The sequence below is a fragment of the Malus domestica genome, chromosome 09 (assembly GCF_042453785.1).
Source record: "Malus domestica chromosome 09, GDT2T_hap1".
Taxonomy (NCBI): Eukaryota; Viridiplantae; Streptophyta; class Magnoliopsida; order Rosales; family Rosaceae; genus Malus; species Malus domestica.
In genome coordinates, this window is record NC_091669.1 from 28298072 (window position 1) to 28359045 (window position 60974).

Below are 60974 nucleotides of genomic sequence, written 5' to 3' on the forward strand. Positions count from 1 at the left end.
GAATAAGGGCTCGCTCCTCAGTACATAAATAATGGGCTAAGTCCCCCAAGTATTTCTCATGAGGCCCAGTTGAGGCCCAATATATGGTGTATAGTGTAGTCCCCTAAGTCTTCGGTCAATAGAGTTTGTTGGCTGGAGACTTCAAATTGAATCCATGTATGGGCCAAAGTGGCGGTTGTTCAGATGCGGTATTTGTATACCCTACACTGAAGCTTTGTAGGTGAAGCTTTGCAAGTGAAGCTTTTGAAGCTGGAGCTCTGTAAATGAAGCTTTTGAAGCTAAAGCTTTTGTAAATGAAGCTTTTGAAACTAGAGCTCTGTAAATGAAGCTTTTGAAGCTAGAGCTTTTGAAAATGAAGGTTTGGAAGCTGATGGACATGAGTGATGCTCATGAATGTTTATGTTGATTGACATGAGTGATGCTCATGGATGTTGACATGAGTGATGCTCATGAATGTTAACATGGGTGATGCTCATGAATGTTGCCATGAATGAATGTTTATGTACGATTGACATGAGTGATGCTCATAAATGTTAACATGGGTGATGTTCATGAATGTTGCCATGAATGAATGTTTATGTACGATTGACATGAGTGATGCTCATGAATGTTTATGTATGATTAACATGAGTAATGCTCATGTATAATTTTGAAGTACTGGACGTACTTTTGATCACCTAGTTGGTGATAATAGTGGCAGGTTGCCGAATAATTTTGGAGTACTGGGCGTACTTCTGTGATGCGTGAATTTCTTGACACACAAATTAAACCCTCTTTTTGACAATTGTAGTATAGATGTAAGTAGGGTATCGTTCTAGGCCGGGGATTAGGAGGGATTGCTAATCTATTCTAAATTAATTTAAAAATATTAAATAAGACTCAAGGACACAAAACTAGGCTAAAAACTCTAATAACTCGAAACACACTTAGGATAACTCAAAATAATGAAAACAATCAAATTAGACACTAGGAACTGCAATGGATGGAAATTAAATTAAAAGACTAACAATAAAGAAAACTAAATAAATAATATAATTTAATAATGGATGGGTGTTTGGTTTTGATGAAAAGTAAATTAAACTTAATTAAATTACAGAATTGACAAAAACATGAAATTAAGGTAAAATGATAAATGACGGACTAGCTAGAGGGTTCTTCTCCACACATGTTATACTTGCATACAAAATGATTTCCAGTTGTTCTTTTAATAAATTGTGAATTTCAATACTCCAGATTAACCGTGAACAGCACTTTTTTAATCTTCAAGTTTTCCTTAAGTTATTGAATTGGACGGGAAAACGCATACAACAATTCAAAACATTCTTCAAAAGTCCCCTACGTGAAAAGCACAATAGAGATACAATCAAAGATCATAAAACTTTGTGAAAACTATAAGCATTGACGAGGCATTCGTAACTATGAAAAGCATGATACTCTTGCCAAGAATTTACTTAACGTGATTGTGACTAGCAACCTTTACTACTTGTGAAAATAAGTTCATAACGATTAGGTGAAATTCACTTATATTCTAGCATCAAATTCATGCATGTAAATTAAGCGTGCACTCTCAACCAACATACACAAATCAGTTTTTATACGAACGGATAAGTAAATTGAAATCACAACTTATGAAATCACAACCGAAGGTAATCAATTCATATTACAGATATAATCATGGCTTTGAATTAACCTCTAGCCAAAATCAATTTATTTACACATTATTAAAAATAGAAATAAAAGAGAAGTTTGGAAAAATTAAACCGAAAGATAAAGGAGTTTTGCTCTGTCCTTTCCGAGGTGTGCTGCGCAGGCAGCTTTCTCTCCGTGCCGAGGCTCTCCTCTGCCTCTCTCTGCAAAGCCCTGCTATATTTCTATTCTTTTTCGCCCAAAACAGCCTTTGACTTCTCTCCTTCTGACTTCATGTCTTCTCTTTTTTTATTTTCTTTTTCTCCCCGATGCTGCTCTCTCTGCACGTCCTCACCTCTGACTTCTTCTCGCTGACCCCGTGCTGCCAAAGGCAGCTCCCTCTCTCGTCAGTCACCTCTCCACTCTCACGCTGCCCAAAAGGGCAGCTCCCTGTGCTCACCCTGTCCCTTGCGTCTCTGCGAGCTGCCCAAAGGGCAGCTCCCCCCTCTCCCGCTCTCCAGACCCCCAGCTGCCAAAGCAGCTCCCTCTCTCGTCATATGTTGTAATATATTATATATGAATGGTAGTGCTTTGCCTATAAACCAAATGATGAAAAGCAGGAGCACCGAAAACTCCTAGTGGAAAGGCATCTTTTAGCTGGACATCTTCATTTCCATTCCTGCTGTCCAATTCTTTCCCTGCGTCAGTCCCGCACTCCTCACCTCTTATTCTTTTCTTTTCTTTTGTTTTTGCCATCATGCACTCCTTCCTTTTCTTCTTTATTTTCTCCTTCTTTGCCGTTCCTTTCTTCTTCTACAAAACATGAATCATGATGATGTTTCAAACATCATCATGACTTATCATTATTATTATTTTTATTTTTTAATTTAATTTAAAAGCTGATCTACACAGACAGTTTTGACAAATTTATTACATAAAATTTCACTTGTTCTATTTTTATTTTCTTTGCATAACAAATCCTATAAACACAAAAATAACGTAAATAGCTCAAAAATATAAGGAACTAACTAAGAAAAGACGAGTGAATTCGAAGTAAAAATATATATAAATATGATTCGATCAAATACCCCCATACTTAGCTTTTGCTAGTCCTCGAGCAAAACAAAGAAAACATGAAAAAGTACTAACATGAAAAACATTAGTTTCCCCCTATGTGACCTTCATAGAATTTCATTTGAGAACACAAATCATCAAGAACCATAGCTAGCACCAAACAAGTTAAATCAAGTTCATCTTCCTTATTCAAATATTAGCAGTAATCTTTGAATCATCCTTGAAGGGTAGTGTGTGAGATAGCCATGCTAATGCAATTTCAAATTTTTATTTTTAAAATCATCATATGCAAACTAGTAACCTTCTCACGGGATAAACACTCAATCACATATGTGTTTAGTTTTAATGTGTTTCGCTCAAAGAATCAAATGTGAAATTTCTACCATAAGCTTGCATAAAGATCACTTCTCCACAGTCATAATTGCAAAACTTAAATCAAGAGGACTTTTATTGGATGTAATGAGGCTTAGGGAGAGGGTTATTGAAACGAAAGAATAGGAAAACACAAGTTCCAAGCTACATTGCAAGCAATTCTTTTCTTTAGATTTATAAAAACTCAAGCTCTCCAACGATTCTTCTGAAACCTCCAACCACACCCTTAAACTGAAACTTTAAAAACTTTTTATTTTCTTTGTATACAATCCTTCTTTTTCTTTTCTTTTTTTTTTTTTTTTTTTTTTTTTTTTTTTTTTAAATACAAACATGAAATACCCCCACACTTATTCTTTTGCCAAACACCTTCAAAGTACTTCACAAACGTTTCTCATAAGACAATCTCGCATTGCTCGCTTGGAAAGGGTAATGAAAAATGTTTCAGGTATAAGGGTAGACATATCTGGTGATAAGAAATAAAAGGTTCAACATACACAGCTCAAATTGGCAAACTAATGATATCATTTTTCTTTGGGAAACATGGTTATTTGGGCCATAGTGGTAAACCTAATGCCTCTATCATTTCCAAGTTCATGCAATCAATGACAAACAATTCGAAAGATCGTTACGCAAGTTCTAGAGATGTATATCACATAAGTTCATCACACATAAAAAAATAGGAGTGTATGAAAAATGCACACACTTTCAATAGGCTCAAAAACTCACATAGGATGTATATGGTCACTAAATTCACATATGAAGCTTTAAGTCATACTTTAGTTTCACATTAACAAGGCTATGTGCATTTGGTTTTTCAAAGATGATCAAACATGTACAAAACTAACAAGAGAATAAGGAATTTCACAAAACACATGTTAACTAAGTTCTTGATGATCATGGTTCGAATTTGATCCAATTATATCATTGAGTCGGGAAACTAACAAAAATCTAATTCAAAACAATAAGGGGAACAAGACAATTTTTTTGGATTTTTTTAAATTTTCCGATTTTTTTTTTTTTTTTAGAGAAAACAAAACTAAAAAAATAAAAAGCAACAACACAGAAACAAATGAAACCAGTTCGAAGTTGAAGGTACAAAAAATTTCAATTTGGTCATTTTTACCCTTTACCCCCACACTTAAACTGGACATTGTCCCCAATGTCATAAAACACTATAATGCAAATAAAAATATAAAATAAAATAAATAAATAATAAGAAACAAAATAACGCAATTGGACTGAAAACTTCCCTAATTTGCAGTAAAATCAAGCGATGACCCCCAAGCTAAAATTCTACAATCAGCTTCAAGGGTGGAAAGAACCAAAAGTTCCTGCAAAGAAAAGAAATAATTCAGTTAAGTAACGCAAGAAAATTAATTAAAAAAAAAAAAATTGCAAACGAAAAATTGAAAATTACGATAAAAGATAATGAATAAAACTAATAAGTAATCATTGGTCGTGCTTGTTGACTTTCCACAGCGTTCCTCTTGAACAGGGTGACACTTAGCTTTTTACTTGCAAGTGATGATTTGATGATATTGTACGGCGAAGCTTTGCTCTTTGGTTATGTTGCAGTTCCTTATTTGTTCTCCAAGCAGATGTGGCAGCTTCTCTAGTTCCTCAGTTCGGACTCCTTCCGCTGGGATGATTGTGCAAGCTGCATTCTTCTCTGCTTGTTTCTTCTGCACAACGGGCAGGCACGAGGGAAAGGTGTTGGTCCTTATTTCTTTCTTCAATCTTTCCAAGTGCCCACCTCTTGCTTTCTTTCTCCTTGTCCCTAGCTGAATTGTCTCCACATGCTTCGAGGTATCATTTTCACTTCCCTTACTGTCCCCCAGGTAGATGTGGTAGACGAAGAGAAAGCATAAAATGATGAAGATGAGTACTCGAGAGCAAGGCTAGGTAAGCAATCAGGAAGGGGTTCCAGGCAGTTGGCTCCAGATCGGAAGATTGATACCAAATGCTGGCTGATTGCTCTCTTTCTCCTTGTCGGAAAACAAAGACAAGGAGAAGGACATGGAGAAAGCATGATATGAGATACTCTTGCTTTCAACCTTTATGATATGAAATACTTTTGCTTTGAATGGGTTGTTCGCAGGAGTATCCCAAGGAATGAGGAACACAGAGTGACTCGAGAGGATTCTTTGGGAATGCATTTTCGGAGATGAAGAGGTGTTGAGAGGGTGTGCTGAGAGAGTGTGCTTTTGCTGTGGAAGGCGAAGGTAGAAACTTATAGGACTTGTCTTCACAACCGGAACTGTTCTCTCACTTAGTGTCGGCAGCCGGTGGATGGGTGAAGAATACAAATTACGCGCTTTCTGACAAAGCTGCCCGTAATTTCCGCAAAGCTGATTCCTCATTGATATCTGTAATCGGTGCTTCGAGCTCTGAGCATCGTCGATTGTAGAGGTAGCATGTGACACGTGCGGATAAATCTGGAAAAGAAGATTTTCCCGTGGGTTGAAGCCCAGCTTTTGAGAAAGCTAGCGTGTCTTTGACTGTTGAATTTCCCTCTTCGATTTCTGAATTGGTGCTTCGACAAATTGCCCGAGATTTCCGCAAAGCAATTTGCGTGTGACAAGTGACGACACGTCTGGACAAATTGATCTTTTGAAATCCGGGGTTCGGCTCGTGGTTTCTGAGCAAGCCCAGCCTTTAAGAAATGAAACGCCTCTTTTGAGAAAAGAATCCGGCTTTTGAGAAAGGAAACTCCTCTTTTGAGAAAAGAATCAGACGTTTGAGAACGGAGCCCCGACTCTTCGATTTGCGAGAGGACGCTTCTCTGAGGAGCGCCTCTTTGATTTCTTCCTTTTTATAGAGACGTTAAGCTTGTTCCACAACACACTTGAGTACCCTCCTGTAAACACTCCCTTCTTGCACTTGTTTAATCTTGATCATTCCGACTCTCTTCTTTCTTTACCACCTCTGAAAAATGTCTGGCCCTTCTGATCGTCGTTTTGACTTGAACATTGGTGAAGAGGCAGCTCCGCCTTCACCAGACAACATATGGCGGCCATCCTTCATATCCCCTACCGGTCCCCTTACCGTGGGGGATTCGATGATGAAAAATGACATGACCGCTGCGGTGGTGGCCCGAAACCTTGTCACTCCCAGAGATAACAGACTGCTCGCAAGGCGGTCTGATGAATTGGCGGTCAAGGAGTCTCTGGCTCTCAGTGTGCAGTGTGCGGGTTCCGTATCCAACATGGCCCAACGCCTATATGCCCGAACCCGTCACGTTGAATCCTTGGTGGCTGAAATACAGAGTCTCAAGCAAGAGATTAAAGGGCTCAAGCATGAGAATAAGGAATTGCACAAGCTCGCACACAGCTATGCCACCAGCATGAAGAGGAAGATTGACCAGATGCAGGACACCGATGGTCAAATTTTACTTGATCATCGGAGGTTTGTGGGTTTGTTCCAACCGCATCTGCCTTCGTCTTCTGGGGCGGCACCGCGTAGTGAAGCTCCAACTGATCAACCTCTGCTGCCTCCTCCTTCTGTGGCCCCCCCGACTGCTGAAGCCCCGCCTACTACCGAAGCACCACCCGACCAATGAATACTATTAGTTTACATTATTGTAAAATATTTGTACTTTTTTTTTTTTTTTTTTTATCATTAATTTTAAATTTTATCTTTTTTTTTTTTTTTTTTATATATATGTAAATTAAAGTAGAAAGACTTTGGTTAACCTTCCCCCACACTTAAACTAAATAATACAAACTCACAGAAATCAACCAAATAACACAACTAACTAAACAAAACAAAATGAAAGCAGTAAAGATAAGGGTGTAAAAATGCAAATCTGATTGGGTTAGCGATTCCAAAGTCTCCATTCGTTGAATGCTTGGGTTGCCTCCCAAGAAGCGCTTGATTTAACGTCTTTAGCCGGACGCATCTTTCCTTTAAATTTCCCTCGGCTCCATTTGAACCTAAAATCAAAGAAAGAAAAATAAATCAAATATCAAAAGTAAAATACACAAACACCAATATAAACATAAACAAAAACAAAAATAAAAGGATTAGCAAAGTTACTAATCCCCGGCAACGGCGCCAAAATTTGATGCGTGAATTTCTTGACACACAAATTAAACCCTCTTTTTGACAATTGTAGTATAGATGTAAGTAGGGTATCGTTCTAGGCCGGGGATTAGGAGGGATTGCTAATCTATTCTAAATTAATTTAAAAATATTAAATAAGACTCAAGGACACAAAACTAGGCTAAAAACTCTAATAACTCGAAACACACTTAGGATAACTCAAAATAATGAAAACAATCAAATTAGACACTAGGAACTGCAATGGATGGAAATTAAATTAAAAGACTAACAATAAAGAAAACTAAATAAATAATATAATTTAATAATGGATGGGTGTTTGGTTTTGATGAAAAGTAAATTAAACTTAATTAAATTACAGAATTGACAAAAACATGAAATTAAGGTAAAATGATAAATGACGGACTAGCTAGAGGGTTCTTCTCCACACATGTTATACTTGCATACAAAATGATTTCCAGTTGTTCTTTTAATAAATTGTGAATTTCAATACTCCAGATTAACCGTGAACAGCACTTTTTTAATCTTCAAGTTTTCCTTAAGTTATTGAATTGGACGGGAAAACGCATACAACAATTCAAAACATTCTTCAAAAGTCCCCTACGTGAAAAGCACAATAGAGATACAATCAAAGATCATAAAACTTTGTGAAAACTATAAGCATTGACGAGGCATTCGTAACTATGAAAAGCATGATACTCTTGCCAAGAATTTACTTAACGTGATTGTGACTAGCAACCTTTACTACTTGTGAAAATAAGTTCATAACGATTAGGTGAAATTCACTTATATTCTAGCATCAAATTCATGCATGTAAATTAAGCGTGCACTCTCAACCAACATACACAAATCAGTTTTTATACGAACGGATAAGTAAATTGAAATCACAACTTATGAAATCACAACCGAAGGTAATCAATTCATATTACAGATATAATCATGGCTTTGAATTAACCTCTAGCCAAAATCAATTTATTTACACATTATTAAAAATAGAAATAAAAGAGAAGTTTGGAAAAATTAAACCGAAAGATAAAGGAGTTTTGCTCTGTCCTTTCCGAGGTGTGCTGCGCAGGCAGCTTTCTCTCCGTGCCGAGGCTCTCCTCTGCCTCTCTCTGCAAAGCCCTGCTATATTTCTATTCTTTTTCGCCCAAAACAGCCTTTGACTTCTCTCCTTCTGACTTCATGTCTTCTCTTTTTTTATTTTCTTTTTCTCCCCGATGCTGCTCTCTCTGCACGTCCTCACCTCTGACTTCTTCTCGCTGACCCCGTGCTGCCAAAGGCAGCTCCCTCTCTCGTCAGTCACCTCTCCACTCTCACGCTGCCCAAAAGGGCAGCTCCCTGTGCTCACCCTGTCCCTTGCGTCTCTGCGAGCTGCCCAAAGGGCAGCTCCCCCCTCTCCCGCTCTCCAGACCCCCAGCTGCCAAAGCAGCTCCCTCTCTCGTCATATGTTGTAATATATTATATATGAATGGTAGTGCTTTGCCTATAAACCAAATGATGAAAAGCAGGAGCACCGAAAACTCCTAGTGGAAAGGCATCTTTTAGCTGGACATCTTCATTTCCATTCCTGCTGTCCAATTCTTTCCCTGCGTCAGTCCCGCACTCCTCACCTCTTATTCTTTTCTTTTCTTTTGTTTTTGCCATCATGCACTCCTTCCTTTTCTTCTTTATTTTCTCCTTCTTTGCCGTTCCTTTCTTCTTCTACAAAACATGAATCATGATGATGTTTCAAACATCATCATGACTTATCATTATTATTATTTTTATTTTTTAATTTAATTTAAAAGCTGATCTACACAGACAGTTTTGACAAATTTATTACATAAAATTTCACTTGTTCTATTTTTATTTTCTTTGCATAACAAATCCTATAAACACAAAAATAACGTAAATAGCTCAAAAATATAAGGAACTAACTAAGAAAAGACGAGTGAATTCGAAGTAAAAATATATATAAATATGATTCGATCATTCTGATCACCTGGTTGGTGATAATAGCGGCAGGTTACCGAATAATTTTGGAGTACTGGGCGTACTTTTGATCACTTGGATGGTGATAATAGCGGCAGGTTGCCGAATAATTTTGGAGTATTGGGTGTACTTTTGATCACCTGGATGGTGATAATAGCGGCAGGTTGCCAAATAATTTTGGAGTACTAGGCGTACTTTTGATCACCTGGTTGGTGGTAATAGCGGCAGGTTGCCGAATAATTTTGGGACCATAGGGCTTGGCTCTTTTGGGCATATAGGCATTGGTCCTCCATTAACATTCCAACCCATTATTTTGGGCTTGCCCTTTTTTTTATTATTTTTTTTATTTTTTTATTACCCTATGATGGGGTTTATACAGATGTCTCCGACAAATAAATTACATCATTCAAAAATAAAGGTTTCGACACAAAAGCTTCGACAGTTGCAGATCGTTGGTGCGTACTGCACTTACTGCGTACTGGGTTGTTGTAGATCTTTTTCCATGTGCGTATTACACCTACTGAATGTTTTACCTTTCCCTTTCTCTTTATTTTTCTTTCTTTTGGCAGATGACAAACAAGGGAATAATGCCATTTCCTTTTTTTTTTTTTTTGCTTTTGCTTTTGCTTTTTCTTTTGCTTTCGTTTTCTCTTTTCTTTTCTGCTTTTGTTTCTCCCACTCCATTTCTTTTCCCACCCATATTCCCCATCCCTATCTGATGCAATCCTTTAGGCGCAATTTTTTATAATCTCCAAATCCTTAAAGTAAGATCATCACTACAGGTAATCATTTTGTCTCTATTTTGTTGTTATGCATGTGCAGACATGCCGAAAGATCAAAGGGAAAGAGCAAATAATAACATCCATCATTGCAGCCACGAATCGTAGTGGGTGAGTTGAGATGAGCGAGTAGGGGCTGAGTTGAGCAGTGGGTCGAGGACGAGTTGGCTGAGTCGAGCAGTGGGTCAGGGACGAGTTGGCATCCAGAACTGGGGTTGTGAGCTTCAAGTCTTTGCCTCTGTTGCGGCGGGTGAGCTTCTCCTCATCCGGTGCCATACGCACCACCTGACTCCTCCAATGCAGGCGAGAATCGAACCATAGGGCGGAGGAAAGAGACGTCAACCTTGCTGGGGACAAAGAAGATTGCTTTCATCTCCAATTCGACCAGCTGTAACTAGGAGGCTCCAACGTGGGTTGCTTCTCCAATTCCATTCATGTGTGTAACTTTATAGTAATACCAGATGTTTCAAACCCTATTAGCATCAATTTCACGACTTCTCTTCACTTTCTGGTGAATTGAAGGACACATTAAATTCATGCAAACAGGACACTCGAGTAGGTCGTGCACATTACTCTTTGGTGGCATTCTAGAATTTCCAAACAAACCAGGGGCTGCTTTTCTAAATGGATAAGCCTTTAGATCAGCAGTGGAAGTTGCAACATCAGAATCTGTAAATGCCACACGAGACTCGGCCACGTCCTCAAAGAAGCGACCTCCAGGAGACATGTTTCTTCCTCAAACGTCAATGCCGGTACTCTTAGATTGGGATCAATATCAGTCTTTTTCCCCAATTGTGTCACATTCCACAAGTATCAATTAAAATACCTCCATTCTTCAAATTTCGAACATATAGCCTCCTCTAACCTTCTTCTTTTGGATAAACACCAGGGAGAAGAAAATCACGTCTGACCACTGCTTGCAACGTGATGTCAACCACCGTCATCGGTGTGTTTACGATCCTAAGGGTGGTCGAACTTCATGAGGACCTCGAGGTCAACGAGGCCGAGGGACATGAGGCCGATAGTGAGTCCGGCCATCATGCCGGTGAAGCATACCAAGCCTACGATTATAAGCACGTACAGAAAGAACTTCATCCCGCAGCAGGCCACCACCGCAGCCATCTCCGTCGCTCACTAGCTTGGTTGCTGGAGAGTGGAGACCAAAATTTGAAGCCCACGAGCTTGAACAGCCCCAGTTCACCAGATCCCCATCGCTATGCGTATTGGATCCACTCCCGGGTCCTTAACCCTGACCCGGCCCGTCTGACTTGCCCTTTTTCCCATTAGAAAATGGAGATCTGAGAGTGAGATGTAGAGAGAGAAAATAGATGGTGGTTGCGGGGGTCGATGACGACGGCGAGGTGGGTGGTTCGCTCTAGCTGCTGACTGTTGCTCTGAGCAGGAGAAATTGAGGGACGAGATCACTTTGAGAGAGCTTGCAGACACCATGGATGGTAAAGGAGATGGAGTCTAAGTAAAGGAGTAGAACCTTTGAAGCCAAATCGTCAATTTTCTGTTGAAGACTTAAGAATATCTCTGATTGTTCTAAAAGCTTTTTCTCCAGTTCAGAAACATCAGGCAATGGATATATGGACTGAATCTGAATATCTGCAGGGAACAATTTGCACTCATCGGAGAATATTTGAGCTTGTTTTTCAGCTATGGAATCAATTAGTTGTATGTCCTTTGCTACCTGCTCGTCGGTACTCCATTCTTGATTATAAGCATAAATACTCGCCTCCATAAGATCTACAATTAGATGAAGCATTTCAATGCAAACTTCATAGCTTCCTTGTCCACTGGATTCGAGCGATCTCTTCGTTGGCATTCCCTTGAAGATTTTGTTGAGAGAATGGCGACCTGTCCCCCAACAAGCGGAAGAAGAGCCACTCGAGAAGGGCGTAGGGCTCCATGCCGGCGAAGAGGAAGGACCGAGTAGCCACAGTGGCTCTAGGATAATTCAGCAGCGCCAGCTTCCTCTATATCTTTTCCATTTGTCTTACTTCCATTTTTGAACTCCAATACTAAATCAAACACTTGGACTGGGATTCGAAATCGTCACAAAAACTGAAAAATGTTTTGGTGAATTTTCAGGTTTTAGTTAGGGCATTTGAATCAATCAACAATTTGAGATGTCGGCTTTTGATGTTGGCAGAGAGAGTTTTGGTTCTCTTGGGTTTTGCAGATCCATGATGGAGGTGAAAAATTGAGAGAGAACCGACATAACTTTTCGTGTCGATTCCCACATACGACGCCAAATGTTGATGCACAAAACCGAAGGTCTTGGAACAACGTAAATCCGACCATGAATCTGCAAGAAATGTAAATAACACAAGATGTATCGTGGTTCACCCCAATATTTGGGCTACGTCCACACTGATATTGTATTTCTCTGTTTGTGAGAGGATTGAGAGGGAGAGAGAGCTTCCTTATGTGAGGATGAGCTTCTCTGAATACGAGAAGGGATGTAAGGCTTTGAGAGGGTGAGGGTCAGGCCTAAGGATTGGCCTCTCTCATTGAGGAGAGTGAGGAGTCCTTTTATAGAATAAGGGCTCCTCACTTCTTACATATTTGCCCCTTCCTTTATTACATAATTACATTTGAGTCTCCCGAGTATTTATACGAGATCTAAATACGTAGGCCCTAAGTATGGTACAAACATATGTAAAAAGAAAAAACATATCTTGTACCTGGATAAAATGATGATCTTCAATTAGATAACCAATGGCAACCTCACGTAGGTCAGTATCACTTGATTGAGTTGATGACTCTAAAGAGTATGGAAGAAACGTAATGCATTGTGTCATGCTCAAGTGCATTAAAACCACGTTATAACATGTAGCAATTATATGCCCCATATCTGGCATGGTCAACCAACTATACTTTGGTGCAAAACCATCTTCAAAATAATCAAGTGCTCGCTCAATCTTCGCATACCTGTAGTTCCCTACAAAACACTCATGAAAAAGAGAAGGCATTTGACGTAGTTAATGTAGTAAATCTCTTCGTACCTTACGCCATCCATTATCAATCCCTAACGTCATAGATATGACTTTGTATCCACAGTTTTCATCAGGATTAACATCAGTTTGACCAGTGATATATGTCATGATAGCCTCAGGGAATTCTTCTCTATATATCTATGTCGGCAAGGAATCAATAAATTCAGAAGGTGCATAAATCCAGTATGACATAAAGAAAATAATGAAAAAAAAATGAACGTTAGTTTCTTCAAAGTAATGAAGGAAAGCTTTATTGTATTTCAAGAGATGCTCAAATTTTTACCTACCTTAAATTGTTTACGTTAACTCCGCCGTGTAAGTTTATCTTATATTGCCGGTCCCAAGCCCGGATAAAGGAGGAGGGGGAGGGCGTCAGGTAGTCGACAGCCGGCACTCCATGATCACGTCGAATCCTTATGAAAATGAATCCAGAACGAAATCGCGCTAAAGCTAGGGCGTCACCCGTAAGTGGCGCGCTGTGTGGCCCGAGCACAGTGATAAGTGAGCAAGGGTCGCTGTATCTCCATCGGCACCCGGATGCAGTGTTAAATGAGCAAGGGGGCTATAGAAACTTCTTTTCGAACGACTCCACTCAAAGTTGTTTGGGAGCATATGCTCCTATCAACTTTACACGGGACACACAAAAGAAGTACTTTGATCCTATTAGACGGGGAAGGGTGAAGAAGCTAGGACAGAAGGGTAGAGTTCAAGAGAGCAAAATGCGTTTAGGAACGTGGAATATAGGAACCTTGACGGGAAAATCTATGGAAGTAGTAGAAGTTATGGTGAGGAGAAAGATAAATATTATGTGCCTACAAGAAACTAAGTGGGTTGGTCGTAAGGCAAAAGATCTAGAAAACGCAGGGTTTAAACTATGGTATTCGGGCACAAATAGAATGAGAAACGGTGTTGGCATCATCGTGGACAAGACCTTGACACAAGATGTTGTAGATGTCAAGAGGGTAGGAGATAGAATCATGGCAATCAAGATTGTAATAGGACAAGAACTTATCAATGTGATTAGTGCGTACGCACCTCAAGTAGGGTTGGATACGAGTTCGAAGGAGAAATTTTGGGAAGACCTTGGAGACTTGGTGCAAGGAATTGCTCAGACGGAGAAGTTATTTATAGGAGGAGATTTAAATGGACACGTGGGCAGGGAGACAGGCAACTATGGAGGTTTTCATGGTGGCCATGGTTTTGGGGAGAGAAACGAGGATGGGGAAGCTATCTTGGATTTTGCAATGGCATATGATCTCTTCTTAGCCAACACCTTCTTTAAGAAGAGAGAAGAACATGTGATCACCTACAAGAGTGGGTCGTCAAAAACACAAATAGATTTTCTTCTAATGAGGAAAGGGGATCGTATAACTTGTAAGGATTGCAAAGTTATACCAGGAGAGAGCGTGGCTAATCAACATCGCTTGTTGGTGATGGATGTACATATCAAAAGAGTGAGAAAAAAGAACAAGACTTGGAAGTGCCCAAGGACTAGATGGTGGAATCTAAAAGAAGAAAAACAAGCCATTTTCAAAGAGAAAGTAATCACCCAGTGTGTGTGGGATAGAAAGGGGGAAGCTAACCAAATGTGGGATTACATGGCTAGTTGTATCCGAAAAGTAGCAAAAGAGGTATTAGGAGAGTCCAAGGGCTTTGCCCCACACCAAAAGGAATCTTGGTGGTGGAATGAGGAGGTACAAACAAAGGTGAAGGCTAAGAAGGAATATTGTAAAGCCTTATACAAGGATAGGACCGATGAAAATGGTGAAAGGTATAGAAAAGCGAAGCAAGAGGCGAAGAAAGCTGTGAGAGAAGCTAAGTTAGCGGCTTATGACGATATGTATAAGCGACTAGATACCAAAGAAGGAGAGTTGGATATCTATAAACTAGCTAGAGCAAGGGAAAAGAAGACAAGGGACCTAAACCAAGTGAGGTGCATCAAGGATGAGGATGGAAAGGTTCTTGCTACAGAGAACGCGGTTAAAGACAGATGGAAATGTTATTTTCATAATCTTTTCAATGAAGGACATGAAATGAGTGCTTCTTTAGGGGAGTTGAGTAACTCAGAAGAGTGTAGAAATTACTCTTTTTATCGTAGAATCCGGAAGGAAGAAGTGGTTGTAGCTTTTAAGAAGATGAAGCATAGAAAAGCAGTAGGCCCAGACGATATACCAATCGAAGTGTGGAAAGTTTTGGGAGAAACAGGTATAACATGGCTCACTGACCTTTTCAATAGGATTTTGAAAACGAAGAAGATGCCAAATGAGTGGCGAATGAGCACTTTGGTGCCTATCTACAAGAATAAGGGCGATGTACAAAATTGCATGAACTATAGGGGTATTAAGCTAATGAGTCATACAATGAAGCTCTGGGAGAGAGTCATTGAGCATAGATTGAGGCAAGAGACACGGGTTTCGGAAAACCAATTCGGGTTCATGCCAGGGCGCTCAACCATGGAGGCAATCTATCTCTTACGAAGATTGATGGAAAGATATAGAGATGGGAAAAAGGATTTACACATGGTCTTTATAGATTTGGAAAAAAACGTATGATAGGGTCCCAAGAGACATTCTTTGGAGGATTTTAGAGAAGAAAGGAGTACGAGTAGCATATATCCAAGCTATACAGGATATGTATGAAGGAGCAAAGACTGCCGTAAGAACTCATGAAGGACAAACCGAAAGCTTTCCCATAACTGTAGGATTACATCAAGGCTCATCCTTAAGTCCTTACCTTTTTGCGTTGGTAATGGATGAGTTAACAGGACATATTCAATATGATATTCCTTGGTGTATGCTTTTCGCAGACGATATAGTGTTGATAGATGAAACTCAGGAAGGGGTAAATGCAAAGCTTAACCTTTGGAGAGAAGTGTTGGAATCTAAAGGTCTTCGCCTAAGCCGATCAAAGACAGTATATATGAAGTGCAAGTTCAGTGCAAATGGAGGCCAAAACGAGTTAGGGGTGATGATCGGAGATCAAGAAATACCAAAGAGCGACCGTTTTCGTTACCTAGGATCTATCTTGCAAAAGAACGGAGAATTAGATGGAGATCTCAACCATAGAATACAAGCTGGATGGATGAAGTGGAAGAGTGCATCCGGCGTGTTGTGTGACCGCCGTATGCCACTGAAGCTCAAGGGAAAATTTTATAGAACGGCAATAAGGTCGGCGATGCTGTATGGCACAGAATGTTGGGCGGTGAAGCATCAACACGTACACAAAATGGGTGTAGCGGAGATGAGGATGCTTCGTTGGATGTGTGGGCACACGAGAAAGGATAAGATTAGAAATGAGGATATTCGGGGTAAAGTAGGAGTAGCCGAAATTGAAGGAAAGATGAGAGAAAATCGGTTACGGTGGTTTGGACATGTGCAAAGAAGGCCTACTGACGCTCCGATTAGAAGATGCGACTATGGGACAGAGGTTCAGGGCCGAAGGGGTAGAGGAAGACCTAGGAAAACTTTGGAAGAGACCCTAAGAAAAGACTTAGAGTACTTGGATCTAACGGAGGACATGACACAGGACAGAACACAATGGCGTTCTAAGATTCATATAGCCGATCCCACTCAGTGACTTGGATTTTCCAAGTCTCCAACCGAGAAGTTTTCCTCACTCGGGAAATTAAGGGAACACTACCTCAACCTACATGCTCCACTCACAAAGCTTCAACATACAAGCTTCAACAAAAGAAAATTCAAAGAACTTAGCGAAGAAGGCTTTGGTGTATTTAACACAATACGTTGAAATGAAGGAAAACTTATTTATTGATATCCCCGATAAGTTACAAATATGTACATATACTTGAGTCAAAATAAACAAACAAGAGGGAGCATTCACAAAGGTTGCTTAGGAGAAGTCTCAGCAGTCGGTAGAGCCCCAGAAAGAGAAGGCACCGGAGGGGGATCATTCGGAGCCTCAGTACTGGACAAAACCCTAGAAGGAGGAGGCATCAGAGGTTGATCATTTGGAGCTTCATTACGCGGTACAGCCCCAGAAGACGAAGGCAATAAATGCCTTTGGAACAAACCCACAAATCTCTGATGATCAAGTAAAACCTGACCATCAGATTCCTTCATCTGGTCAAGCTTCATCTTCATGTTTGTAGCATAGTCATGTGCGAGCCGGTGCAACTGTTTATTCTCATGCTTGAGCCCTCTAATATCCTGTTTGAGACTCATCACTTCAGCCGCCAATGATTCAACTTGGCGGGTTCGAGCAAATAGGCGTTGGGCCATATTAGACACAGAACCTGCACACTGAACACTGAGAGCCAGAGAATCCTTAACAGCCAACTCATCAGACCGTTTGGAAAGTAGTCTGTTATCTTTGGGAGTGAGAAGGTTCCTGGCCACTACCGCAGCGGTCATATCATTCTTCATCACGGAATCCCCAACGGTAAGAGGACCAGTAGGGGAGACGAATGATGGGCGCCATATGTTGTCTGGAGAAGGCGGGGCTGCCTCTTCAACAAGGTTCAAGTCAAAACGACGGTCGGAGGGGCCAGACATTTTCAAAGGTGTTGAAGAGAGAAAAGGTCGGACAAATCAAGATCTTAGAAGTGCAAGAATGGAGCTTCTACTGGTGGATATTCAAGTGTGATTTGGAACTTAATGTCAGCCCCTATAAAAATCTGCACTCGACGAAGCTTCAGAAATCGAAGAGGCGCCTGCTCAGAAATCGAAGAGGCGTTTGCTTTCTCAAAAGCTGGGCTGCTCAGAGACCACGAGGGTCGATCTCAGAAATCGAAGAGGCGTTTGCTTTCTCAAAAGCTGGGCTGCTCAAAGACCACGAAGGCCGATCTCAGAAATCGAAGAGGCTTGCTTTCTCAAAAGCTGGGCTGCTTAGAGACCACGAGGGCCGATCTCAGAAATCGAAGAGGCACCTACTTTTCCAGTCTTGTCAGCACCTGTCACACGCACATTCAGCTTTACGGAAATTATGGGCATTCTGTCGAAGATTTCTGGCGAAGTAGAAAACACATGAATCGTACTGTTCAATCACCCACTTCCCACACGCAACAGTAACTCATGGGTACCACAGATAACTTTACCAAAGTTCTCTGACAAAGTTGAGACACGTGAAGCTTGCAGCTCCCGCTACATCGCTCTGACCAAGAAGGGTAAAAGAATTGCAAAGAAACAACACTAACAAAGTTTAGACACATAAATTTTGAAGGTCTAGCTACCATATTATTACCCACAAGGGTAAAGGAACAGTACCACTGTTGGATAATTGGAAAGTCCCGGTGTGTCAACCTCTATGCTTCGTGGCAAGGTAGACTAGCAAACATGCCCAACCTTTACTCACATTCGAGAAAACACTCCCAACAGGATTGCTTGCTCCAAAATCGAAGAGGCACCGCCCTCCGAATCTCGAAAGCCAGACTTCCAACATGATTACTTTCTTAAAAATCGAAGAGAGGGTAAAGGAACAGTACCACTGCTGGATAATTGGAAAGTCCCTGTGTGTCAACCTTTGTGCTTCGTGGCAAGGTAGACTAGCAAATATGCCCAACCTTTACTCACATTCGAGAAAACACTCCCAACAAGATTGCTTGCTCCAAAATCGAAGAGGCACCGCCCTCCGAATCTCGAGAGCCAGACTCCTAACATGATTACTTTCTCAAAAATCGAAGAGAGGGTAAAGGAACATTACCACTGCTGGATAATTGGAAAGTCCCTGTGTGTCAACCTCTGTGCTTCGTGGCAAGGTAGACTAGCAAACATGCCCAACCTTTACTCACATTCGAGAAAACACTCTCAACAAGATTGCTTGCTCCAAAATCGAAGAGGCACCGCCCTTCGAATCTCGAGAGCCAGACTCCCAACATGATTACTTTCTCAAAAATCGAAGAGACACCGCTCTCCGAATCTCGAGAGCCAAACCCCGAGCAGGATTGCTTTCTCAAAAATCGAAGAGGCATCGTTCCCCGAATCTCGAGAGCCAGATCCCCGACAGGAGTGCTTGTTCGAAAACCGAAGAGGCACCACTTTCCCAACTTCAAAAGCTGGATCTCCTTGGATAAAGCTTGTCTGTAATCTTCACACGCAACATTAGCTTTCCAGATACCACAGACCACTTTTTCAAAGTGCTCTGACAGAGTTAAAACATGTGAAGCTGGCAGCTCCCACTACCGTGCTATGACCAAGCAGGGTAAAGGAATAGCATTATTACTTGATGTTAGGGAGACTCCTATATATGTCGACCTCCATCCCTAACGGACAGGCAGACCTGCAAAAATGCTTAACCCTTTCTCTTATCTGAGAGGGCACTTCCAACGAAGCCTTTCGAAATATTCAGCTTTCTTTCCCCCCGATAATACCTCTGTAAACAAGCTATACTAGAGCAAGAATATCTCATATCATCAGGGTTAAAAGCAAGAGTATCCCATATCATGCTTTTTCCCTGTCTTTTCCTTTGGCCTTGTTCTTACCTGCAAGACAATGAGAAAGAGAGCAATCAGTCAGCACTTGGAATCAAGCTTCTAGCCAGGAACTGACTGCCTGGAACCCCTTACCTGATTACTTACCTGGCATTGCTCTCGAGTACTCATCTTCAACATCTTATGCTTCCAGGGAAGATATCGCATCTGCCTGAGGAACAGATAGGGCAAGTGAGAAGGATACAAGGAAGCATGTGGAGACAAGCGTAACAGCACACGTGCCGATACATCCACTACTCTGTCAAAAGCAAAAGTATCCCATATCAGCAGGGTCGAACGTACTCTAGATTTGATGGACTTGTTTTGACCCTCAAATTCTTCAGTCGGCCTTATACTCTGGAGGAAACCAGAAAACCCTCCAGCCCGGTTCAAGAATAAGCCTGTGGAAAGTTACTTCTTCAAAAGCAAAAGTATCCCATATCATCTCTTCTCATTTTTCTTCTCTTTATCCTTCATGCTGCCTGCAAGATAGGGAGAATGTGAACAATCAGCCGGAGCTCTGATTGCTTACCTTGTCTGTCACATCTTTCAGTAGATCCCCTAGCCCGGCGACTTGGGGGACTCCTACTACATGGTTTGTATCGCGCTTGACCAAGCCTGAAACTACAAGTAAGCTTCAAGTGAAATTGATACATTACCTTGTGCATCTCCACCAGTTACAGATACCACCCCTGGATGGAGGAAGAGTACTTCTAGAGAAGATGCCACATATACCTATGAGACAGATAAGGCAAGTCAAGACGATACCACACTCCGGTACTTAGAAGTTTCGTGGTTACGAGATCATTCTCCCACAATATTTCCTAATGTCATTTGTACTAAATCATTCACTTGTACTCACTAAAAGAGAGCTCACTAAAGGAGAGCTTGAACCTATGTACTTGTGTAAACCCTTCACAATTAATGAGAACTCCTCTATTCCGTGGACGTAGCCAATCTGGGTGAACCACGTACATCTTGTGTTTGCTTTCCTATCTCTATCCATTTATATACTTATCCACACTAATGACTGGAGCAATCTAGCGAAGATCACAAAAAGTAACCGTTTTCGCTACCTAGGATCTATCTTGCAAGAGAACGGAGAATTAGATGGAGATCTCAACCATAGAATACAAGCTGGATGGATGAGGTGTAAGAGTGCATCTGGCGTGTTGTGTGACCGTCGTAGGCCACTGAAGCTTAAGGGAAAATTTTATAGGACGGCAATAAGGCCAGCGATGTTGTATGGCACAGAATGTTGGGCGGTGAAGCATAAACACGTACACAAAATGGGTGTAGCGGAGATGAGGATGCTCCGTGGGATGTATGGGCACACGAGAAATGATAAGATTGGGAATGAGGATATCCGAGGTAAAGTAGGAGTAGCCAAAATTGAAGGAAATATGAGAGAAAATCGGTTCCGGTGGTTCGGACATGTGCAAAGAAGGCCTACTGACGCTCCGGTTCGAAAATGTGACTACGGGACAGAGGTTCAGGGCCGAAGGGGTAGAGGAAGACCTAGGAAAACTTTGGAAGAGACCCTAAGACAAGACTTGAGTACTTGGATCTAACGGAGGACATGACACAAAACCGAGCGCAATGGCGTTCTAGGATTCATATAGCCGACCCCACTTAGTGGGAAAAGGCTTTGTTGTTGTTGTTGTTGTTAAATTGTTTACGTTGTGGCAATATATTAGTCTCAAGTGTTTGAATGTCATAACTCAATTGATCAAGGACAATGTCGGCATTCACGATTGGTGATGTGGCAGCAAAATTCATCTTTTGTTTCTTTTTTGGTAGGGTAATGACATTCTCTTTTTGTTTCTTGTTTGATGGCGCTATGACATTTTCCTTTTGCTTCTTTTTTCTTCGTGAGACAGTGCTAACACTCGCCATTGTACTAGTAACTGGTGTTTGGCAATCAAATCCAGATTCAGATTGGGCAAGTTCAGCCTCTGTAATCTTAAATGCTAATGGGAAACGCCGAGTAAAATTATCGACTTTGCATGGTCGCCCTTTTGTCTTAATCTTTTCTTTTGGAGCATTAAGTGAAGTTGTATTTGAGTTCATTAGCTCTTCAATTTTCATCTCGAGCTCTCTTTTCTTATCATCATCTTGTTTTTCATACCACATATTAAATCTTCTACTCGTGATTTTTCCGGAGGAACTAGTTGTTCACTACTATTTGGCACATTGATAAAATCTAATTTTCTCCAATGCGGATGAAGAGCATCAAGTGGGACCGGCTTACCAAGCCTTCTATACTCTGCAATCTCGTGTGTACACGACAACTTATGAGTTTGGCAAATGGTGCAACCACAAGATACAACAATCACCCTTTCTTTTTCCAACCTGTTATTAAAAGAAATACAATATAATTTAAGTTACCTTGAAATACAATATAGTTTAAATGGCTAAACAATAATAATGTAAATGCAAGGCAAACCTAAACTACCTTTTGGACTCAGAGACAATTAAGTTCAAGGCATGGGTAGAAACAAAACCTAGTAGTCGTTGCAACTCAAGTTTCTTGAATTTGTGTTGAACAAAATATCGACTTTTTTCAAAAAATGTTTTAACCTCTGTATGATGCAACTCCAACAAAGAGTGTATATGTACCTACGACGTCTCAAAGTTAAGTTGACTGGAGCGATGTTGTCGCTTTAACTTTGCATGTGCACTTTCTGCCCTGTTTATAACAATACGTGAGTAAGCATAAACTATATATAGAATTAAAAATACAAAAGCTAAAAAGTTAAAAAGCAGCGTGTTGGGTCACTTGAATAGCATCCTCTGAGTGCGGAATCATTGGTAAGCCCTATTCGAAAGCATTTTTCTACATCTTAATTAGTTAGTCTTCTCATACTTGAAACAAATCTGTTGGAATAATCTAATAAGTCCAGATTTTCTCAAAGGTCCTTTGCTTTTCCCAATTCTTTTTGTTACGCAAAATTGTACAGGTTCCACGATAATAATTATTGAAAATCTTTCTTAAGAACACAATTATCTATCATACTTTAGCATATTCTAGTATACAACACAGCTATGATAATAGTGTTATGAAAAAGTAAGGAGAAATATACATGTTTGAGGTTGTAGTACCAAGATGCATACAATTATCTATCCACGTGCTTATGAACTTATTCTTATATGGAATTAACCAATTGTTTCATATGTACTCAAGACCATCATCATAATTACTGAACTTAGATTCCATTTCTTGCAAAGAACGCTGATACTCCTCTTTTGTTTCCGAACTCACAAGGCAATTCCAATCTCTATTAAATTTATTCCACTACTTGTTTGACTCAAACATTTTCTTGCACTTTGACAACACTTTTTTGTTAATATGCCATCTACACAATAAATGTTGTGCACTAGGAAATACATACTTGATAGAAGTCAGGAGTGCTAAATCTCGATCGGTGGCAATAACCCCAGGAAGACAATAGCCATGAAGCAATGTCTTTAATCTAGTCAAGGCCCAAGTGTAATTGTCTTCTTTCTTAGCCTCCATATACACAAAAGCAACTAAGAATGTCATATTAGTGGATGTCACACCCACAATTTGTAAGAGTGGAAAACGATACATGTTAGTCTTATATGTGCAATCCATGATAAGTACATGTGGGAATGCTCGTAATATCTCAATAGTAATAGGGTGAGCCCATAAAAGGTCAGTCACAATATCACCACAACTCCTGTGCCACTCAACATACTTGTGTTCTGATAACTTATGAAGTAATTGTTGCATCTGTGTCCTCCCGGCAAATTCTTTCATCCTACTTCAGTGTCTAGCATTATATATTGTCCTTATAGTTGATACATTTAGTGCATCTCTGTCTTTGATAGAGACCAAGATATCTTTGGGCCTCACCAAACTCTTAGACATGTCCACCAATAATTCATTCTCCTCTTTAGAAAGTTGCCCTGCAAAAGAATATCCTTCAAGATATTATGAAGTAGGATGATTATGCACTCCACATACTACCTTCAATGTCCAATAGTCCTCATCACCAATATTCACACCTTTCAACAAGAATGGACATCCACATTTTTTCGTACCAGAACTCCTAGATTGTTTTTTTGTGTGACCAATCTCATCTGACCTTTGACCATATGCTACAATACACTCGTATGACGAATATGTACCGTTTCTTTCACAAACAAGTGTTAGTCGAGGGCGACTCACAATTTTACCTTCACATCCTAAATCAAACATTTTAATAACAATTACCATATTATTCAGTTTTCCCTGTTCACGAACCCATCTAATCAACGCATCTTTTCCTTTGAATATCTGCACATAACACATATTTTATTTAGAAGTAAAATTCTAAAATTAACTAACAAGTCAACGACACTATAAATATATGATTACCTTATAAGTTGTAAATTGGTCAATATAATCCACTACACATTCTTATCCAACCTTGTTGCCTCGATTAGAATCATCGTCGAATTCTTGTTGCTAAAAAAATAAATGACAAAAATATGATTACGGTAACGAGGAAACATGAATTTGCTTGAGTCTAGATAATGTTCAATATGTATATTGATGCAGAATTTGTGTTTGTTCAATACGTAACGAGGAAACATGATTACAGTAACGAGGAAACACGACACTATAAACATGAATTCGCTTGAGTCTAGATAAAATAACTGGTCTATATTCAATATGTATAGATGCAGAATTTGTGATTGTGCTGGAGTCTAGATAATCTATATTTTTTGCCTCGATCAGACTGGGCGTTAGCCGAGCAAGATAATGCAAAGGAATCATGGGTTTAGCTTCAGGATGTTTTTCGTTCTATTTGTTGAAAAAAAAAATTACAATAAAGTAACTTCTACACTCTAAAAAATTGAAATCAAACAAACAAAAAAAATCATAAATTGAGTCATACCTTGGTTGGAGGATTCAAAACTGCAAAATCACCATCCATCAATAAAAAAACTTATTTTTCTCTATGAGAGTTATTAGGGTTTTAGCCAGAATGAACGTAGGATAAACAAAGAGTGATCGTAGAGTTTAATTATAGTGTTTGAGTTTATTGATAAATTTGAGTTTTATTATTAATTTGATTTTGTACTTAATAGTAATTATGCAATAGTATAAAATAGACAATTAATATTTAAAATTTAAGTTGAGTGTAAAAAGAGATTAAATAAGTTTAAATAAAATTTCTCATTAAATTATTTTTGTTGAATGAAAACATTGTTTGATAGGTTGTGACCATTCATGAATAAATTTATGATTTTTCAGTTAACAAAGATTAATTGAGTTGGCAATCTCGAGTATTTCTTTTCTTTTATAAACAAAATAAAATTATAAAATTCTTGTCAGTGTGTCTATTTCTATTTTTCTTTACGGCTCAAAGTTAACTTAATTTCATGGTGCAGTGCACATTTGCTTGATTGAAAATTCCAATCGATGAAGTGGATGTGAGTACAAAAGTGAGATTTTGGATTTGATCAGGGTCAATCCTAAGTTTTTTGTGCTCGGAGAGAAAGCTTAAAATGTGTTTTTTTTTTTTCAATACACGAATATATATTAAAAAGAAATATTTAAAGAGGTATAGTAACCAGTGAAAGCTCGGGGGCCTAGACCTTCACACTTATATTATATTACTTGAAGAAAAACATACAACAGGAGGTCATAGTACCTAAACCCGGATGATCAAAAGCAAATCATATTCAACCACTCCAAGCAAAACTCCTTCTTGAAATTTCAACCTTTAAGAAATCGTCTTCTTGCAATTTTTGAAGCAAATCATCAATTATATCATCATAATCCAAGTCTTCAACCTCATCATTTTCAATGCATAAGATTGTTATCCATTTACCCTATCTTGAGTCATAGTGGTCCATAAGTAAGATTTTAGTAATTTCAATTTTGAAAAACTTCTTTTTGCAGATGTCGTGGTCACATGTATAGTCAATAATAATCGATAAGCAATAACACATCTGGACACATACCAAACTAAAAATAAAGTATATTAAAAAAAATCATAGGTATGTGTAAATATGCGTATTATAGTCAAATTTGCTAAATATGTCCAAAAGACAAATGGATCCAATCATCCAACGGGTGGGTGCGGTGGGACAGTGGGTCAGTGGGCTCCACTTGAAAATGGACTTTCGGATAAACATAAGAAGAGATCGATACGCATCAATAGTAGAGTGGGGCAGGCACTGGCACTGGCACTTCTCGAGTCAGCTACATTTCATTCACATTTCATCCAAACACACAGGCAAAAAATGTTGCAGCTTTCAATTCCGAAAGGTACGCAAACGAATTCAATCCAATAAGATTTTGATTTTGATCCATCGATCCGAAACATTTTCTGATTTTAATTGTTGTTTGCAGTGAGAAATTTGGAGGCTCTTCGGAGGGCTTCCATCTTTGCTTTCCGAAGCTCTCACTTCTCCACAGCCGCCGATCCGTTTTCCAAGCAGCCTAATCCTCCGGTAATCAATCTTACCTACCCTGCCTTATCTCCTGTTTGTTTCCTCGGAAAATTTAGCGCTTTCTTTCTCGGTAAAAAATGATGTTCCACGTCTATGTATTTATTTGTGGTTACTCAGTACACTTGGTTCCTATAATCTGTTTAGCTGCTCAGAAAATGTTTTGACAAAAACAAATATGAAGAGAAATGAAATGGAATATGCTATTGGGGGAGGGGGGGGGGTGTGAGAGTGGTGCTGATGGTTCAGATGAATACCTACTCCATGTTAATCTTGCTGATTCAAATATTTACCCATTTTAATTGGAGTAGATTTCAGATTTTACAATTAATCCGTGACGACATATTCATTTTGTCTGACATTTAATCTCATTTTAATCCGTTTTGTTGTATCAGAGCGTTCCCAATCTAATTGGTGGTACTTTTGCGAAATCACAATCATCTGCGTCCATCGACGTTATAAACCCTGTAAGTGCATGACATGTATCCAGCAATTTCTTGGTTTTTTTTTTTTTTTTTTTTTTTTTTTTTACTTGGTCGGTTGGTCCTTTATAGAACTCATTGTGTTTGTCTTGTATTCAAAATTATTTCGTAGGCAACTCAAGAAATTGTTTCGCAAGTTCCTTTAACCACAACTGAAGAGTTTAAAGCTGCAGTGTCTGCGGCAAAGAAGGCTTTCCAATCATGGCGTAATACACCTGTTACGGCTCGTCAACGTGTCATGTTCAAGCTCCAAGAGCTTATACGGAGAGACATTGTAAGTGTGCTGGGTTTGGAGTCCTTCTCCTCTTTACTTAGTAAAAGTACAGTTGATTGAGCTATGGAATTTTTTTTATTCCTGTTTCAGGATAAGCTTGCTTTGAATATTACTACCGAACAGGGGAAGACATTGAAGGATGCACATGGAGATGTGTTCCGTGGGCTAGGTTAGTGTCTGTATTTTGTCGTCGAACTGTTTCTGCGAATGTTGGATTTCAGTGGGTGACAATGAAGCTCTGAGAATTTATTTTTTCTTATTCAGAGGTGGTGGAGCATGCTTGTGGTACAGCAACTCTCCAAATGGGGGAGTATGTTTCTAACGTATCAAATGGAATTGACACATACAGTGTTAGAGAGCCACTTGGTGTCTGTGCCGGTATTTGTCCCTTCAACTTTCCTGCAATGATTCCCTTATGGGTGAGTGAGCCTTCTTGCTTTCCCTGTTATATGATTGAAATGCCCACTGCTTTTTTCTATTCTTTTTCATATGAATGATTTACCTTCAGGGTTGATGTATCAAAGATATTATTCCTTTTCCCTTCTATTTCTTAGGTTTCTTGTTCAAAACTTTATTGGGCATTGTATGCATTCAGTCATCTAAGTGCTTAGGCTTGCCAACACTGTCAAAACGCATCTGATATGCATCCTTTTATCTTGTTCTTGAGAATGTCTTCTCGCAAGTAAACAAACACTAGGTCATTTTAGCAAATCTTTTTTATGCTCTAGTCCTTTTATGCTACTGCAGATGTTCCCAGTTGCAGTTACCTGTGGGAATACCTTTATCTTAAAGCCATCAGAAAAAGATCCAGGTGATTACCATTTACTTTGACCTCGTATATCTACTCGTGGAACATTAGCCCCCTCAAGCTTTTGTTTTATAAAATTATAGGAGTAAGAACATTAGAAAAAGTTAATTTGCGGCCTAATGTTTGTGTAATTTTTTATCAACAATCTTTCCTTCCTTTCTCTTCGTCTATTCTTGTCTCGAGAGGTCTTGACGATACCCTTCTGGAGAACTGCCTAGGCCCAGTCACAGGATCAACCCTTTAACCTACGTCAAAAGAAGGACATTATATTATGTGAAGAAGTCCTGTTTGGCATGAATGATTCCCAGCAGGGGCAATTATCCGAATGAGGAGTATTTTTGTAGTAACACATTTGCTTATATATCATAATACGTTTTGCCATGAAAGGTATTCTTTTGATTTCAACTTGTTGAATTTATTCATGAAACAAGAATTTTGATCGCTAGGAAACTTGGAAGAATGATATTCCTAAGGGCCGGTTTGATAACCCCTTTTTAGTTTAGTTTTCATTATTTTGTTCGTAGAGGCTTGAGGGAGAAATGAGGGACAGGATGCTGGGAGAGATGTATAAGGAAGGAAACACGTACAAAATGAAAACTAAACCAAAAACCAGAAACTGTTTAAAGTGGTTTCACTTAAAACAATTTTGTTTTCATTCATTCTTCTTTGTTTCTTGCCCTCTCTCCCACCACCCTTCTTCATCCTTCCTTTTCCCCATATACTTTAACCCTATATCAAGCGCAAAAAGTGAACTAAAACTAAAAACAAAATGGTTACTACATGAGCCTAAATGATTAATTTTTGCGATGCTTTTTGATTAACATATTAGTTACTATTACTTGCTAGAATCTATCAAATGGAAGGATTTAATGAAATCACTGGTCATATCCTTAGATACCATCTTGATTGTCTAACATGCTATTATTTTCCCTAATGACCTACGTACATTGGCTGGGTCTGTACATGCCGGCAAGGATACTATTTAATTTTCATGCTTAAACTTTGAAAGTGAGTTGTTATATTTTAATATGTGCAGGGGCTTCTGTAATTCTGGCAGAGTTAGCAATGGAGGCTGGTTTGCCTGATGGTGTCTTAAATATTGTTCATGGAACCAATGTAGGACTCAGACTACTTTTACAAGCACTACTGTTATTGTCTTAAGTTCTGCCTAAGTAGATGGCCTAATACTTGCTAGGATTCACGTAGGATCTTTAATTGATATTCACTCAGAAGATGTGGAAAATCTTTGATCAATGCATTTTAGATATATTTGCCATCTCATGGGTCATTGGTAAGAAGCAAAATAAAGAGATCCATAAAAAGAAAACATCTGTTTTCATTGCTTGGCACTGTAGATTTATTTATTTAATTATTGTGTAAATCATTTGAAGGCAAATGTGAAGCATTTTACGTGCGAATTCCTTCGTTATGAAGAAAAGCTTCCCTGTGGTTTGTATTGATAATTGATTGCTGCTGACCTTAGAAATATAAATGTAGTTCAGTAATGAGCTTCAGGTTAGGGATCCCCCAGATAAACTTATTTTTTGGGACACACTTGTAGGCCCAACTAACATTGGTTTCAACAATCCTAACAGTCTAGTTTTTAGGCCTCCTTCAAAGATCATCCTTGCAATTAACCACTCAAGTAAATGGTTGTCAATTTAGTGTTTTAATGATTTCCAAAGTCTCACTGATTTTGTGCATCAACACTAGAAATAGTTTTTAGGTTTTTCTTAGATACAATTGGATGTCTTAATGATTTCCAATAGGTTTATTCTTTTGCAAGGATGATCTTTAAACCATCCATTTATGAATAGGCAGTTAGGATCATTGAATTTTATTTGGAACGTGTCCCACAGGGTGTCCCTCTAGTAAAGGTTGTATGAGGGATCCCTAAATAGAAGGGGACTTCGTAGTTTGGTTGCATCTAAGTGTGACAAAGAGAAGCTAAGAGTTTTGCACCTATAAATCTCAACAATGCTATATTCCATGTGTTGTACAGTTGTGTTTATGACTGCTTGAAATACAACTTTTTTTTAATTGGACGAAGTGATATTAGAAGTTTGCTACCTTTAGGGGAATTGATTTTCCTAAATGTATGTTACTTTGTGGCAGGATATTGTTAATGCAATTTGTGATGATGATGATATCAGAGCTGTATCATTTGTGGGTTCTAATACTGTAAGTTTACTCATAATGATCACAACCACCTTCCAATTTGTTTTACTTTTATAGTTTTCAGATTGTAGCTTGCAGTCTCGACAACCCTAATAGCCTTGTAGTTTTAACATTATGGATTGCTTTGCGGTTTGAGTTTATATTTAATCTTATAAACAAAAGAAAATGCCTGAACATTAATTTTTTGTCAGATTATGTAGTTAATTATTGTTGTTTTCATGTATGTGCTCGCCTGCATATCATGTCACTGAGAATAAATATAATATTATAGTTTGTTCGTAGAAGTGAATTTTTTAATCAGATGGTTAGAGTTTTGAAGTATAAAGTTTTTTATTTTGAGTTTCTCTATGCATCTGGATGTTTTGTGGTTAGACAAGTTTGAACTGTTTATTGTAGGGATAAGTTTGTTGGTTTCTGTTCAGACACCTTTAGTTGGTTCCAAAATTTTGCAACTTAAAATTTTCCGGGTTTAATATTATGCTTTTACCTTGGTTGTGAACTGTTGTTCAAATTTATAAGTTTGCATGTCTGTTTAGCAGTATAGTTGCCGATGTAGTTCTGGTACAAAGGAACATGCTCTTACCAAATTCTCCCTTGCATAACAAAAAATTAGATTTCTACGTTTTGCAATTTTTTAGTTCATGTCGTATCAGTTGACCCTAGCTGTATCCTTACACAATGTTCCTATGTTAACATCAAAAGGCTGGCATGCACATATATTCAAGAGCTGCAGCTAAAGGGAAACGTGTTCAAGTAAGTCTGCTTCATATATAACAGTTGTGCTTTTGAGCCAAATGGTAGCTTTCATACCCTTGAAACAGTTGGGGGTGAAATTTATTTTTTCCTGATTTGACTATTTCTCCAGTCCAATATGGGGGCAAAGAACCATGCCATTATCATGCCTGATGCTAGTGCTGAAGCTACTTTGAATGCTTTAGTTGCTGCGGGCTTTGGTGCTGCAGGACAAAGATGCATGGCACTCAGCACAGTTGTCTTTGTTGGAGATTCAAAGTCATGGTATTATTATTACTATTATTTTTAAATTTGATAAGGTTTAGCCTTCTAGTTCACCATTAGTGTATCCTTTTTTGATTGAAGGCTGAAAGCTTGAAACTTACCTTCAGTGTTACCAAAGGAAGGTTGACCTTCAGTGGCCTGACCTTTTGAATCCATCTCCACTTACTGCTATCACAATGTTCTAGCGAATCCATCTCCACTTACCGCTAAGACAATGTTCTATTTGCTAGAAGGCTTCTCCAATATGTTCCCTGGGGCTTGAGAAGGATGAAAAACAATGCACACCCTTAATTCTGCTTCCTAGAAGACTCGTCCGGAAAAAAAAACCAAGAAAAGATTTTAGTAAAAATTGATTTCTTGTCTGTGTCCATTTTGTTAGTGTACACATCACCTAAAACCTTGTCACATTTCTCTCTTAGTATCCCAGATGTCTTGTTATTTCCATGTAACCTAGGTTTTAATTTGATTACTGTCATTGGATTTTAGCTATTTAACTTTTTCAGGGAGAACAAACTTGTGGAGGCTGCCAAAGGTCTGAAAGTAAGTGCTGGAACAGAACCTGATGCTGACCTTGGTCCAGTAATTAGCAGACAGGTAAGCAAATTAAAGGTTTTTTTTTTTTTCGTCCCGCCACCAATCAGATTACCAAATAGTGATGTTATTGAAGCCTAATTTTTATATATTATCCATCATATACTTGAATGAGTGGTAACCAAGTAGCATATTTGTTGTTAAAGTGGCAACTCCTTGACAGCTAACATCCGCTTTGCTCTTGACTAACTGATAACAATTGTTTACTGGGTTCATTCACAGGCAAAGGAACGGATATGCAAATTAATCCAATCTGGTGTTGAAAGTGGTGCCAAGCTATTGCTTGATGGCAGAAGTATAGAGGTATTTTTTTTATGCTTTCTGACTTAATACTTGCTGCATAAGATGCCTCTGACATTTTATTGCAAGTGTCGGCATGTGTTCTGTTCTGTTAGATAACAAGTATGCTTGAATGACTCAATTTTTTTTCAAAGATAATCACTGGTCAGTTATCTACTCATTTATGGGTGACAAAACAGGTCCCGGGATATGAGCATGGCAATTTCATTGGTCCTACAATCATATCAAATGTTACAGCTGACATGGAGTGCTACAAGGTATTGTCTGTAGCTATGACATCCACATATTTTGGAGAACTTGATGGTTTCAGATTTGGTCCCTGTCCCTTTTTTGGGGTGCTTTTTATTGGCACTCCAAAAAACTCATTGTGCACTCCTCATAAATGTATTTTTCTTTCTAAACATAGAAACTTTGGAATGCACAATGATGTTTTGGAGTGCCAACAACAGCACCTCTTTTTTCACTTATGTTTTTATGAAAACAATGGTGGTCATTGGCTACACAACAGATTGAAGGTACCAATATCTTGGGTACGTATTTGGTTGGATACCAAGGTCCAAGTGATTTGGCATCCGACAGCACCTTTTATTTGTTGACTCAAATTCAATGGAGTTTCTACAGGAAAAGAGTCACTTAACTTTTATGCTGGGATGGACTTGATTGTTTTTCGACCTTGTTTTGTGCAGGAAGAGATTTTTGGTCCTGTTCTTCTCTGCATGGAGGTATGTTTATTGATTCCATTCGTGTTTCTCTGCGATTCATCTTTCTCATAGCCTGGTATGGGTGTTTAACAAATTTGATTTCTTCTTAATGTCAGGCGGACAGCTTAGACGAGGCAATAAGCATTGTTAACAGAAACAAGTACTCATTGCTTTTCTTGTTGCCTTAATTAGCTTTAGTGGAGAAGAAAAATATGTTGTTCATGTGAGTGAATTATTTTGAGCAGATATGGCAATGGAGCTTCTATATTTACTACGTCCGGGGTAGCCGCAAGGAAATTTCAGACTGAGATTGAGGCTGGACAGGTAAATCAAGTTCTTAAGCATCTGTTGCGGCTGAGTTTGCAAGAAAAGTAATATGAACTATGGAAATTAGTTGACGGTAGTATATAACAGCAGATTTGTTAGTTTGGCTCTGGTTGGCAATGTTTTACCATTTTAACTTGGAGCTATATTCAGTTAAACTGTGATGGCTACAGAGATACGTTTAATATCAATTTCTAACTTTGCCCATGAAATAGGTTGGAATCAATGTTCCTATTCCAGTTCCCTTGCCCTTTTTCTCTTTTACTGGCAACAAGGCATCTTTTGCAGGAGATTTGAATTTCTACGGTAAAATATTTATCACCTCTTACGCAAACTTGTTATGATAATAGCAATATTTTCTCTCGTTTCAATAGTTTAATTGTTCAAAAGCTGGTTGTATACAATAAATTACCTGGATTTGGTAAATTGTAAGAGTTTGTTTGCTCTGAATTACAGGCAAAGCTGGTGTTAACTTTTTCACACAGATCAAAACAGTTACTCAGCAATGGAAGAATCTACCAGGCAGCAGTGTGGTTAATCTCGCAATGCCAACTTCTCAAAAGGCATAGTTTCCTTCATTACAAATGCCCCTTTCTGGAACTCGTCTCAACATTACAATAAAATCAATGTCAAGTTCTTCAATATATTTGCTTTCTTCCACATTTGTTTCTGTTTTTTTTTCCTTTCAAAGGTTGTAGTGCAGCTTACATCACAAGATTTGCACCATATTCTGGTGCTTCGTACCGTTTGAGGTGAGATCCCTTGATAATCTCACTATGGCAGTGCACGTTACAAAGATTGCAAGACAAAGTTCACTCGTTGGAAATTTGGAACTTCATCTTGGTTCTTTTGTTCGGTTTTCACCTTTTTCTTCAAACTTGTGACACGGTCCTTTTCATTCCATTGTTGGATGCCCTTGATGCCCAATATCAGTGAGATTTTAGAAAAACGTAAAATGTCAATTTTGTGATCTTCGCTCGGTAGTGATGATAATATATAAAGAGATAGAGGTAGGGAAGCAAATACAAGATGTACGTGGTTCATCCTAAGTTTGGCTACGTACACGGGGTTGAAGAGTTGAGTTCTCATTAATAGTGAAGAGGTTACACAATAAGTAGGTTCAAGGGTTCAGTGTTATGTTCACGGGGTTGAGGAGTTCTCATTAATAGTGAAGAGGTTACACAATACATAGATTAAAACATAATCCTCATTGGTGAGTTCTAATGACAATTTTAAATACAGTAATGAGATTAGGGATTAATTGTAGGAGAATGATCTCCTTTTATATTTGAGGAGAGTATCCGGCTCTCGTCCACGGTCGATGTGGGACTTTAGGAGTTTTATTCTGACGTTGACATGTGTCGTTCTGTGATTGGTCTCTTAGTTGGAGGAAAATACTTGTGCTTCGTGTACCTCTCAGTGGGTCCTTGAAGATATAAAGTTGACCGGTGCTTAGTAGTTGCGGAATTGGTCAAGTATGGTACTAACACACCCTCTTTGGATTTATCAGAATTCTTTGAAGTGTCTCTCGTTCTACTATTTCCGGGCTCCTCATTAGGCCGATGAGATTGCTTTGCAGTTGAAGCCGGTGTAATTTGTGGCGTAAACGCCTTGTCTACTGCTTTCAGTACCACAATCTGCCTAGTGTTTTGTGGACTACAAGTCTAGAAGACGATCATTCCACTAAAATGTGACATAACGTTTTATAGCATTATCATTGGAAATAATTAATCCTGAAATAATAATCCGTTTATTCGCTCGTCCATTGTTGGGCAATGTGCACTCTCCAATGTTGAACATGTTCGTCACTAGTGTCGGTTTTGTATGACTAAATAATCGTCTGATTCATTGTAGAAGTGAGGTGCCTTTTTTTACTATTTTTAACCGTTAAATTAAATAAATAAAAGTGAATTGCAAAATAAAATCAGGATAAACCTAAAACTACCAAGAGAGAGAGTCAAGACCACTAATCTAATTCGGGTCAACTGGAGCTCTACCCGGGCCAACCAGACCCGTGTCCGCAGTCAGTAACAGTAACGCAGCACGCACACCGTTACTCACATTGCGTTTGCTTTGCCTTGAGAATATGAATGCTCTTGGCGGTGGCGGCTATGGCGGCCTCTGGGGTTGGAACTCCTCATCACCCAGAAAACCCAAGCAGCCAAGAAGACGCCCATTCGATTCCAAATCCCAGTCCTCCTCCAATTCCAATTCTGTGGACGCAACCGGAAGAGCCCGTCACTGGTTCCCCTTAATGCAAGCCGCCACGGCTGGCTCACTGGCTCTGACGGGAGATACAATTGCTCAGCTCACACAGCGCTGGAGAAAAGCAGAGGCGGAAAACCAACAGGTTTGTCTAATTTAACGTCTCTCTCTTGGCTTTTTTTAGCTGCTTGGTTCCTGAGAAAATGTAGGATAAAGGTAAATCTTGGAATTTTATGATGTGTTTGGTTGCTCAGAATATTTTGAGGGTTTATAAAGTTTGAGGCTTGGAATTATTTATAGTTGGGGTTTGGAGTGAAAAAGGACAAACTTTTCGGTATCTGGCGGTGTAAATTACTCGATCCATTTCCGTATCGCTCATGATACATATACTAACCCAGGCACTCCTTTGAAATGCATATCCCCTTTTTGCACAGCAGGGTTATGAAAATCCACAAGAAGCCACTGGCCGTATTGTATGTGCCAATTGCATTTTAGCTAATAAACCAGTGGATATCGAGGTTTGTAACTGAGAGTTGGTTGTGTATTTCTGAGTGCAGCAGCTACTTATTAATTTGCTGGAATGTTGTTTCTTGTAACTGTACCAAAGTTGGCGCGAATGCTAAACCGGTGTTCCTTGGTTGTATGTGTTGTGTTAAACTCTTGGATCTCGTTGTCTTAAACTGACTAGAAAGAACAAGTGCCTAATATGGTTGGATGGCCCTGTTAGACTACAATTTCTCAGCTTATAGGTTGTTACCCGCTAAGCTATTGCTTAGCCGAAGATTGTGGATTCAAGTTTGTAGCAGGTGAAATGATGGATCAACACTTTGGACTGTAGATCTTGAATTTCTTTTAGATTTTTGGCTCCGCTAGCGAACACAATTCTAGGTTCGAAACATATTACCATAATCCTTTTTGCTGTGACAAATCTTGTATGGATTCTTAAGAAAAGGAAGTTGTCCATTTTTCGGGAGAACTCTTGCATGGAAATGGAAAAGAATCAAGTCTCTATTGGAAATGGTAAGATCTTTGGTGCAAGGACGAGTTGACCTGTAGCATCTTGACTGGGTTCTGTCTTCAAAGGATACCCCTCATCGATGAATAAGTGGAAAAGTTATCTTGTCAGTTTACGGCAATGTCATTCTTATATGTGGTCTCAACCAGGAAGGATGTAAACCAATTATCCAAGCATTCACTTAATTTTTTTTGGGTTATTTTTCAAGTATGTGACCAAACATCTCTGTGGTGCGGAGTCAAATGCTAGAAAATTCATTTATAATGGATAAGCTATGAAGATCATGGTGTGCCTCCTAGTTGATTTGTGTGGTCCATCCGCCAAGCTTGATGACTCTTTGTAGCTCCATCAATTGGTCTTGTCTTGTCTAATCTTTATAGTTTATGGCTTGTAAGGATGCTTTGGTACATTAGTATTTGTGTTCCTTTGAGTTTAGTGACCAAATTCTCTTTGTTAGGATGTAAAACGTGCTCTCCTCTCAGACCATGATTGGCTTCGTGCCCTGCGGATGACTTCCTATGGGTTTCTTTTGTACGGCCCTGGTTCTTATGCCTGGTACCAGTATCTTGATCATTCTTTGCCTGCAAAAACTGTGGAGAACCTACTGCTGAAGGTTCGACCTCTTTTACATCAATCTTGAGGTATTATGACTGTAAGGAACTCAGAAAAACCCCAAAATAAATTTTGAGGAAACAAAAAATGAAAGTAAGCCTAGTTTGGAAGGCATCTCACCTAATTTGGAAGGTATCTCATAGCTTTTTTCTACTTACAGGTTTTGTTAAATCAAATTGTGCTTGGTCCATGTGTGATTGCTGTTGTTTTTGCATGGAACAATTTATGGCAAGGGAAAGTGTCACAGCTTCCAGGGAAGTACCAAAGAGATGCTCTTCCCACTTTACTTTATGGTAAACTTCTTTTGATTGTTATTTGCATTCACTTTGTAGCTCAGATTTCATAAACTCATATTTTCAATTTTCGTTATATTAATTTGTGCAGGGTTTAGGTTCTGGATACCTGTCACTTTTTTGAATTTCTGGTACACCATTTTCTCTTCTGCGATTTATTTCCTCTTTTTTCCGTCTCCTTTGGTACGGGAAATTTGGCCGTGCCTCCATTAGTGCCATCATTGACAGTTGGAAATCGTTTATAAACTACTTATTTTCTACAAAGATAATGAAAGTTTTTTTGCAGTGGGTGATGGAAAAATTCTTTTCCTATAACATCATACTCTGGCATATAATTCACTTTTAAATACCAAATTAAGTGGTAGCTTTGTGTAAAAATTTGACCGGAATAGCTTTCTACAGGGTGGTTCCTCTTCAAGCTCGTGTAGCTTTCATGTCTGTGGGTTCAATTTTTTGGAACTTCTGCTTGTCTTCAACCATGAGCAAGTAACATCTATGCATTTTATCAACAGTTGTTGTCAGCAAGCAGAACTTTGGTCACGAGGTATCTTCTACATCTCCGATTGCTTACCTTGCTTTGAGCTTCATAATTCTTCCTGTTTTATGCTATTTCTTTACTCGTTGCAGGTTGGTTTGGGAGTCTGACATCCGATAGACCACAGGTTTAGAAGAAAATGACGACCTGAAGCAACTTTTTAGTTAAAAAATGAAATTCAAGCCCTTCGAATTCGAGGATTGTTATAACAATGTGGACCTTATGTTCTTTTTCTGCTAGCCATAAAAGAAGAAAGGAAAGCCGATATGTTTCTTAACATACCTGATCAATTACCTTCATCTTACACGTAATTTTTCATATGCATGACTCATACTCAATCATACAACATCCTCCGTGAAAGAAAGGTAAGAATGTTTAGAATTGAGAAGCCTTGAGTTAGCTAATGGGACCAAAAGGTGGCAACTGAAAGCTGAGACTCAGAGGAAAAAACTTTAAGAACTGGCGAGTGCACTGCAATGGACAAAATCCAAGGCGCACGAGCGTCTGTAAACTGTTGATTGACTCATAGGAATGAGTGATTGATTGTTCGGTTGTGTGAATGTGTGTGTGGCCAATGCTGGGAAACCTCTGCCGTAGAGTTGATAGACGCATATTTATGCGACTTAGTTAACTAGTTTTCTTGCATTTACGTTATTAGTTCTTAGTTATTTTAGTACTTTAAGCCATTTTCGTGTGTTTGTAGGTCCAAAGGGCTAAGGTAGCAAGAAAGTGCATTTTGGTGCATTTTGGAGCAGTTTTGAGCTTGTAATGGATTACATATGATATGAGCAAGATGGATGGACAAATTTGAAGACAAAAGAGGCTAGGAACATGCTAAAAATCTGGTGAAACAAATACAAGTTGCAAGAAGGGATAAATTTCTAGAAGGATTGGCCAAAACTTCACTCAAAACCATGCATACCCCATAAAATTCATCAATGCCGTGGCCTTCCCTTTGTTTTACTTCCACCAGATTTTTTTAGTGATGATGCAATGCCTATCTCACTATGACATTTGAGTGGATGATGTAATGCTTAACTCACCATGACATTTGAGTGGATGATGCAATGCTTAACTCACCATGACATGTGAGTGGATGACTCAAAACCTACCCTCACCAACAATTCTCCACCTTGCCATGCCTTACCTACTTCATTCCACCAGATTTTTGCATTAAACATGTCCATCCTCTCCCTATAAATACCATGCAGCAACCTCATTGAATTCATCCAGAAATTAACCATTCTCCAAGCCTTTCCTTTCCTCTCCTACATATCTAAACCCCTTCCCATCCATTCCTCCAAATAACCAACCCTTCAACATCATTCCAACCTTGTTGTTGCGGCAAAGAGAAGGAGAAAAGTCCTTAGACGCACTTGCTATCCAACATGGATCGTTGGAACGTTTAGGTGCTTTCTTTCCTTTGTTTTTCAATGTTTAAATTTGTTTATCTTTGTTTTGTAATAATGAGGAACTAAACCCCCCTTGGCTAGGGGGGGATTCGAAACCATGTTAATGCTTGCAATATGATTTGATTACTTTTAATTGCGTTTCATAAGTTATGAATTCGATTTACATAAATTTGATTGATAACATGTTTATGTATGTTGATTAGGGATGCATACTTAGTTTGCATGCATAAATATGATGCTAGAGTATAAGGGAATTTCACCTAATCGTTATGAACTTATATTCATGAGTAGTAAAAGTCGCTAGTCACGATTGTGTTAAGTAAATCCTTGGCATAAGTTTCATGCAAATCATAGTAACGAGTGCGTCGTCAATGCTTATGTTTTTCATAGAACTTAATGATTCTTGCTTGTATCTCTATTATGCAATTCATGTAGGGAACTTGTAGGGAATGTTTTGGGTTGTCGTATGCAATCATCCAACCCAATAACTTGTGGAAAAACTGAGGGTTAATTAGTGCAATTCACGGTTAATTTGGGGCGTTGAGAATTAATAAGTTATTGAAATGCAATTGGAAATCATTTTGTATGCAAGCAAGACATGTGTGGAGAAGAACCCCTTAGCTAGCCTTCCATTATCCATTCAACCCAAATTTGTTTAAAATCTATTTAAGTTTTTAGTTTATTCGTTTTTACTTTCAACTTCACCAAACTCAAATCCCCCTTTTACTTTCTTGTTTTAAAATCTTTTGTTTACATTTTTAACTTTGTTTTTATGTTTTTAAATTAGTTTTCAAGTGATTTAGCAATCCCTCCTAATCCCCGGTTTAGAACGATCCCTACTTACATCTATACTACAATTGTCAAAAAGAGGGTTAAATTTGTGTGCTTATATATTTCGCATCAAAATTTTGGCGCCGTTGCCGGGGATTAGCAACTTTGCTAAATCCCCATTGTTTCTTTTTTATTTCTTTTATGTGTGTTTTAATTTTAGTTTTAATTTTATTTGATTTTATTTATTTCAGGTACTAGTTTATGACTCGTAGTTCTCAACCAGTTCGTGCACATATATCGGAGTTTGACGACAATTTTGAACGAACTTTGAGAAGAAAAAGGAAAGTACCAGAACCTAGTCCACCTAGTTCTAGTTCTGAATCCGAATTTGAAGAAAAGGAGGAGGCAGAAAAAGACATGGAGGTGGACAATCGAACAATCAAAGAACTTTCAGCCTCGGGATTAGACAATGCCGCGCCTCTATGTATCCAATACCCCGCAGCAGCCCGAGGAAAGACAGAAGAATTTGAATTGAAGTCAAGCTTGTTACACCACATTCCGAAGTACCATGGGTTGTCCATGGAAGATCCTAACAAACACTTGAAAGAATTCGAGGTGGTGTGTTCGAGCATGACCCCCGTCAATGTCGATGGGAGTATTTTGAAGATGAAAGCCTTCCCTTTTTCTCTCTTGGAAAAGGCGAAGGATTGGTTGTACGAATTGGCGCCCGGAACCGTCACATCATGGGAAAGCATGAAACGGGCCTTCTTGGAGAAGTTTTTCCCAACTTCTCGAGTCATCCTCCTACGGAAAAGGATAAGTGGAATTCAACAAGAGGAAGGTGAATCTTTTCCTACTTATTATGAACGTTTTAAATCTCTTGTTGCTTCTTGTCCACAACATCAGATGAAGGAGGAACTTCTTTTGCAATACTTCTACGAGGGGCTACTACCTATCGAACGTCAAATGCTAGATGCCTCGGCGGGAGGAGCCTTGGTGGACAAGACCCCCACGGCAGCAAAGACTTTAATTTCCAACCGTGCGTTGAATGCTCAACAATACGAAGGCGTTGGACAAAGGAGTAACCCACGACCACATCAAGTCAATGAGGTAAGTGCCATAACCGAACTTCAAAATCAAATGGCTAACCTTACTACTTTGCTTTCTCAGGTAGTGGAAGGTCCAAAAGTGCAAAACGTGGCAGCTTGTGGCGTGTGTTCCATGCAAGGCCACCTTACGGACAAGTGCCCACAGTTGATAGAAAATGGAGGGTGGGAGACCCTCAATGCCGTGGGATTTGGCAACCAATACCAACCAAGGAATGACCCCTTTTCCAATACTTACAATCCCGGTTGGCGTGATCATCCAAATTTCAAATGGCGAGAACCCCAACAAGGCCAACAACAAAGCGGATTTAGGCAACAACCCCCGGGTTTCTATCAAAAGCCATTTGCACCAACTCAACCCCAAGCACAACCTGCCCAAAAATCAGGTTCGTCTATTGATAATGATCAAATTTTTAATTTACTAACTTCTATGGCGCAGGGAATGCAAAATAGGGACAAAAAGGTGGACGAGTTGGAGAAACAAGTAGGGCAAATTGCCGAGTTCATGGGGCAGTTTCGAGAGCAAGGCAGGTTGCCTAGCTCAACCATTGCAAATCCAAAAGGAGGCTTTGAATCTGTCAAGGCAATCATGTTAAGAAGCGGGAAACAAGTTGGAACAGCCCCACCACCATCCAAATCAGCCCCAAACAAGGTGGAGGAAGTGATAATTGAAGAGGAGGAACAAGGGTTGGCCACGGCAAGGAAAGAGGTTCCTTTGCAGCAAGTCTCCATGGCTCCTAAGCCATCCAATCTGCCAAATAAAGGTACAACCGTGTCCAATTCCATTCCTACTAATGATTTTCCTTTGAATGTCCCATTTCCTAGTAGGTTCAAGCAAACAAAGAAAGAAGAAGCTGAAAAGGACATTCTAGAGACGTTCCGGAAAGTGCAAGTCAATATACCTCTCCTTGACGCAATTAAGCAAGTACCTAGGTACGCCAAGTTTTTGAAGGAACTATGTACAACAAGAAAGAGAATTTCAAACAAAGAGGTTGTCCAGGTAAGTGAGAATGTTTCCGCTGTTTTGCAAAGAAAATTACCTCCTAAATGCAAAGATCCGGGAAGTTTTACAATTCCATGTGTTATAGGCAATACTAAATTTGAACATGCTATGTTAGATCTAGGAGCCTCAATTAACGTCATGCCATACTCAATTTATGCATCAATGAACTTAGGAGAACTTAAAAACGATGGTGTTATAATTCAATTAGCCGATCGTTCTAATGCATATCCGAAAGGAGTTTTGGAGGATGTATTGGTGCAGGTGGATAACTTGATATTTCCAGCGGATTTCTACGTTTTAGAGATGGAGGACTCACCAAATGTCACCCCATTGCCAATTCTACTTGGGAGGCCATTCATGAAAACAGCACGCACCAAGATCGATGTGTTCAAAGGGACGTTGACAATGGAATTTGATGGGGAGATTATTAACTTTAACATTTCTGAAGCTATGAAATTTCCTAAAGATGATCATTCCTGTTTTTCTATTGATATATTGGATGAATTGGCGCAGGATTATCTTGATATGTTGGAAGACGACCCACTCGAAACGACAATTGCACAAGGATTTGGCACAAAACCCAACATGGCCGTACCAAATGATGAACATGCCGAGCTTGTGGCTGCCTTGGAATCATTGCCAAAACATCATGGTAAGCCGTCTAACCCAATTCCAATTCCCGTTTCCACTAATACGTTATTACCTTCTGTGATTCAGGCCCCCGTTCTTGAGCTTAAACCGTTGCCGGATCATTTAAAGTATGCATTCTTGGGAGAGGAAGAGACGTTGCCCATCATTGTCTCTTCATCACTCACGGCATTAGAGGAAGAAAAGTTGATTCGGGTGTTGAAAGAGCACAAAACAGCCATCGGATGGACATTGGCCGATATTAAGGGAATTAGCCCTACAACGTGCATGCATCGCATCTTTCTAGAGGAGGGGGCTAAACCAACTCGAGAGGCTCAACGCCGACTCAACCCTCCAATGATGGAAGTCGTGAAAAAGGAGATTATAAAGCTTCTCGATTGTGGGGTGATTTATCCAATTTCAGATAGCCGTTGGGTCTCACCGGTTCAAGTGGTCCCAAAGAAGTCCGGAGTCACTGTGGTGAAGAATGCCGAGGACGAGCTTGTGCCAACCCGTATTCAAACAGGTTGGAGAGTATGCATTGACTATAGGAAGCTCAACAACACCACAAGGAAGGACCACTTTCCACTACCATTCATCGATCAAATGCTAGAAAGGTTAGCCGGTCATTCTTTTTATTGTTTTCTTGATGGTTATTCGGGATATAATCAAATTGTCATAGCTCCGGAAGACCAAGAAAAGACCACCTTCACGTGCCCATTTGGTACTTTTGCTTACCGCCGCATGCCATTCGGTTTATGCAATGCACCGGCCACGTTCCAACGATGCATGGTAAGTATTTTTTCAGATTTTATTGAGAAGATTATTGAGGTATTCATGGATGATTTTAGTGTCTTTGGCGATTCGTTTGATGGTTGCTTGGAAAATCTCACATTAATCTTAAAACGATGCATGGAAACTAACCTCGTTTTAAATTGGGAAAAGTGTCACTTTATGGTAAAACAAGGCATAGTTTTAGGGCATATTATCTCTGAAAACGGCATTGAGGTGGATAAATCCAAAATAGATCTAGTACGTCACTTACCCTCTCCGACTTCGGTTAGAGAGGTTCGTTCGTTTCTTGGTCATGCAGGATTTTATCGTAGGTTTATCAAAGATTTTTCGAAGATAGCACAACCTCTTTGCCGTCTCCTACAAAAAGAAGTGGCGTTTGAATTCACCAAGGAGTGCACGACATCATTCAATCAACTCAAGGAGTTGTTAACCACGGCACCCATCATTGTTCCACCAGATTGGAGCCTACCTTTCGAGCTTATGTGCGATGCATCCGACTACGCTTTAGGGGCTGTTTTGGGACAAAGGAAGGACAAAAAGCCACACGTCATTTACTATGCCTCACGGACGTTGAATGATGCACAATTGAACTATTCCACTACAGAAAAAGAACTTCTTGCCGTTGTTTTTGCTTTAGATAAGTTTAGATCATATCTAATTGGTACTAAAGTAATTGTTTTCACTGACCATGCAGCATTAAAGTACTTGCTCACCAAAAAGGAGGCCAAGCCACGGCTAATTCGGTGGATGTTGCTACTTCAAGAGTTCGACATAGAGATTCGTGACAAGAAGGGAAGTGAGAACGTAGTGGCTGACCACTTGAGCCGAATGGTGCATAATGAGGAGGCTTTGCCGATTTTGGAGACATTCCCCGATGAACAATTGATGTCCATAAAGGTTAGTGAGCCTTGGTATGCTGATTTGGTGAACTTTTTGGTGACAAAACGAATTCCAAGCACTTACACTAGGCACCAACGTGATAAACTTAGGCATGATGCACGGTTTTATGTGTGGGATGATCCATATTTGTGGAAATTTTGCCCGGATCAAATTGTTCGTCGTTGTGTGCATGATTCTGAATGTCGTTCAATTTTAAGTTTTTGTCACACATATGCATGTGGTGGGCACTTTGGCACACAAAGAACTGCCCTTAAGGTATTACAATGTGGATTTTATTGGCCTAGTATTTTTAAGGATGCTAGAACTTTTTGCTTAACATGTGATAAATGCCAACGAATGGGTAACATTGGTGCTAGGGACCAAATGCCGCAGGTTTCTATCCTAAATGTTGAAATTTTCGATGTTTGGGGTATTGATTTTATGGGTCCCTTTCCTTCTTCATATGGTTTTATATATATTTTGCTTGCGGTTGATTATGTGTCAAAGTGGGTGGAAGCAAAGGCCACCCGGACTAATGATTCTAAAGTGGTTGCAGATTTTATTAGAACTAACATTTTTGCAAGGTTTGGCATGCCACGAGTGATCATTAGTGATGGAGGGTCACACTTTTGCAACCGGACCATTGAGGCGTTATTGAGGAAATACAATGTCAATCATAAGGTTTCTACGCCTTATCATCCTCAAACTAATGGCCAAGCCGAGGTTTCCAACCGTGAGATCAAGCAAATCCTAGAGAAGACTGTTGGGCCAACGAGGAAGGATTGGAGTTTACGGTTAGATGATGCACTTTGGGCGTATCGTACGGCGTACAAGACACCCATTGGAATGTCCCCTTTTCGGCTTGTCTATGGCAAACCGTGCCATCTCCCCGTTGAGTTGGAGCACAAAGCTCATTGGGCCGTCAAGAAGTTTAACATGAACCTCGATGAAGCGGGGAGTCACCGGAAGTTCCAATTGAATGAGCTTGATGAGATACGGCACGAGGCATACGAGAACGCAAGCATTTACAAGGAAAAGACCAAGGCGTTCCATGATAAGATGATTAGGGGCAAAACGTTCGCAATTGGGCAGAAAGTGCTATTGTTCAATTCCCGTTTACGTTTGTTTCCCGGTAAGTTACGTTCCAAGTGGATTGGACCTTTTGTTATTACTAATGTTTTTGTTCATGGTGCAGTCCAAATCCAAAGCTTGAAAACGGGACATGAATTCAAGGTGAACGGGCATCGTTTGAAGCCGTACTACGAGAACTTTGAGGAGCATACCGTGGATGACATTCCCTTGCATGCCGTGGACTCCATTGAGGAGTGAATGGGTTCTTCGTCCGGCTGTACGACGTTAAAGCAAGCGCTACTTGGGAGGCAACCCATGCATGCAACAAAGGAAGACCTAGAGAGCACTCCAAATTCCAGATTTGCGTTCCTAAACCCTTCCCTTTGTTGTTGTTTTCATTTATGCCATGTTAAATTGCTTAGTTGCTGTTTTGTTTGTTTGTTTGTTATTTGTGTTAGTATATGCTTGAAACATTGAGGACAATGTTTGATTTAAGTGTGGGGGGGTAACCAAAGTGTTTTGATGCAAATTCGTAGGGTTTTCTCACTCATAATTTCTAATGTTGTTTTTCACTGTTTTTAGGCTGTTTTGGTGAGTTTTAGTGTGTGCTGACTTATAACTCCGAAAATCACATAAAAATTTGAAAAATTGCTTTGCAAAACCCAAAAAGAGTTGTTTTTGTGTGTTTGTTTGTGTCTTAGGGTACCTTCCAACACAATGATGAGGATTTGGTTTGTAATTTCATGGCTGTTAAAGAGAGTGATTAACATGGATGAAAGTTTGATTTACTCTTTGTTTATGCTTGGTTGTGGTTATAACTTATGAATTTACATGCAATCTTAAAGGAAAAATCAGTTTTTGTAACATGCTTGAAGGAAAGAACTCAAACTAACGCTACAACCTTGTGAGACTTGAGCCTAAACGTTTATTTGGAGAGTTAATAATCTGTGATTTATTGTTTTCTAAGTCGTTGCATGATCTCATTATTCTTTGCTTGGTTACTACTTAGAAGGCGTTTCATCATTTAGTTCCAAATGCTAGAACTCATACCCATTTCATTCAAAGCATGTCATTGATTTGCATAACACATATTCAAGATAAAGTTGTGTAGTGACCACCACCATAACCAAAAAGCCGTGAATCCCCTATGTCATTATGTTTTGTACGTTTTAATCCCGTTGAGCTTTGTGAGCCTTTTCTTTGTAACCCACATTACCCTCACCTAGCTTAGATTAGGACCATCCATTAACCTTGTTCTTAAAGCGTAGTAAAGCATGATTCAAATTGAATTCCTTTGTGGCAGAAAACAAGTGTGGGGGAAGTGTTTTTCATAAGGAATTATGTGCCATAGGCACGGGTAAAAAGAAAGAAAAAAGAAAAGAAAAATGTGAAAAGAATGCGAAAAGAGTTGAAAAGAAGTGAAAAAGAGTTCTAAAGTGTTGTTTGATGAAGAAGGGGTCCAAAACAATGAATTCGACCCTAAGGAGTTGTTTAAATCTTCCCCTTGTGTTTTAAAGCTAATTTCTGCAATCTAAGTAAATTCTAAATCTCAATTTCATTACTTTGCTTACTTTCACTTTAAGAACGTTTGTTTTCCTTATCCTTTCTTTGTTAGCCAATACCCCAAGCCCCGTTACAACCCTTGACTTCTATCTTGAGTGTTATGTGTTTCAATTTGTGGAGATTGAACTTGGTATGAGCATATGGTCACTGGTTCTCGCATCTAAGTAGTAGCATTCCATTCATGAGATCATATCTCAACATGCTTATTAACTCTAGAAATTGTGTTCTTTGTTATACATATATGTGAGCATTCGTTTCTATATCTACATCAATTCTCTCACATATAACTAGTATAGGGTGTGTAGTTAGAAAATCTGAGTGAAAATAGAGTGCGTATCTTGTAAGGATTGAGGGAATTCTCTAAGGCATGTTACTACATTCAAAACATTGTTTTAATTGGTTAATTGTGAATTAGTAAGTAGTGACTATGATTAAGTATGTGCTTAAGTGTTAAATTGACTCAATTCTGTGGGAATGATAATCTTTAACATGTCATGTGCATTGGAAATCCCTAAGGCAAATGTTGGAAGGTTAGGTTATGTTTTATTTGTTTTATTTTGCTCGAGGACTAGCAATAGCTAAGTGTGGGGGAATTTGATAGACGCATATTTATGCGACTTAGTTAACTAGTTTTCTTGCATTTACGTTATTAGTTCTTAGTTATTTTAGTACTTTAAGCCATTTTCGTGTGTTTGTAGGTCCAAAGGGCTAAGGTAGCAAGAAAGTGCATTTTGGTGCATTTTGGAGCAGTTTTGAGCTTGTAATGGATTACATATGATATGAGCAAGATGGATGGACAAATTTGAAGACAAAAGAGGCTAGGAACATGCTAAAAATCTGGTGAAACAAATACAAGTTGCAAGAAGGGATAAATTTCTAGAAGGATTGGCCAAAACTTCACTCAAAACCATGCATACCCCATAAAATTCATCAATGCCGTGGCCTTCCCTTTGTTTTACTTCCACCAGATTTTTTTAGTGATGATGCAATGCCTATCTCACTATGACATTTGAGTGGATGATGTAATGCTTAACTCACCATGACATTTGAGTGGATGATGCAATGCTTAACTCACCATGACATGTGAGTGGATGACTCAAAACCTACCCTCACCAACAATTCTCCACCTTGCCATGCCTTACCTACTTCATTCCACCAGATTTTTGCATTAAACATGTCCATCCTCTCCCTATAAATACCATGCAGCAACCTCATTGAATTCATCCAGAAATTAACCATTCTCCAAGCCTTTCCTTTCCTCTCCTACATATCTAAACCCCTTCCCATCCATTCCTCCAAATAACCAACCCTTCAACATCATTCCAACCTTGTTGTTGCGGCAAAGAGAAGGAGAAAAGTCCTTAGACGCACTTGCTATCCAACATGGATCGTTGGAACGTTTAGGTGCTTTCTTTCCTTTGTTTTTCAATGTTTAAATTTGTTTATCTTTGTTTTGTAATAATGAGGAACTAAACCCCCCTTGGCTAGGGGGGATTCGAAACCATGTTAATGCTTGCAATATGATTTGATTACTTTTAATTGCGTTTCATAAGTTATGAATTCGATTTACATAAATTTGATTGATAACATGTTTATGTATGTTGATTAGGGATGCATACTTAGTTTGCATGCATAAATATGATGCTAGAGTATAAGGGAATTTCACCTAATCGTTATGAACTTATATTCATGAGTAGTAAAAGTCGCTAGTCACGATTGTGTTAAGTAAATCCTTGGCATAAGTTTCATGCAAATCATAGTAACGAGTGCGTCGTCAATGCTTATGTTTTTCATAGAACTTAATGATTCTTGCTTGTATCTCTATTATGCAATTCATGTAGGGAACTTGTAGGGAATGTTTTGGGTTGTCGTATGCAATCATCCAACCCAATAACTTGTGGAAAAACTGAGGGTTAATTAGTGCAATTCACGGTTAATTTGGGGCGTTGAGAATTAATAAGTTATTGAAATGCAATTGGAAATCATTTTGTATGCAAGCAAGACATGTGTGGAGAAGAACCCCTTAGCTAGCCTTCCATTATCCATTCAACCCAAATTTGTTTAAAATCTATTTAAGTTTTTAGTTTATTCGTTTTTACTTTCAACTTCACCAAACTCAAATCCCCCTTTTACTTTCTTGTTTTAAAATCTTTTGTTTACATTTTTAACTTTGTTTTTATGTTTTTAAATTAGTTTTCAAGTGATTTAGCAATCCCTCCTAATCCCCGGTTTAGAACGATCCCTACTTACATCTATACTACAATTGTCAAAAAGAGGGTTAAATTTGTGTGCTTATATATTTCGCATCAAGAGTGCATTGTTATCTCAATCACATCGCGGAAACAGGAAAGATAGAATCCGAGACAGATTGGAATCGATTCCTACGTTGCTTTTTTTGTCGAATTTACAGTAGCTTTTCTTGCACACCCCAGCAGAAAAAAGCATCCACAATACAAAAGATGACAATCTTAATTGAAAAGGATATATGTAAACCTTGAAGAGGAGGAAGGAATAAAAACTCTTAGAACCCCAAAACCTATCAACAATATTGCATGGGAAGTTCAAACTCCGGAGATGGACAGAACGTAAGACATCATGAGCAGTACCAACAATGCCTACTCTCCTCCTCTTCCTCTTCCTCATCCTCGTCTAACCTACCATGAGCCGCTTGACTTCTTCTTCGGGATTTTTGAGGACGATGATGGTGAATGGGCTTTTGGGAACCCTGTTGCTCCCCTGTACGATAATTTTCAAGACACTCGGGTAAGTATGGTTTCTTTCCCTTTTTCTTTATGAAACCATGTATAGGTTATGACATAAACTATTTTCGTTGCATAATCAGGTTACCAGAACGGGTGCGTCGGATTCAAGGCGACCATTTGAGGGAACGCTAGCACTTGCAAGACCTCCTGGCTTAGCAGGGTAATCGCAGTCGAGACCACAATTCACATGCAGCTTTTTCTTTTCATTTTTTCATGTCATTGATTCACATATCAATCAAATGATCAATACGCATATGTATTTGGTTTAGCATCAGTTCGTATATGATCTAACCGCTATTGTGCCTCATTCGAGCACAGCCATTACTCTTGCATTTTATTTGTTATCCCTCTCTTGATGATTTGCAATTAATCACCTTCTACTGGTGAAAATTTCGCAGTTCAGCAGCAGCACCAGGTTCCCGAATTCATATTCTGGTCCTTGACGATGAAATGGCAAGACAGGCAAACCCTAGACAGATGATCGGCAGACAATGGAATACGGCCTCCCCTAGACTTGAAGCAGACTCCAGATTGACCCGTGACGAGCAAAAGATGGCATTGCAGAAGCTGAAGAAAGAGATATACAATCCTTTTCGAAGAATATCGCAGAGGGTGAACTTGTATTACAGAGACACAGTTGTGAATGAGGAGGAAATGGAGAATGATGAAAATAGCAAGAGGTGTGCCATTTGCTTGGAAGACTTTGAGCCCAAACAAGAGGTTATGCTCACTCCTTGTAAGCATATGTTTCATGAAGAATGCATTGTGCCTTGGGTGAAAAGCAATGGTCATTGCCCAGTCTGTAGGTTTTCTATATCTCAGTAAACACTAAAAATATCTATATATACATATATACACACTTTTCTTTGTACCAAGATATGAGGCGGGTTTCGAATTTGGTACCTCTTGCAATATCAATAAGGAGAATGAAAGAGCAAACACATAGCTCTTATCTCTTGAATCATTCTAAATTCGGGCTTCTTTTTTTACGCATGATTAAATTGAGGCTTATTTTTAGCTACGCCTTCTAGAACTCAATTTTAATCTACTTTGCTCCTTATAACTCAAAAGTCACAACTTTACTCCCTGAAACTTAAAATTCGCTTCACTTTGCCCCTGGAACTTGATTTTGATCTCGATTTTGATCCCAATTTGCTCCTTGAAACTTGAAAGTCGTCTATAAAAAACTCAAAATTCACTCCACATTGCCTTAGATCTGTTAACTTCTTAAGTGTGTTTGATTTGGGAGAGCCAGGTTAATCAATATCTTTCTTTATTTTTTCATCTCTTCAATTTCTTGTTAATGTTCTCTAATTGTTGAATGTTGATGCATAACGGAGATTTACAATCAAATTTATTGCACATGTGGCATAGTCTTATTGGGTGTTGGGTCCCACATGTTTTAGGAGGTGACCTACAAATTTCAGAAAGAAGACAGAGTTCACAAGTCAAAGTGCAACAAATTTTAAGTTTCAAAGAGTAAATTGATAACTTTTGAATTACAGGGGGTAAGGTGAGATTAAAATAGAGTTCTAGAGAGCTTAACTAAAAATAAACCTTGAAATTGATAATCTCCTAATTAAAGATGTGATGAAGGGAAAAAAATATAAAATTTTGACCACCTATACTAAATTAATGGTACGCATGGAAAGACTAAAACATCTCAATACTTGTTAGGATGTGATATCCACACACCCCATTTTACTTCTCACACATTTTTTTTAATTTTCGGCCGTCGGATCGGATGAATTGAAGAAGATCAACAGACAGAAATTATCAAGGGGTATGTGAGAAGTAAAATGGGGTGTGTGGATAGCACATCCCTACTTGTTAAATGGTTAGATTATAAGGGATGAATTCCCTTCCTAGATAATCCTCTCCTTATTATAATTTGAAATTGGAGAGTTTTTTATTCCAATCCAATCATGTGTACCCAATGAGCTCTTATGTTGTCAAGTAGACCTTCATCACTATTGATAAATCCACCACTGCGTTTGAGAAACCCAGATCACTGGCGAACTGAAGCTCAAACGTTGTTGTCATCGCCTCCGTAGCTCCCACAGTAAGGTTTGTTTGAATTAGAATAGCACAGGCCGCCATCAACTCACCACGGTTGTTACGAATAACTACACCAGTACCTCTAAACACCCCATTTTTCTAAACAGCACTGTTGATTACTTTTTATCATAACGACTCGAATTTAGCCGTGCTTAGCTCAAAATAAGGTGAAGTTGGAATTTATAATGTATTTCAACGTTCAACGTCTCATTGATTTTGTATTCTTAGGAGCGTTTTACTTTCACTTATTTGAAGATGGAAAACTGAAAACAAGTTGCACCTATTTGTATCTATTTAGTGATCAGTCCGCTAGTTTTTTTTATCCCACTATAAACTCGTTTGTCAACTAATTTCCGTTACAAAAAAAAAATACAACAAAAAACTTATTTCCAAATATTGTTGTAGCCTATTTTATCTAACCAAGGGAAGGGGGTTGGCGGCAAGTGGAGGTTGTACAGAGAGATATGTTTGTAGAATTATAGAGGAATGTGTGTGTTATTCTCTCTTACGTAGTGTCTTTATTTATAGTAATAAGAGGATAAGAATTCATTCATCCCCAAGGAATACAAGTCCATATAGGAAAGAATAACTAGAATCAAATCTAATCTAGGATTTACACAATCACACTTAAACTAGGAAAGTTTACAAAAATCCCCCTTGAGTATGTAAATACTCAAGGTAGATTCAACATCATGTAGAAGTTGAGGAAGTCAACTCATCGGCACTGATTCTGGGAACAACGCTATTCTCAATAAGGTAGGAACTTGCATAAAGAAGTAAGTCTCACTAAAAAACCCTATGGCTATAGCAAAAACCCGAGTAGGGACAAAATTCATAGTCTAAGGAAAAATGCATGAGAAATGCAAAGTCAAATGAAACGTCTACGGGATGTCATCAGGGATATGATCAACCTAAGGTGGGTGCCTCGTCAAAACCTAGTTAGGTAGCAAAAACCCAGTGGGAAAAAAGCACCTAATAGTAGGAAAAAGAGTACATTAAGATCAAGCAAATATTCTTCAGGATACTCCCCCTCAATTTGACACAATTCCAAAGAGAAATAACAATGTAACAACTCAGAAAGTTTACGCAAACCAATTCCTTGAACAAGCTTCTGAAACGTCACATTCGGTAGTGATTTGGTGAAGAGGTCGGCCAGATTGTCTTGTGAACAGATTTGAGTGACTTCAATCTTCTAATGCCCTTGTTATTGATGTGAGAAGAAGAACTTTGGCGCAATGTGCTTGATGCTATCTCCTTTGATGTAACACTTCTTGAGCTGTTCGATGCATGTTGCGTTATCTTCATAGATTGTCATCGGGACATCCACGACAGGGTAAAGATCGTAAGAGTTTTGAATATGGCCCACAACTACTCTCAACCAAAAGCATTCTCGAGTTGCTTCATGTAAGGCGAGAGTTTCAGCATGGTTAGACAAAATGGTAACTAAGGTCTGTTTAGTTGACCTCCAAGATATTGCGGTGCCTCCAACAATTACGACATAACACGTTTGAGATGTGCATTGTGCGGATCAGATAAGTATCATGTGTCGACATAACCAGTAAGGCTAGAATCGACTCGAGAAGTGAGGGGTGCGGCATCACTTGAGCATCCGTAGGGATTAACAAGCCTAAATATGTAGTACTCTTAAGATAGCAGAAAATGTCTTTAACACCAGTCCAGTGTTAGCGTGTTGGTGCATTACTGTATCTTGGCAAAAGATTAACGGCGAAGGAGATGTCGGGTCTAGTGCATTGAGCTAAATACAATAAGGCGCCAATCGTACTTGGATAAGGAACTTCAGGCTCCAAAATCTCTTCATCATCTTCTTTCGGACGGAAGGGATCTCGCTTTACATCTACCGATCAAACGACCATAGGAGTACTCGATAGTTTCACTTTATCCTTATTAAAATGACGCAACACCTTCCGGGTGTAATTCGTTTGATGTACTAAGATTCCATCCGAATGGTGCTCATCTCAAGACCAAGACATCATCGAGTCTTTCCTAGATCTTTCACCTCAAATTCCAATTTCAGGTGCGTGGCAGTTCTTGCGAGCTCTTCAAGAGTTCCGCTAAGGTTCATGTCATCGACATATACTGCAACTATCGTAAAACCAGAATGTGACTTTGTTTGTACTATACTTGACCAATCCCGAAACTACTGAGCACCGGTCAAAGTTATACCGTCAAGGACCCAGAAGAGTTTCCCTCCAACCAGAAGGCCAATCACAGCACGACACGTGTCGACATCAGAAGCCAATCATAGTGCGACACATGTCAACATCAGAAGCCAATCACAACACGACACGTGGCAATGTCAGAATGAAACTAGAAACTCTCTTCTATAAATAAAGATCATTCTCTCACAATATTTCCTAATGTCATTTGTACTAAATCATTCATTAGTACTCACTAAAGGAGAGCTTGAACCTATGTACCTGTGTAAACCCTTCACAATTAATGAGAACTCCTTTACTCTGTGGACGTAGCCAATCTGGGTGAACCACGTACATCTTGTGTTTGCTTCCCTGTCCCTATCCATTGACATACTTATCCACACTAGTGACCGAAGCAATCTAGCGAAGGTCACAAACTTAACATTTTCTATTGTACCAAAGTCCTTACTGATTTTGTGCATCAACATTTGGCGCCATCTGTGGGAACGACACTTATTCCCACTCTCTTCAGCTTTGTTAAGCTGGTTTCCACCATTCTTACACTCTCATTTGACCAGGCATCCCTCTCCAACATGGGGAGCGAAGGAAGCCACAGCACACAGAATAACACCCATCTTGCACCTAGTGCGAAGCAACGAAAGAATGAAGGAAATAGGGTTGCTCTTCAAGCTAAAGTTGATGAGCTAGAAGCTCAAAACAACAAAATAGCAATGAAGAATGAGGTCCTCCAGGAGCAGTATGAGAAGCTCTTTGAGACGCTTCACGAAACTATGTGTACTCAAACACGCGAGCTTGTTGCCCCTATGGACATCAACCATCATCTGGGTATCCCCCAACCCGAAGGGTCACCTTCATTCGACATGGGTATCCCTGATGAGAAGCGAGCTAATCATCAAAACATTGATCAACTTGAGACTTCTTTCAACCCAGCTGTTTCGACCCGAAGCAGGAGAAGTGGAGGAAAACACCTCATTGCAGAAGGGTTGGAAGGATCGAAAGCCGTTTATCGTGACTGCCGAGACTTCCTAAAGCAACATCGAGAGAATCATCTCCACATATGCTCGAAGATTAATGACCCAAGGGTTTCTGAAAGACTCGGTCCCCTCCTACGACCCAGGCCAGCTGCCAATCTAGGGAAGGAACGACATGTCCTAGAGGAACATGAAGGTACAGGGGACTCTAAGGTATTTCGACAAACTCGCCTCAGAAGTCAGTACGGCGAGTCTAAGGAAAAATCACACGTCCTTGCTCAAACTTTCCTACTTCAAAGAGGCAATGGAGACTTACGAAAGAAAATCCCAGTGGTACTTGACTCCACTCAAGACCCCCTTGTCCTACAGCTCCTTGAGAAAGTAAACAAGTTGAAGGTCGAACGTCAGGCCGAGATACCTGACTAAAACCAACCCAGGCCTGGCCCTCTCACAAAGAGGATCCTTGACACCCCCTTCAAGTGAAGACAAAACAAAAGCTTGGTTTATAACTCTATACTGCAAGGGAGGACCCAATTGAACACCTTAACCTCTTTGAGTCCACCATGGCATATCGGATGCACACCGACGAAGAGCGATGTCTTCTCTTCCCCTCCACCCTCTCTGGCGATGCTCTAAACTAGTATTGCCGTCTTCCACCTGAGATAATAGACTCATTTGAGGAACTAAGGAAACTGTTTGTCTCTCAACACATCTTCCAGACCGATCGCTTGCATTCTGTAGATGACTTGTACACTATTCGCCAGAAACCGGACGAGTCACTACGAGAGTATGCTGGTCGTTTCAGCCATGAGTATTCTCGCTGCGCTGAGGCAGATGACAAGACCGCCCTCAAGGCCTTCACGGCAGGCCTACGTGATTGTTTCTTCAAGTACATGATCAATGCCAACACTTGGAAGACTTACTCTGAGGTGATGGCATATGTTTACAACCATGCCTCCGCCGAGGCAAGGACATATCAAGGGAAACCCCCCCCCACAACCACCCCTTATCAGCAAGTAGGGAATAGAAGCCAGATCCAACCAAATGAGAATACCTCGACCTTCCAAACGGCAGCAGTGCCTCCCTCTGCCTTAATTAATACTTTGCCAAGTCAACAGACATATCAATCTCAGGGCAAAAGGAAAGATTTCCATCTTCACCAGTCTCATTTTAGTAAAAAGAGTAAGGGACACTACTGCAATAACCAAGGGTATCGCCATGATAATCCTCGACCCCAGGCAGTCAACACAGTGGGTCAAGCACGTGTCAGGACAGCCCCTACCCCGAGGTATGAGGCATACATATCTTTGAACGCCACATGTGTGGCCATTTACCCCAGCATAGCACACTTGATACCGAAGCCAAAGCCGAGGCACCCGGATTACAAGCCCACGAAGAACACGGGCACGTTTTGTTGCTACCACGAGCATAACGGCCATGACGACGAGAAGTGTATCACCCTTCGTGATCATATTGAAGCTTTGGCACGTGAAGGAAAAATTGATCAATTCCTTCTTCACCCTCCAAGGGGTAACCGTAACCAACGCCAGGTAAATGTGATATATTCCATAAGTGGTGGCACACCTATATCTAAATCTTCCAACAGGGCCATGAAAGATAGTGAACGAGCTTTAAGGTCTGGCCACCAAGTGTTTCACGTGGAAGACATCAAGGGAGGTAAGTATCAAAAGCCTAACTAGGATCCAATATGTTTCTACCCTGAGGAAGAAAGATGTATCATCTACCCTCACAACGACCCATTGATCGTGGAAGCTCACATAGCCAACTTTGAAGTATAACAAAGCCTGGTAGACACGGGGGGTTCGGTCAATATCATGTTTGCTGAAGCTTTCAGGGCACTTAATGTAGCTGAACACTTGCTCGACCGCTCAATTTCCCCTCTGATAAGCTTCTCCGGTGATATCGTGCAACCTTTAGGGAGCATACACTTACCTTTCACCATTGGTACAGGCCCTTACACAACTACCATTACCACTAACTTCCTGGTGGTTGATTGCCCAACGGCAAACAATGTCATCTTCGGACGCACAAGCATTAATGATCTCAAGGCCATGGTATCCACACATATGTTGTTGATGAAATTTCCAACCCCCTATGGCAATGGTTACATCAGAGGAGATCAACTTAGTGCACGATCATGTTACAACACTTCGGTCAAGCAACAGCACCTGCATGTGCCCAAGGAAACCCTTCTATACATGACTAAGTCATAAAGACCAGCCCAGACGAAGCCAACTTGGATCTTCACAGTGGCAACAGTCAACCTGACGATCCTCGAGATGACTCTTTCACCCAGCAAGCACAACCCGTTGAAGAGTTGGAGAAGGTCTTTATCTCAAAAGATTATTCGGATCACATGGTGAAGATTGGTACCACCTTATCACCACCCATTCAGTTGGCATTGATCTCTTTTTTACAAGAGAACACTGAGGTCTTCGCCTGGTCATACGAGGACATGCCAAGCATCTCTCCCGATATAATCTGTCATCGCTTAAGTATTGACCTCAAAACTAAGCCAGTGAGACAAAAGCGCAAATCTTATGACGCTAAACGATGCGAGGCAATGAAGGCAGAAGTTGAAAAACTCAAAGGCATAGGCTTCGTCCGTGAAGTCAATTATCCAACGTGGGTAACAAATGTTGTCCTTGTTAAGAAGAATTCGACCAAGGAAAGTCTCCTGCTCCAAAAGGTCTTGTGGAGAATATGTGTCGATTACACCGACCTAAACAAAGGATGCCCGAAGGATAGCTTTCCTCTTCCTCTCATAGACAGACTTATAGACTCTACAGCAGGGTGTGAACTCTTGATCTTCATGGATGCTTACTCAGGATATAACCAAATCCTCATGAACCCTCTGGACCAAGAACACACAGCCTTCACTACTGACAGAGGACTATATTGCTATAAAGTCATGCCCTTTGGCCTAAAGAATGCAGAAGTGACTTAACAGAGACTGGTCAATTCAATGTTCGCTGAATAGATTGGGAAAAGCATGGAAGTTTATGTTGATGATATGCTAGTCAAGAGCAAACATGCTGACCAACACATCACTAACCTACTTGAAACTTTCACCATTCTGAAGAGGTATCGAATAAGGTTGAACCCCAACAAATATGCCTTCGGCGTAGACTCTGGCAAATTCTTAGGCTTCATGATAAGCCAACAGGGCATTGAGGCTAATCCCGAGAAGATCAAAACAATCCTCGACATTAAGGAACCCGTAACTTCAAAAGATATCTAGAGCCTTACTGCAAGGTGGCAGCCTTAACTAGGTTTATCTCTAAGGCCACAGACAGATGTGCTCCTTTCTTCAAACAATTAAAGGAAGTAAGAAGACATTACATGGACTGATGAATGTGCTGAGGCATTCAAGAACCTCAAAGACTACATGAGTAAAGCCCCTTTGCTCTCCAAACCTGATGTTGGTGACACTCTTATTATCTATCTGTCGGTATCGGCTTCAGCAGTAAGTTTTGTTCTCATTCGAAAAGATGGTAATGTCGAACGGTCGGTCTACCACGCTAGCAAGGCCTTACAAGATGCAGAGACACGATACTCTAACATTGAGAAATTGGCTCTAGCATTGGTCATGTATGCTCGAAAACTTCGCCCTTACTTCCAAGCACACTCCATTATCGTGCTTACCAATCATCCTCTTCGACAGATACTCCAAAGTCCTGACACTTCCGGGCGAATGATCAAATGGGTGATAGCATTGGGTGAGTTTGACATCTCTTACCAACCAAAGCCAGCTGAGAAGGGCCAAGCAGTGGCAGACTTCATCGCCGACTTCACATATCCTGTTGACATTGTTTCTACGCCTAAAGAAGTGGTTTCATTGCCCTCGGAAGCTTAAAAAATAAAACCAACAGCCCCATCATGGAGTCTATATGTTGATGGCTCGTCCAACCAACAGGGTTGTGGAGGAGGACTAATTCTTACGACCCCTAACAAAGTGGCGATGGAGTATGCTATTCGTTTCAAATTCAAAGCGTCGAACAATAAGGCCGAATATGAAGCCCTCCTAGCAGGCTTACGTTTGGCCAAACACCTTGGGGTTAAACAAATTGATATCTTCAGTGACTCCCAATTGGTGGTTAACCAGGTCACTAACAACTTTGATGCTAAGGATAGCTCTATGGCAGCATATCTGGCACAAACACAATTGTTGCTTCAGCACTTCCACTACCAGATCACCCAAATTCCTCGAGCGATAAACAGTCATGCAAATGCTTTGGCTCGCTTCGCCTCAGCGGTGGAAGACAAGATTGGGAGAAAAATTCAAGTCGAATTGTTGGCAGCACCAAGCACCATGGCTGCGGAAGTGTGTAACTTACAACAGGGGGATAGTTGAATTACCCAGATTTATAGATTCATTGCTCATGGCACCCTTCCAAATGACAAAGTCCAAGCTAAGCAGATTCGATACAAGGCTACCCGTTACTTGATCATTAATGACCAACTTTACAAACGGGGTTTTAACCTACCATACCTAAGATGCCTTACACCGGCAGAGGCGGAAACTGTCCTTTGGGAAATACATGAAGGAGTCTGCTGAGATCATGCTGGATCTCGACCCCTAGCACACAAGGCTTTTCGCCAAGGATATTACTGGCCAACACTCCACCAAGATGCCATCAGAATATCCCGCTCATGTGATAAGTGTCAACGCTATGCAACTATTCCTCACTTCCCTCTCGAGCCGCTCACTCCCATGATCAGCCCTTGGCCCTTCGCCCAATGGGGACTTGATTTGATCGGCCTAATGCCTGCAGGGAAGGGCAATGTCGGCTATGCAATCGTTGCAGTTGACTACTTCACAAATTGGGCCGAAGTAGAACCCTTGGCAACCATTACTGGGTATAGAACATAACATGACCCTTGGGTGGTTCAGAGGACAATTCTTCATGATGCACCAAACGCATTCCTACACTACGGGGGATACTACATGACTGCCTTAGGGCCTCAAGCTGCTTTTCGCTATCTAACAAGTTTTGCATCTAACAAGTTTTACACTAAATGGTCTGCTATGAACTCAGAGCGAAATATGGGTATGGCGTCACAAACAACCCCCTCACCCACTGACATTAAGGAGGAAAAACCAATATTGGCTAAGGCTTGGCAATTGCGAGGATCACCCAATCTTGAATTTTTTGTACAAGACTCCAACAAAGGCCCTGAAGACTCCAACATTGCAAGCTCAAACCTAGAGTTAGAGTTAGGGGAGCCCCCATCACTAGGACTTCCAAACTCTGACATCTACAACAAACAAAAACAAACTTTATCACCACATGAAAGATCGAAACATAAGGAAGTTCCTAGGGCGCAGAGAAAAGCTCAATCAGTTCATTATGTTCTCAACCAAATACATGAACACTCAAACAATTCAACAAGAATGAAAGCATGTGATCTAATGGAGAAGATTACCAACCTGAAGATGGTGCAAAGCGATGTCGGAATCCCTCTCAACTATAAGAGCACTCTATCTCCAAAAATCACTACAAAATGAGCAAATGGAGACAATGAAAAGAGTGGAAACTTCTCATTCTTATAGGGTTCAACATGGCCAAAGAAATTCAAAATTCAAAATTCAAACCATGAGAAAACCCCACATGGAAAGTCTTCAAACTTCCACAGAAGCTAGGGAGTTTTCCAATTTCAAACTTGCAGCACCCCCTCTCCCCCTTAAAAAAAAAAAGGAGGAGGTGAACACATTAGCTTCATCAATTTATGGTGCCAACAAGAGCTTCATCAAAGAAGTTCAACCACAATTCTCAAAAGCTTCACACACTCTTGATCAAGACAGTGTGAAGCAAAACCAATTTATGGTGCCAACAAGAGCTTCATCAATGGAGGGCAACCACTGATGCGTAAAATCACTAAACACACAAATTAAACCCTCTTTTTATCAATTGTAGTAAAGTATGTAAATAGGGATCGTTCTAGGCCGGGGATTAGGAGGGATTGCTAAATCACTTGGAAACTGACTTGAAAACGTGAAAACAAAGTTTAAAACACTAACTAGACTCAAAGAATGCAAAACTATACTTTAAAACACTAAAACAAACCAAAAGACTCAAAACAGCCCCTAAACACTCAAAACTACCTTAAAAACACAATCTGGGCAATTTTGGGACTCTCACACAAACTTGGACAAATTTTGGTTTTCTAATGAACTAAAACACTTAAAAACATAATCTAAGACAAGTTCTAATTAATATGACTCAAAGAAATAAGATGGGGTTGATTTTCGACGAAAATAATTAAATTAAGACAAGAACAAAGTAAACAAATTCTTAGACAAATTTGGGTGAATCAAAACACTCTAACACACAACCAAAACAGAAATTAAACACTTTGAAACAATAAAGTAAAAGGGGGATTTTGGTTTTAATGAATTTGAAAACAAAACAACTTTGTAAAACAAAACAGATTGTAAGTGAATTTGAATGAAACTTATGGATGGAAGATTAGCTAGGAGGTTCTTCTCCACATATGTTACACTTGCATACAAAACGATTTCCAGTTGCTTTTCGATAAGCTATGAATACTCAATGCCCCAAATTAACCGTGAATTGCACTAATTAACCCTCAGTTTTTTCCACAAGTTATTAGGTTGGATGATTGCATACGACAACCCAAAACATT

General features: G+C 39.7%; 4 protein-coding genes and 1 pseudogene across 4 annotated transcripts; 4 read left to right on the top strand and 1 right to left on the bottom strand.

Moving 5' to 3' along the window:
* Positions 1–11259: 11259 nt before the first annotated feature.
* On the bottom strand, positions 11260–11893 carry LOC114827156 (AUGMIN subunit 7-like; annotated as a pseudogene).
* A 13578-nt stretch (positions 11894–25471) lies between these two features.
* Positions 25472–33110, top strand: LOC103444101 (methylmalonate-semialdehyde dehydrogenase [acylating], mitochondrial). Its single transcript, XM_029108464.2, has 19 exons — positions 25472–25593; positions 25678–25778; positions 26171–26242; positions 26370–26531; positions 26622–26700; positions 26796–26950; positions 27279–27342; positions 28376–28455; positions 29455–29520; positions 30220–30270; positions 30383–30534; positions 31038–31128; positions 31348–31428; positions 31605–31682; positions 32112–32147; positions 32243–32286; positions 32372–32450; positions 32666–32756; positions 32907–33110. Exons 1-19 carry the CDS (start codon positions 25569–25571, stop codon positions 33017–33019), a joined length of 1620 nt encoding a protein of 539 aa, XP_028964297.2. The 5' UTR covers positions 25472–25568; the 3' UTR covers positions 33020–33110.
* A 1053-nt stretch (positions 33111–34163) lies between these two features.
* On the top strand, positions 34164–37387 carry LOC103444056 (uncharacterized). Its single transcript, XM_008382963.4, has 6 exons — positions 34164–34800; positions 36128–36283; positions 36443–36575; positions 36667–36706; positions 36978–37119; positions 37203–37387. The coding sequence occupies exons 1-5, from the start codon at positions 34537–34539 to the stop codon at positions 37063–37065; spliced, it is 681 nt and encodes a 226-aa protein (XP_008381185.1). The 5' UTR covers positions 34164–34536; the 3' UTR covers positions 37066–37119; positions 37203–37387.
* Positions 37388–44549: 7162 nt separating this feature from the next.
* Positions 44550–45032, top strand: LOC139187878 (uncharacterized). Its single transcript, XM_070804488.1, has 2 exons — positions 44550–44835; positions 44899–45032. The coding sequence occupies exons 1-2, from the start codon at positions 44550–44552 to the stop codon at positions 45030–45032; spliced, it is 420 nt and encodes a 139-aa protein (XP_070660589.1).
* A 2527-nt stretch (positions 45033–47559) lies between these two features.
* LOC103444057 (uncharacterized) lies at positions 47560–50070 on the top strand. The gene is made up of 3 exons (XM_008382965.3): positions 47560–49100; positions 49180–49259; positions 49498–50070. The coding sequence occupies exons 1-3, from the start codon at positions 48933–48935 to the stop codon at positions 49922–49924; spliced, it is 675 nt and encodes a 224-aa protein (XP_008381187.1). The 5' UTR covers positions 47560–48932; the 3' UTR covers positions 49925–50070.
* The last annotated feature ends 10904 nt before the right edge of the window (positions 50071–60974 follow it).

Bases quoted from the DNA above. Each gene is read 5' to 3' on its own strand.
- LOC103444057 (XM_008382965.3), top strand. From the start codon at position 48,933: ATGAGCAGTACCAACAATGCCTACTCTCCTCCTCTTCCTCTTCCTCAT. The intron at 49,101-49,179 runs GTAAGTATGGTT...TTGCATAATCAG, and splicing joins ATAATTTTCAAGACACTCGG to GTTACCAGAACGGGTGCGTC. The intron at 49,260-49,497 runs GTAATCGCAGTC...AAAATTTCGCAG, and splicing joins AGACCTCCTGGCTTAGCAGG to TTCAGCAGCAGCACCAGGTT.
- LOC103444056 (XM_008382963.4), top strand. From the start codon at position 34,537: ATGAATGCTCTTGGCGGTGGCGGCTATGGCGGCCTCTGGGGTTGGAAC. The intron at 36,576-36,666 runs GTAAACTTCTTT...TAATTTGTGCAG, and splicing joins TCTTCCCACTTTACTTTATG to GGTTTAGGTTCTGGATACCT. The intron at 36,707-36,977 runs GTACACCATTTT...AGCTTTCTACAG, and splicing joins GTCACTTTTTTGAATTTCTG to GGTGGTTCCTCTTCAAGCTC.
- LOC139187878 (XM_070804488.1), top strand. From the start codon at position 44,550: ATGTCCCCTTTTCGGCTTGTCTATGGCAAACCGTGCCATCTCCCCGTT. The intron at 44,836-44,898 runs GTAAGTTACGTT...TTCATGGTGCAG, and splicing joins CCGTTTACGTTTGTTTCCCG to TCCAAATCCAAAGCTTGAAA.
- LOC103444101 (XM_029108464.2), top strand. From the start codon at position 25,569: ATGTTGCAGCTTTCAATTCCGAAAG. The intron at 30,271-30,382 runs GTAAGTCTGCTT...CTATTTCTCCAG, and splicing joins CTAAAGGGAAACGTGTTCAA to TCCAATATGGGGGCAAAGAA. The intron at 30,535-31,037 runs GTATTATTATTA...TAACTTTTTCAG, and splicing joins GTTGGAGATTCAAAGTCATG to GGAGAACAAACTTGTGGAGG.